Here is a 60,948-nt window from a genome sequence, read left to right on the forward strand (position 1 = left end):
AAGACTTAGTGAATGGGGGGATTCTACTTTTTTATTTAACCAGGCAAGTCAGTTGTGAACAAATTCTTATTTACAATGACGGCCTACCCCGGCCAAACCCTTATGATGCTGGGCCAATTGTGCACCGCCCTATGGGACTCCCAATCACATCCGGTTGTGATACAGCCTGGAATTGAACCATAATCAAAAATGTGTTAAACAAATCAAAATATATTTTATATTTTGAGATTCTTCAAATAGCCACCCTTGCCATAATATGGGCATTGTCTTTTACCAAATAGGGCCATCTTCTGTCTCCCCGTTCTTAACTGGGCACACAAGGGCCTTTGATTTCTTGTTTGATAATAGGTGACGTAAAGTTCTGGAACATAGTTGTTTTTGATCTGGTTATAAGTTTTGGTTTTTAGCCATATACTGTATCTGTCAACAATTTTTCTTTGTAGCTAAGGGTTAACTTTGGTTTGCTTATTTTGACATTGCATCCATTTTATTTCTAAATATGTGTTGTAGATCAGCTTCATTAATATGGCATCCAAGGGAGTTATGTGTTTTATCCCAGTTGAAAACCTTTTGAGTTATTCTGTCCTCGTGGATATTGATAAGGCTGTTCCATAACCTAATCATGTCCATTCTCTGTCTTATTTCACAGAGCTCCCAACCCTCCTTGAATAGCAAGGCTTGGAGCAAACTTTTGCACTCCAAAGAAACATGGCATTTTGAATAGATGGATTCTTTAAAACCCCCAGATTCCAGCAGTAGAGTTTAGCAGTACAATCATTATAGAGGTGTAAATATCTACAATAGTCAAGTTCTTCACAGATTTTAATTGTACTTACAACAGACCCCAATGCAATATAATTACGATGATACAGTCTGTTTTCTTGTCATGCTTCCCATTTCCAATGAGTACTCGGTGTGTGTTTCACCGCTTTAGCAGCAGATAGCAGCAAAGTCTCACCTTTTAAGGAATATAAATTAGTCTACGCAGGTTGTTAAAAGCAGGAGTTATCCAATAGAGTTCATATTCAATCGAATTTATTGGGTAACAGACATTTACAACAAAGTGTACAACGTGGACACAGAGGACAGCACTTAAACGTGTTAATTAAAACTATTGTTTCCAAAGTGTTCCTCGATGGTAAAAACACAGAAAACAATTAAAAGACAAAATTACAAATTAACCATAAATACATTCCTTTATATTGAAAGCCTATAAAGTGGCACTATTCATTGCACTTTTCCATAACCTTAGAAATCAACCACATTCATTGCACATCATACCTAACATTCAAGTAAATACACCCTGCCAGCAGTAGAGGGCACAAGGGGGCAGCGGCGTGCTTCTATTTCTGCATTGCTTGCTGTTTGGGGTTTTTAGACTGGGCTTTATAAATACGTACATTTCACAGATTGTTTGATTTATGGTTTCTCTTAGTTAGACAACCTTGTCCAAACGAAAACCTTTGCCTGCTTTTTAAAGCTATTTAAAAAAAAAAAAAAAAGATACACTACCGTCCAATAAAAATGAAAGATTAAGAGGCAAGAGAACACAGACACTGGACAGAGGAACTCTGCCTAGAAGGCCAGCATCCCAGAGTCGTCTCTTCACTGTTGACGTTGAGACTAGTGTTTTGTCGGTACTGTTTAATGAAGCTGCCAGTGACCCCCAACTTTTGAACGGTAGTATATATACTTACTTTTTTTTATTTTTTTTTAATGATCAGGGGTAGAGCTTTACAGTTTTTTTGCGAATTCTTGCACACTTGTTGCGGAATTTGTCTCATTGTGTCAAGTCTACACACAAGCCAAATAAGACACAACCCTTGGAGATAAATATCTCACTTCTGTGTCAAAATGGAACTCTGCAATCAAAACCTAACAGTCCTTTTTGAAAATGCAACAAAATGATACACACATGCACCATTTGAATGACTCTTTCAAAGCAGCAACACACTGATGTACTTCATACAAAACACTGTCTTTAGTACTTTGTATACCTTTTGAATGTTCTCATACGGGCTTCTGTGAAAGACAGTACATCTACTCACATTTCTATGAACCCAAAAATAGAAAGGCGTCAGAAAAATATATATACAGTTGATTCTTTCTGTCATTGCAGGTTTTTACAACAACAAAAAACACAAAGAAAAGTAGAATTACAGTACAATAATCAATACAATAAGTTATTGTAAACTCACGGAAACAAAAATAATTACAGTAAAATTACAATCTCAACAAAAAATAGTATTGTAAGGGATTGTAAGAGATGGAGTGGATGGTTTATGGATCCTGCCTTCTGTTAGGGTCGGGCACATCACCTCATCCACATCACAAGCAATGTCATCCCTGGCTAGGCAACGGGGAAAATATTCACCTTGCGTGCTGTATCAAACCCTGGACTGACCAAAACCTCAACGTCTCCGCATGACTCTTCCATTGCTTGCAAAAGAGGCAGGCAGGCATGTAGTTGGCGGTCACACACTTTCCAACGCCAAATGGGGAGTAAGGGGGCACGTATACAACTGTGAAGTTATTGTGGTTGGTGAACCAGTCCCTGACCAGAGCAGCCCGGTGGAAACTAACATTATCCCAGATGACAACAAACCTGGGCTGCTCTGGTCCGTCCTGTACAACTGCATTATGTAGAGCATCCAGCAATATGATTATGTGTGTAGTATTGTAGGGACCGAGGTTGGCATGGTGATGCATCCAGAAATATGATTATGTGTTGCAGTATTGTAGGGACCGAGGTTGGCATGGTGATGCATCCAGAAATATGATTATGTGTGTAGTATTGTAGGGACCGAGGTTGGCATGGTGATGCATCCAGAAATATGATTATGTGTGTAGTATTGTAGGGACCGAGGTTGGCATGGTGATGCATCCAGAAATATGATTATGTGTGTAGTATTGTAGGGACCGAGGGTGGCATGGTGATGCATCCAGAAATATGATTATGTGTTGCAGTATTGTAGGGACCGAGGTTGGCATGGTGATGCATCCAGAAATATGATTATGTGTTGCAGTATTGTAGGGACCGAGGTTGGCATGGTGATGCATCCAGAAATATGATTATGTGTTGCAGTATTGTAGGGACCGAGGTTGGCATGGTGATGCATCCAGCAATATGATTATGTGTTGCAGTATTGTAGGGACCGAGGTTGGCATGGTGATGCATCCAGAAATATGATTATGTGTTGCAGTATTGTAGGGACCAAGGGTGGCATGGTGATGGACAACTCCTTGCAGACGAATGGCGGCACACAAGGTGATATTTCCCCCACGCTGCCCAGGGACATTCACAACGGCTCTTTGTCCTATAACATTCCCCCTCGCTGCCCAGGGACATTCACAGCAGTTCTTTGTCCTATAACATTCCCCCTCGCTGCCCAGGGACATTCACAACGGCTCTTTGTCCTATAACATTCCCCCTCGCTGCCCAGGGACATGCATAACATTCCCCTCGCTGCCAGGGACATTCACATATAACATTCCCCCACGCTGCCCAGGGATTATAACATTCCCCCTCGCTGCCCAGGGACATTCACAACGTCTTTGTCCTATAACATTCCCCCTCGTATTTTGTCCTATAACATTCCCCCTCGCTGGGGACATTCACAACGGCTCTTTGTCCTATAACATTCCCCCACGCTGCCCAGGGACATTCACAACGGCTCTTTGTCCTATAACATTCCCCCTCGCTGCCCAGGGACATTCACAACGGCTCTTTGTCCTATAACATTCCCCCTTGCCAGGGACATTCACAACGGCTCTTTGTCCTATAACATTCCCCCACGCTGCCCAGGGACATTCATCTTTGTCCTATAACATTCCCCCTCGCTGCCCAGGGACATTCACAGGCTCTTTGTCCTATAACATTCCCCCTCGCTGCCCAGGGACATTCACAACGGTCTTTGTCCTATAACATTCCCTCACGCTGCCCAGGGACATTCACAACGGCTCTTTGTCCTATAACATTCCCCCTCGCTGCCAGGGACATTCACAACGGCTCTTTGTCCTATAACATTCCCCCACGCTGCCCAGGGACATTCACAACGGCTCTTTGTCCTATAACATTCCCCTCGCTGCCCAGGGACATTCACAACGGCTCTTTGTCCTATAACATTCCCCCTCGCTGCCCAGGGACATTCACAACGGCTCTTTGTCCTATAACATTCCCCCTCGCTGCCAGGGACATTCACAACGGCTCTTTGTCCTATAACATTCCCCCACGCTGCCCAGGGACATTCACCTTTGTCCTATAACATTCCCCCTCGCTGCAAGGGACATTCACAACGGCTCTTTGTCCTATAACATCCCCCCTCGCTGCCAGGGACATTCACAACGGCTCTTTGTCCTATAACATTCCCCCACGCTGCCCAGGGACATTCACAACGGCTCTTTGTCCTATAACATTCCCCCTCGCTGCCCAGGGACATTCACAACGGCTCTTTGTCCTATAACATTCCCCCTCGCTGCCCAGGGACATTCACAACGGCTCTTTGTCCTATAACATTCCCTCACGCTGCCCAGGGACATTCACAACGGCTCTTTGTCCTATAACATTCCCCCTCGCTGCCAGGGACATTCACAACGGCTCTTTGTCCAATAACATTCCCCCACGCTGCCCAGGGACATTCACAACGGATCTTTGTCCTATAACATTCCCTCTCGCTGCCCAGGGACATTCACAACGGCTCTTTGTCCTATAACATTCCCCCTCGCTGCCCAGGGACATTCACAACGGCTCTTTGTCCTATAACATTCCCCCTCGCTGCCCAGGGACATTCACAACGGCTCTTTGTCCTATAACATTCCCCCTCGCTGCCCAGGGACATTCACAACGGCTCTTTGTCCTATAACATTCCCCCTCGCTGCCCAGGGACATTCACAACGGCTCTTTGTCCTATAACATTCCCCCACGCTGCCCAGGGACATTCACAACGGCTCTTTGTCCTATAACATTCCCCCTCGCTGCCCAGGGACATTCACAACGGCTCTTTGTCCTATAACATTCCCCCTCGCTGCCCAGGGACATTCACAACAGCTCTTTGTCCTATAACATTCCCCCTCGCTGCCCAGGGACATTCACAACAGCTCTTTGTCCTATAACATTCCCCCTCGCTGCCCAGGGACATTCACAACGGCTCTTTGTCCTATAACATTCCCCCTCGCTGCCCAGGGACATTCACAACGGCTCTTTGTCCTACAACATTCCCCCTCGCTGCCCAGGGACATTCACAATGGCTCTTTGTCCTATAACATTCCCCCTCGCTGCCCAGGGACATTCACAACGGCTCTTTGTCCTATAACATTCCCCCTCGCTGCCCAGGGACATTCACAACGGCTCTTTGTCCTATAACATTCCCCCTCGCTGCCCAGGGACATTCACAACGGCTCTTTGTCCTATAACATTCCCCCTCGCTGCCCAGGGACATTCACAATGGCTCTTTGTCCTACAACATTCCCCCTCGCTGCCCAGGGACATTCACAACGGCTCTTTGTCCTATAACATTCCCCCTCGCTGCCCAGGGACATTCACAACGGCTCTTTGTCCTATAACATTCCCCCACGCTGCCCAGGGACATTCACAACGGCTCTTTGTCCTATAACATTCCCCCTCGCTGCCAGGGACATTCACAACGGCTCTTTGTCCAATAACATTCCCCCACGCTGCCCAGGGACATTCACAACGGATCTTTGTCCTATAACATTCCCTCTCGCTGCCCAGGGACATTCACAACGGCTCTTTGTCCTATAACATTCCCCCTCGCTGCCAGGGACATTCACAACGGCTCTTTGTCCTATAACATTCCCCCTCGCTGCCAGGGACATTCACAACGGCTCTTTGTCCAATAACATTCCCCCACGCTGCCCAGGGACATTCACAACGGCTCTTTGTCCTATAACATTCCCCCTCGCTGTCCAGGGACATTCACAACGGCTCTTTGTCCTATAACATTCCCCCTCGCTGCCCAGGGACATTCACAATGGCTCTTTGTCCTATAACATTCCCCCACGCTGCCCAGGGACATTCACAACGGCTCTTTGTCCTATAACATTCCCCCACGCTGCCCAGGGACATTCACAACGGCTCTTTGTCCTATAACATTCCCCCACGCTGCCCAGGGACATTCACAACGGCTCTTTGTCCTATAACATGTCGGCCTCGACGCCTGGTTTTAGCTAGATTGAATCCAGCTTCAATGAAAATGAAGTCATGAGACTGTGCAGCTGCATCAAAGTCCAGGATTCTCTGTAACAGAAAATGCATATACACTTTAAACACACTGCACCGTGAATATGGTGTAACTCAAAACACAGGACGACAATGTTTGCATTTTTATACAAGAATGGGGAGGGGGTGGGGGGTGAGTTGGGTCAGACACATTCAGTCAAAACTACAAGCTACAACCCCCCTCACATTACACCTGCTTTGTCTGAATGTATCTATGCAGTAACAAAAGGATTGACTGCCAGCACTGTATTACAGTATAGTACAATGACAATTACTTGCACATGGTATTAGCGAATGTCTTTGACTCTAACTCTGTACAGCTGCTTCATCGTAAGTTGGTGTTGACTCAAGATGTGGCAGAGTGTCGACATACTGACACGGTTGATACTATTGAATGTTGTGTGATCTGCGGTGATTTGCTCTCGTAGTTGATGTAGCCGGATGGTGGTGTTGGCCAACACTAGATTGACAACGGCCAGTTCCTGCACATGGTGAACAGACGTTGCCGTCCACCCACAGGAGGTCGTCTGGCAGTTCTGTAGAAAATACAGAATATGATGTCATTGGTTAGGTTCTTTTTTACATACTGTACTGTCATACTGAACACAGTAACATCACAACTGTATTACATGTACTTCACAGTACTGTACCTATTTGTTTTGTTCACTGAGGAGCGTAGACCTAATATTGTAAGACTACATTGTATTGTACTTTGATGCAGAATGATGTGCAACAATGACATAGGTACAGTCTAGTGTAGAACGTTGAAGACATACCTGTTCTCCAGTCTAAATGTCCGTATTATGGATGCTACTGTGTAGCGACTCATGTTGGGCTGGACTTTCTGCCTCCCTCATCGTCAGGCCATGACTTGTGACATGGTCCACCAAAGTGGCACTAATGTCGTCGGAAATATGTCTCCGTCTATTGCCTGGTCCCCTTGTCCTCGTCCTTGTCCTCCTCCTCCTCCTCCTCTCTCTCTCTCTCTTCCTCTTCCTCTTCCTCTTCCTCTCACTCACACTGCCTCCATGTTTGTATAGTTCTCACAAAAGAGGTGATCTAACCTGAGGTCTATTTGTAGTGGTAAGGCTCAGACTAATTGATCTTCAGTTACTGTAGAAGTGTTTGTGTGTGTGTGTGTGTGTGTGTGTGTGTGTGTGTGTGTGTGTGTGTGTGTGTGTGTGTGTGTGTGTGTGTGTGTGTGTGTGTGTGTGTGTGTGTGTGTGTGTGTGTGTGTGTGTGTGTGTGTGTGTGTGTGTGTGTGTGTGTGTTGCCAATTTCAGGTATGTTTTGCATTTTGAATAGAAGTGTTTTCCCAATGATTGCAAGAGATGACATTCTTGAACGAAGTGTCTAATGTAAGAAACAGTGTGTAATGTTTTGCAAGGTGTGTTGCAGAATTGCAAACAAAGTGTAAATCAGAAAATGTGTTTGTACTTTTGGTGCCTTTGTTAAAGGCCCGGTTACAAAAGTTAAGGTTATGATGCTTTTGTCTAAGCATTCACTTTCCGTGTGTAAACAATCAGCAAAAACTGTAATATTGCATATATATTATAGCTTACATCAATGTAATTGTCTGCATCATGTCCAACCCCCCATATATTTGGGGGAGATTTACAGTATCAGTCAAAAGTTTGGACACACCTACTCATTCCAGGGTTTTTCTTTATTTTTTACTATTTTCTACATTGTAGAATAATAGTCAAGACATCAGAACTATGAAATAACACATATGGAATCATAAAGTAAGCAAAAAAGTGTTAAACAAATCCAAATATACTGTGTAGAGTGTAGAGTGTAGAGTGTAGAGTGTAGAGTGTAGAGTGCAATGTGTAATGTGTAATGTGTAGAGTGTAGAGTGTAGAGTGTAGAGTGTAGAGTGTAGAGTGTAGAGTGTAGAGTGTAATGTGTAGAGTGTAGAGTGTAGAGTGTAGAGTGTAGAGTGTAGAGTGTAGAGTGTAGAGTGTAGAGTGTAGAGTGTAGAGTGTAGAGTGTAGAGTGTAGAGTGTAGAGTGTAGAGTGTAGAGTGTAGAGTGTAGAGTGTAGAGTGTAGAGTGTAGAGTGTAGAGTGTAGAGTGTAAAGTGTAAAGTGTAGAGTGTAGAGTGTAGAGTGTAGAGTGTAGAGTGTAGAGTGTAGAGTGTAGAGTGTAGAGTGCAATGTGTAATGTGTAATGTGTAGAGTGTAGAGTGTAGAGTGTAGAGTGTAGAGTGTAGAGTGTAATGTGCTCCTCACAGTATTGTTTACTCTTAGGATTTTACAAGACATAAGACTAGCTCTGGTTTTGCAAATGTGCTGGTTATAAACCATAACAATGTGATTTAACTGTGCTGTTTATTAACCATAACAATGTGGTGTAACTATGCTGTTTATTAACCATAACAATGTGGTTTAACTGTGCTGGTTATAGACCATATAACCTGGGGCACGATCATTTAAGATGTCAAGCTTATGATTGAGTTTAAGTTGGTCCACTCTGGTCTCCAAAGACAAGCCCACCTCCCGGAACTCCTGTACCCCTATGTGGCTCCTAGGGGGGCATTAAGCTTATACCTGATAACATTATTTTGCATGACCTGCATTCTCTTTTTCAGCTTTTTTGATAACACACTATACCAGGCAGAGCAGGCATAATCAAAATGACACTGAATCAAGGTTGGGACAAGAAGTCTCTGAACTTTGATGTTAAAAAATCTAGTGTTACAATATAGAAATGTCAGTTTGTTTACCATTTTAAAAAGGATTTAAGCAGCAATCAGGTCTCCAGAAAGAGATTGGTCTAGGGACACACCAAGATAAATTACACTTCTCTTAGATTCACTCCTTGTCAGCCTTAAGCAATCTACATTTTCAAAACAAAATCAATTCAGTTTTTCTCAAATGTAGTGACAATTTTTGTCAGTCAACCAATCTCTAACAGAATGCAATTCCTTACTCAGAGTCTCCTTTATGTAAGCTGTATCCTTCCCTGATAACAGCATGGCTGAATCATCAGCATAAAGCAGGAGTTTGCACTTTACTGTATCTGGCATATCATTAACATATATAACAAATAAGAGTGGTCCTAAAGTTAATCCCTGTGGTACTCCACGGGATATTTTTTTGGCCTCTAATAGAATATCACCAACATGACATACTTGTGTTCTGTTAGTCAGGTAAGACCTAAACCAATTCACTGCTACGTCATTTAGACCAATGCATTGCAGTTTCATGAGGAGAATATCATGGTCCACAGTGTCATAAGCTTTCTGCAAGTCTAACATGACCATACCTGTATAGTTCTCCTTCTCACTTTCCTGCTTGATGTGGTCAAAAAGGTGCATAAGAATGCTATCGGTGGGAGGGACTGTTCTAAAGCCAGATTGGAGTTAATAAAGACGTTTGTGGTCGAGAAGGTATCCCTCAAGTTGATTAAAAATTAATCTCTCATCAACTTTGGATGAGGTGCTGAGGATCGACACGGGCCTGTAGTTTCCTACATCTGTTTTACTGCTCTTCTTGTGGAGCGGAACCACCTGGGCTGTTTTGAGCTCGTTGGGGAATTGACCACTGCTAATTGAAAGGTTTCCAATATGCTTTATCATAGAGACACAGACCCAATCCTTTATGATATCTCGCAGGACCGTTGTCCGACCCAGTTGTTTGTGCTCATTAAACATAGTAGATTGTTAACTTTGTCCTCTGTTACCATGCATAGCTCAAACAGTTTATGAGGCTGATGTAAGTTGTCTTTAACAGTGTCTTTTGTAATGTTCGGATTTGTCCTTATCCATTTTGTATCTTGCTTGTTTCTACATTTAATATAACAATCATAATCTTGGTGTAGATTTGTCTTTTTGAATTTGGCCAGGTAGCAATCCCTTTTCCTTATGAGGTCTAAGATGTCGGAAATTATCCTGAACGTAATTTGTTTAGGATTTGCTTCATCGGAGCCAGAGAGTCAAGTCTTTAATCATCCTTTTTGGGATAGGTGGCAGCATTTTCACTTTTTGATGAATAGCGTGCCCAGAGTGAACTGCCTCCTACTCTGTCCCAGATGTTAATATATGCATATTATTATTAATATTGGACCGAAAACACTCTGAAGTTTCTGAAACTGTTTGAATGATGTCTGTGAGTATAACAGAACTCATATGGCAGGCAAAAACCTGGCAAAAATCCAAAAAGGAAGTGGGAAATCTGAGGTTTGTAGTTTTTCAAAGCTTGGCCTACCGAATACACAGTGTCTATGGAGTCAAGTTGCACTTCCTACGGCTTCCAATAGATGTCAACCATCTTTAGAAACTTGTTTGAGGATTCTACTATAAAGGAGGGGCTCATGAGACCTGTTTGAGTCAGTGGTCTGCCTTGGTCTCATGACATGCGCTCCCGACAGAGTTACCTCTATTTCCAGTGCTTTTCTTCAGACATAGGAATTATCCGGTTGGAACCTTATTGATGATGTATGTTAAAAACATCCTAAAGATTGATTCCATACATCGTTTGACTTGTTTCTACGACCTGCAACGGAACTTTTCGAGTTTTTGTCTGGACGAAGTGCTCACGCCTCATGAAGTTGGATTACTGGACTGAACACGCTATATAAGTGGCTATTTACTCCCACGTGGAGTTCCAGGTCTCCGGTAGCCTCTGGAACTGCCGATCTGCGGCCAACAAGGCAGAGTTCATCTCAGCCTATGCCTCCCTCCAGTCCCTTGACTTCTTGGCACTGACGGAAACATGGATCACCACAGATAACACTGCTACTCCTACTGCTCTCTCCTCGTCCGCCCACGTGTTCTCGCACACCCCGAGCTTCTGGTCAGCGGGGTGGTGGCACCGGATCCTCATCTCTCCCAAGTGGTCTTTCTCTCTTTCTCCCCTTACCCATCTGTCTATCGCCTCCTTTGAATTCCATGCTGTCACAGTTACCAGCCCTTTCAAGCTTAACATCCTTATCATTTATCGCCCTCCAGGTTCCCTCTGAGAGTTCATCAATGAGCTTGATGCCTTGATAAGCTCCTTTCCTGAGGACGGCTCACCTCTCACAGTTCTGGGCGACTTTAACCTCCCCACGTCTACCTTTGACTCATTCCTCTCTGCCTCCTTCTTTCCACTCCTCTCCTCTTTTGACCTCACCCTCTCACCTTCCCCCCCTACTCACAAGGCAGGCAATACGCTTGACCTCATCTTTACTAGATGCTGTTCTTCCACTAACCTCATTGCAACTCCCCTCCAAGTCTCCGACCACTACCTTGTATCCTTTTCCCTCTCGCTCTCATCCAACACTTCCCACACTGCCCCTACTCGGATGGTATCGCGCCGTCCCAACCTTCGCTCTCTCTCCCCCGCTACTCTCTCCTCTTCCATCCTATCATCTCTTCCCTCTGCTCAAACTTTCTCCAATCTATCTCCTGATTCTGCCTCCTCAACCCTCCTCTCCTCCCTTACTGCATCCTTTGACTCTCTATGTCCCCTATCCTCCAGGCCGGCTCGGTCCTCCCCTCCCGCTCCGTGGCTCGACGACTCATTGCGAGCTCACAGAACAGGGCTCCGGGCAGCCGAGCGGAAATGGAGGAAAACTCGCCTCCCTGCGGACCTGGCATCCTTTCACTCCCTCCTCTCTACATTTTCCTCCTCTGTCTCTGCTGCTAAAGCCACTTTCTACCATTCTAAATTCCAAGCATCTGCCTCTAACCCTAGGAAGCTCTTTGCCACCTTCTCCTCCCTCCCGAATCCCCCCCCCCCCCTCCTCCCTCTCTGCAGATGACTTCGTCAACCATTTTGAAAAGAAGGTCGACGACATCCGATCCTCGTTTGCTAAGTCAAACGACACCGCTGTTTCTGCTCACACTGCCCTACCCTATGCTCTGACCTCTTTCTCCCCTCTCTCTCCAGATGAAATCTCGCGTCTTGTGACGGCCGCCCGCCCAACAACCTGCCCGCTTGACCCTATCCCCTCCTCTCTTCTCCAGACCATTTCCGGAGACCTTCTCCCTTACCTCACCTCGCTCATCAACTCATCCCTGACCACTGGCTACGTCCCTCCCGTCTTCAAGAGAGCGAGAGTTGCACCCCTTCTGAAAAAACCTACACTCGATCCCTCCGATGTCAACAACTACAGACCAGTATCCCTTCTCTCTTTTCTCTCAAACTCTTGAGCGTGCCGTCCTTGGCCAGCTCTACCGCTATCTCTCTCAGAATGACCTTCTTGATCCAAATCAGTCAGGTTTCAAGACTAGTCATTCAACTGAGACTGCTCTTCTCTGTATCACGGAGGCGCTCCGCACTGCTAAAGCTAACTCTCTCTCCTCTGCTCTCATCCTTCTAGACCTATCGGCTGCCTTCGATACTGTGAACCATCAGATCCTCCTCTCCACCCTCTCCGAGTTGGGCATCTCCGGCGCGGCCCACGCTTGGATTGCGTCCTACCTGACAGGTCGCTCCTACCAGGTGGCGTGGCGAGAATCTGTCTCCTCACCACGCGCTCTCACCACTGGTGTCCCCAGGGCTCTGTTCTAGGCCCTCTCTTATTCTCGCTATACACCAAGTCACTTGGCTCTGTCATAACCTCACATGGTCTCTCCTATCATTGCTATGCAGACGACACACAATTAATCTTCTCCTTTCCCCTTCTGATGACCAGGTGGCGAAACGCATCTCTGCATGTCTGGCAGACATATCAGTGTGGATGACGGATCACCACCTCAAGCTGAACCTCAGCAAGACGGAGCTCCTCTTCCTCCCGGGGAAGGACTGCCCGTTCCATGATCTCGCCATCACGGTTGACAACTCCATTGTGTCCTCCTCCCAGAGCGCTAAGAACCTTGGCGTGATCCTGGACAACACCCTGACGTTCTCAACTAACATCAAGGCGGTGTCCCGTTCCTGTAGGTTCATGCTCTACAACATCCGCAGAGTACGACCCTGCCTCACACAGGAAGCGGCGCAGGTCCTAATCCAGGCACTTGTCATCTCCCGTCTTGATTACTGCAACTCGCTGTTGGCTGGGCTCCCTGCCTGTGCCATTAAACCCCTACAACTCATCCAGAACGCCGCAGCCCGTCTGGTGTTCAACCTTCCCAAGTTCTCTCACGTCACCCCGCTCCTCCGCTCTCTCCACTGGCTTCCAGTTGAAGCTCGCATCCGCTACAAGACCATGGTGCTTGCCTACGGAGCTGTGAGGGGAACGGCACCTCAGTACCTCCAGGCTCTGATCAGGCCCTACACCCAAACAAGGGCACTGCGTTCATCCACCTCTGGCCTGCTCGCCTCCCTACCACTGAGGAAGTACAGTTCCCGCTCAGCCCAGTCAAAACTGTTCGCTGCTCTGGCCCCCAATGGTGGAACAAACCCCTCACGACGCCAGGACAGCGGAGTCAATCACCACCTTCCGGAGACACCTGAAACCCCACCTCTTCAAGGAATACCTAGGATAGGGTAAGTAAGGGTAAGTAATCCTTCTCACCCCCCTTCTCCCCCAAAAAAGATTTAGATGCAAGTGGCTGTTCCACTGGATGTCATAAGGTGTATGCACCAATTTGTAAGTCGCTCTGGATAAGAGCGTCTGCTAAATGACTTAAATGTAAATGTAAATGTAAATGTATTTGGACAGAAATGATGGACTTTATAGAACTTTATGGAACAAATCAGTAATTTATTTGTCGAACTGGGATTCCTGGGAGTGCCTTCTGATGAAGATCATCATAGGTAAGTAAATATTTAGCGTGTTATTTCTAACTTCTGTTGACTCCAATATGGAGGATATGTTATGTGGATTGGGCTCTGAGCGCCGTTTGCTATTTCCGTAAAGTAAAAAAAAAAAATCTGACACAACGGTTGCATTAAAGGAGAAGTCTATCTTTAATTCTGTGAATAACACTTGTATCTTTTATCAATGTTTATTATGAGTATTTCTGCACCGGATGTTTTGGAATCACAACATTACTGCACGTAATGCACCAATGTAAACTGAGATTTTTGGATATAAATATGCACATTATCGAACAAAACATACATGTATTGTGTAACATGATGTCCTATGAGTGTCATCTGATGAAGATCATCAAAGGTTAGTGATTAATTTGATCTATATTTCAGCTTTTTGTGACTCCTATCTTTGGCTGGAAAAATGTCTGTGTGTTTTTTTGACTTGGCTATGACCTAACATAATCATATGTTGTGCTTTCGCTGTAAAGCATTTTTTAAATCGGACACGATGGGTAGATTAACAAGATGTTTATCTTTCATTTGTTGTATTGGACCTGTTAATGTGTGAAAGTTACATATTTCAAAAAATATATTTTTTTATTTTGCGCGCTGCCTTTTCAGCGGAATGTTGTCGAGGGGTTCGCCTGCCCTAGAAAGGTTTTAAAAAGATACAAAGCTTGGGGCGGCAGGGTAGCCTAGTGGTTAGAGCGTTGGACTAATAACCGAAAGGTTGCAAGTTCGAATCCCCGAGCTGACAAGGTACAAATCTGTCGTTCTGCCCCTGAATAGGTAGTTAACCTAGTGTTCCTAGGCCGTCATTGAAAATAAGAATTTGTTCTTTAACTGCCTAGTAATAAAAAAAAAGAAGCTTGATCAACATCATCATAAGACCAAGACCATTTCCAAGTACTTTCCAAGGACTATGTACTGAATCACCACTGGCATATAAATCCTATTACATGCTGATCTCATTCAATGCTTACCTGCTCCCTGAGAGAGACGCAATCACTTGGCTCAGTGTTTTTCAACATCCAGCTATGAATGCCAGTGGAATCCTTTGTACATTGGGTAACAGATGCATGAATACATTATGCCTGGGGGAAGAAATAACGTAGAGTTCAAAAGGCTATCAGAGGAAAAAATGTTTTGTCATGCGGTCCTAACTGTTTGTATTGAGTAAGAAATCATATACGGTATGCGGACACGTTGGCCCAAGGCTTAAAGCAACATACTTTATTTGCACTGTACCATGCAAGGATAATATAATATTGTGTTCCTATACAGTTCATACAGAGCTACCTTTATCAATGTTACTGAAAGACTCACACTACACACTACACATTATACACTACACATTACACACTACACACTACACATTACACACTACACATTACACACTACACTTTACACATTATACACTACACATTACACACTACACACTACACACTACACACTACACATTACACAATACAAGTACACACTACACACACACTACAAATTACACACTACACACTACACATTACACAATACAAGTACACACTACAAATTACACTTACACACTACAAACACATTACACACTACACACTACACATTACACCCGACACATTACACACTACACACACTACACACTACACATTACACTACACACTACACACACTACACATTACACTACACACTACACACATTACACACTGAACACTACACGCTACACTTTACACACTACACACTAGACACTACACTCTGCACACTACACATTACACACTACAGACTACACACTAGACATTAAATTCTATCCAGTTCTGTTTCTCATTATCTTATGAAGACAGTGAGGGAATGTGCAGATGTACTGAAGTAATTCTGGAGTAACGCTGAAGTAATGTTGGAGTAATGTTGGTGGAATGTTGGAGTAATTCTGGAATAGTTCTAGAGTAATGTTGGAGTAATGTTGGAGTAATTCTGGAATAGTTCTAGAGTAATGTTGGCGTTATGTTGGAGTAATGTTGGAGTAATATTGGTGTTATGCTAGAGTTAAGTTTGGAGTGATGTTGGAGTAAAGTTGAAGTATTGTTGGTGTTTAGTTGGAGTAATGTTGGAGCTATGTTGGAGTAGTATCGGGGTATGTTGGAGTAATGTTGGAGTAATATTGGCGGTATGTTGGAGTAGTGTTGGAGTAATATTGCCGTTATGTTGGAGTAATATTTTGGTCATGCTTTCCAGCTCTATCAAATCTCCCATAGCAGCAATTAAGCACCTGCATGTTGATAAGCACACGTCTTGCATGAAACACTAATGACAATGAAATGAACTGAAATATTCCCTGTTCACTCTTGTTTTCATTCTCAAAAGGTAACTCAATCACATTGAGGATGGAAATCTCCCGAAACCATAATGTCATTTTGACACTAAATAAATAAAGTGGCCCTCAATCTCCACAGCTATTTTCTCCAATGGGACGATGTGAGGCTGTGGTTGAAGCATAATGGGGATAGATGAGAGCGATGAGTGGACCTGTCTTAACATGATGGCTTAAAAGTATTCTCTTCTGAAATGAGAGGTGGAAATCAGGGTCGCAGTGGAAAGGAGAGTCAATGTCTCTCCCTCCCCAGTCTCTGAATGACTCAATGACTCAATCTCAGCACCGGCCTTTTGTTTGATTGTCATACATCTTCCTCTATAACATTATCTTGGCAGATCCATTATCGATAATTGCGATATTGATGTGCATTGAGAAATGGAAAGCAGAGCACAGCTGGGAAAGTTATCTCAAGTTCACCTGTAATGATCCACAACAGGACCCGGGGTTTTGGTCGTCACTATTTGGCACAGCCACAAAGTCATAAACCTGCCTATATTTTGTTTTCTCGTAATATATATATATATGTATATTACACACAAAACATACACATACAAATTACAACATATAGACGCAGATAAACCCCGTCTATTTCTATAATTCATCTTCCTAATATCTAACCCTAACCTTAAATGAATTACCAAAAGGCTCATGTTTTGTTTTCATAAATTTTTATAATATAGATCATTTTTACTTTGTGGCTGTGCCAGCTAGTGTAAACCCAGTGTTTATTTTTAGACAATGGAGATGTAAAGGATTTGTAGTGTAAACCCAGTGTTTATTTTTAGACAATGGAGATGTAAAGGATTTGTAGTGTAAACCCAGTGTTTATTTTTAGACAATGGAGATGTAATGGATTTATTTGTTTATTTTTAGACAATGGAGATGTAAAGGATTTGTAGTGTAAACCCAGTGTTTATTTTTAGACAATGGAGATGTTTTGTTGTGTAAACCCAGTGTTTATTTTTAGACAATGGAGATGTAAAGGATTTGTAGTGTAAACCCAGTGTTTATTTTTAGACAATGGAGATGTAAAGGATTTGTAGTGTAAACCCAGTGTTTATTTTTAGACAATGGAGATGTAATGGATTTGTAGTGTAAACCCAGTGTTTATTTTTAGACAATGGAGATGTAAAGGATTTGTTGTGTAAACCCAGTGTTTATTTTTAGACAATGGAGATGTAAAGGATTTGTAGTGTAAACCCAGTGTTTATTTTTAGACAATGGAGATGTAAACCCAGGATTTGTAGTGTAAACCCAGTGTTTATTTTTAGACAATGGAGATGTAAAGGATTTGTAGTGTAAACCCAGTGTTTATTTTTAGACAATGGAGATGTAAAGGATTTGTAGTGTAAACCCAGTGTTTATTTTTAGACAATGGAGATGTAAAGGATTTGTAGTGTAAACCCAGTGTTTATTTTTAGACAATGGAGATGTAAAGGATTTGTAGTGTAAACCCAGTGTTTAAACAATGTGTTTATTTTTTATTTTTAGACAATGGAGATGTAAAGGATTTGTAGTGTAAACCCAGTGTTTATTTTTAGACAATGGAGATGTAAAGGATTTGTAGTGTAAACCCAGTGTTTATTTTTAGACAATGGAGATGTAAAGGATTTGTAGTGTAAACCCAGTGTTTATTTTTAGACAATGGAGATGTAAAGGATTTGTAGTGTAAACCCAGTGTTTAGTTTTAGACAATGGAGATGTAAAGGATTTGTAGTGTAAACCCAGTGTTTATTTTTAGACAATGGAGATGTAAAGGATTTGTAGTGTAAACAAATACATTGCATTTCATTGGACCTTCATATTTCATAGTAATGCAGACACATATATGAGACCATAAAGATTGTGAAGGACAGTTTCATTTTCAACAAAGGATTAATCAGATGACCTCAACAAGCCACCTGACCACCTCCAAACACAAGTCTATGGTAATAAAGTAGACATTCCACTAGCATGGAGAAAACAGGAATAAAATAACACATGTTGGTTGATTTTAAAGGGATATTTCATCCACATTACAAACATATTAATGTTAATGATACTGTTAGCGGTTGGTGGCAACGGCTAGTTGAACAAAACTTTTTACAAGGAAAGAAAACAGGTATATTTGAACTATCCCTTTAAATTACTGCGAAACAACACATTCAAATTATTTAATAACTCAGCGGCCAGCATTTTCCACAGATTGGCATATTTGTGTTAGCTAATTTAAGGATTAGTACTACTAGTCTTGTTATACGCTGATTGTTAATGCTGAGAGTTGAGTTATTTGCTGAGAGCTGAGTAATTAAAACATTTGAATGTTATAGTCAGAAAATGAAGTTGCTAATTTAGGGATTGGTTGTAATTTGGGGATATACAGTAATGTGATCTGTAGTTTGGAACAGCTTTAATAAAGACAAGTGACAATACCACTGTAAGGTTCCGCTTTTCTTTTCTTAGTCAACCTTGAGTTCTTTTTCTTTGTGTTCTGGAACGTAGCCCTGTTTCTTTGGGTTCTGAAATGTAGTCCTGTTTCTTTGTGTTCTGGAACGAAGCCCTGTTTCTTTGTGTTCTGGAACATAGCCCTGTTTCTTTGTGTTCTGGAACGTAGCCCTGTTTCTTTGGGTTCTGAAATGTAGTCCTGTTTCTTTGTGTTCTGGAACGTAGCCCTGTTTCTTTGGGTTCTGAAATGTAGTCCTGTTTCTTTGTGTTCTGGAACGAAGCCCTGTTTCTTTGTGTTCTGGAACATAGCCCTGTTTCTTTGTGTTCTGGAACGTAGCCCTGTTTCTTTGGGTTCTGAAATGTAGTCCTGTTTCTTTGTGTTCTGGAACGAAGCCCTGTTTCTTTGTGTTCTGGAACGTAGCCCTGTTTCTTTGTGTTCTGGAACATAGCCCTGTTTCTTTGTGTTCTGGAACATAGTCCTGTTTCTTTGTGTTCTGGAACATAGCCCTGTTTCTTTGTGTTCTGGAACATAGTCCTGTTTCTTTGTGTTCTGGAACATAGTCCTGTTTCTTTGTGTTCTGGAACATAGCCCTGTTTCTTTGTGTTCTGGAACGAAGCCCTGTTTCTTTGTGTTCTGGAACATAGCCCTGTTTCTTTGTGTTCCGGAACATAGCCCTGTTTCTTTGTGTTCTGGAACATAGCCCTGTTTCTTTGTGTTCTGGAACATAGTCCTGTTTCTTTGTGTTCTGGAACATAGCCCTGTTTCTTTGTGTTCTGGAACATAGCCCTGTTTCTTTGTGTTCTGGAACATAGCCCTGTTTCTTTGTGTTCTGGAACATAGCCCTGTTTCTTTGGGTTCTGGAACATAACCCTGTTTCTTTGTGTTCTGGAACATAGCCCTGTTTCTTTGTGTTCTGGAACATAGTCCTGTTTCTTTGTGTTCTGGAACATAGCCCTGTTTCTTTGTGTTCTGGAACATAGCCCTGTTTCTTTGTGTTCTGGAACATAGCCCTGTTTCTTTGTGTTCTGGAACATAGCCCTGTTTCTTTGGGTTCTGGAACATAACCCTGTTTCTTTGTGTTCTGGAACATAGCCCTGTTTCTTTGTGTTCTGGAACATAGCCCTGTTTCTTTGGGTTCTGGAACATAACCCTGTTTCTTTGTGTTCTGGAACCTAGTCCTGTTTCTTTGTGTTCTGGAACATAGTCCTGTTTCTTTGGGTTCTGGAACATAGTCCTGTTTCTTTGTGTTCTGGAACATAGCCCTGTTTCTTTGGGTTCTGGAACATAACCCTGTTTCTTTGTGTTCTGGAACATAGTCCTGTTTCTTTGGGTTCTGGAACATAGCCCTGTTTCTTTGGGTTCTGGAACATAACCCTGTTTCTTTGTGTTCTGGAACATAGCCCTGTTTCTTTGTGTTCTGGAACATAGCCCTGTTTCTTTGTGTTCTGGAACATAGCCCTGTTTCTTTGTGTTCTGGAACATAGCCCTGTTTCTTTGTGTTCTGGAACATAACCCTGTTTCTTTGTGTTCTGGAACATAGCCCTGTTTCTTTGTGTTCTGGAACGTAGCCCTGTTTCTTTGGGTTCTGGAACATAACCTTGTTTCTTTGTGTTCTGGAACATAGCCCTGTTTCTTTGTGTTCTGGAACATAACCCTGTTTCTTTGTGTTCTGGAACATAGCCCTGTTTCTTTGTGTTCTGGAACGTAGCCCTGTTTCTTTGGGTTCTGGAACATAACCTTGTTTCTTTGTGTTCTGGAACATAGTCCTGTTTCTTTGTGTTCTGGAACATAACCCTGTCTTTCATTTTTGTTCATTGATTTCAATCTGTGTTCATTTCTCATCTGGCCTCATCAGCTCCCTATTTAGTTCAGTTCTATTGTTTGTTTTTGACTACCTATCTGTGTTTGACCTTTGTCTGCTGGTGACCACGATTCCTGCCTTCTGAGAAGGATTAAACATCTGCCTTGCTCTGCGTGTGAATCTACACCTTTTCTCCCTGAGTAGTAAATCTACACCTTTTTCTCCCTGAGTGTACATCCCACACTGTCAGAAAAACCACACACCTCATTTTTTAATCACCTTTCTGCTGAATTGAGCAGACAAGACTGGTGTCAAGACCACATCCTGATGACTGTTTTGATTCCAGTTTTGATAAGACAGTAATTGCAAACATATGCTAATGTCTTTAGCGACAGCATCAAACAAAAAGTGCCTCTGCGTTTTAGGCTTTTATACTGAATATTAGGTAGGGCTTTAGTAGTAATGGGCAATTTTGGCAATTTTTCTAGAAATTGCAATGATTGCATTTGACTAATGCAAAATGTGAAGTCCAAAAAACTGAATTTGATTATGTTTAAATTAATTGGTTGAAAGGGACACGTAACTTAGGGAATGGTGAAATTACATTGCGTATCTTCTCACATTCACCAAGGACAAATATTAGCAGCCTATTTTGGAATCTGTGACGTAACAAACGCAAAGCCTCTCAAGTGTCTCGAACTACAGTGTGTATGTAGTGGTGGTTCTCAGGGGTAAGAGTTGGGACGTTATTCAAATATTTTATCATTGTCTAGGGTCATTACCCATCTGCCTTAGCGCTAATAAAAGTACTATATAGTTAAGCTTGCCTGGTGTATTTAACTTGCTTTTGGTTGCGGAATTAGCATACGGTTACAGACCTCTTGGACGACCGGCCCAAATGGGAGCCAATTAATCGAAGCCCAGCTTAAAATGTCAGTCATGAAATGTGTCTCGAAGGTGATAACGCTTGAGAGGTTTATGACCGTGCTGAAATCATTTATGTAAATGAATGTTCCTGTTAGTGGCTGGGCATCGCTGTGTGACGAGGACAGGCATGTTCCTGTTAGTGGCTGGGGCATCGCTGTGTGATGAGGACAGGAATGTTCCTGTTAGTGGTTGGGGCATCGCTGTGTGACGAGGACAGGAATGTTCCTGTTAGTGGCTGGGCATCGCTGTGTGATGAGGACAGGAATGTTCCTGTTAGTGGCTGGGGCATCGCTGTGTGATGAGGACAGGAATGTTCCTGTTAGTGGCTGGGGCATCGCTGTGTGACGAGGACAGGAATGTTCCTGTTAGTGGCTGGGCATCGCTGTGTGATGAGGACAGGCATGTTCCTGTTAGTGGCTGGGCATCGCTGTGTGATGAGGACAGGCATGTTCCTGTTAGTGGCTGGGGCATCGCTGTGTGATGAGGACAGGCATGTTCCTGTTAGTGGCTGGGGCATCGCTGTGTGATGAGGACAGGCATGTTCCTGTTAGTGGCTGGGGCATCGCTGTGTGATGAGGACAGGAATGTTCCTGTTAGTGGCTGGGCATCGCTGTGTGATGAGGACAGGAATGTTCCTGTTAGTGGCTGGGCATCGCTGTGTGATGAGGACAGGAATGTTCCTGTTAGTGGCTGGGCATCGCTGTGTGATGAGGACAGGAATGTTCCTGTTAGTGGCTGGGGCATCGCTGTGTGACGAGGACAGGAATGTTCCTGTTAGTGGCTGGGGCATCGCTGTGTGATGAGGACAGGAATGTTCCTGTTAGTGGCTGGGCATCGCTGTGTGATGAGGACAGGAATGTTCCTGTTAGTGGCTGGGCATCGCTGTGTGATGAGGACAGGCATGTTCCTGTTAGTGGCTGGGGCATCGCTGTGTGATGAGGACAGGAATGTTCCTGTTAGTGGCTGGGCATCGCTGTGTGATGAGGACAGGCATGTTCCTGTTAGTGGCTGGGGCATCGCTGTGTGACGAGGACAGGAATGTTCCTGTTAGTGGCTGGGCATCGTGTCTGTTGAGTGGCTGTTAGGCTGGGCATCGCTGTGTGACGAGGGTTCAGGAATGTTCCTGTTAGTGGCTGGGCATCGCTGTGTGATGAGGACAGGCATGTTCCTGTTAGTGGCTGGGGCATCGCTGTGTGAGGACAGGAATGTTCCTGTTAGGACAGGAATGTTCCTGTTAGTGGCTGGGCATCGCTGTGTGATGAGGACAGGCATGTTCCTGTTAGTGGCTGGGGCATCGCTGTGTGACGAGGACAGGAATGTTCCTGTTAGTGGCTGGGCATCGCTGTGTGAGGAATGTTCGAGGACAGGCATGTTCCTGTTAGTGGCTGGGGCATCGCTGTGTGATGAGGACAGGCATGTTCCTGTTAGTGGCTGGGGATTTGCTGTGTGATGAGGACAGGCATGTTCCTGTTAGTGGCTGGGGCATCGCTGTGTGATGAGGACAGGAATGTTCCTGTTAGTGGCTGGGGATTTGCTGTGTGATGAGGACAGGCATGTTCCTGTTAGTGGCTGGGGCATCGCTGTGTGATGAGGACAGGAATGTTCCTGTTAGTGGCTGGGGCATTTGCTGTGTGATGAGGACAGGCATGTTCCTGTTAGTGGCTGGGGCATCGCTGTGTGATGAGGACAGGAATGTTCCTGTTAGTGGCTGGGGATTTGCTGTGTGATGAGGACAGGCATGTTCCTGTTAGTGGCTGGGGCATCGCTGTGTGATGAGGACAGGCATGTTCCTGTTAGTGGCTGGGCATGAGGACAGGCATGTTCCTGTTAGTGGCTGGGCATCGCTGTGTGACGAGGACAGGAATGTTCCTGTTAGTGGCTGGGGATTTGCTGTGTGATGAGGACAGGCATGTTCCTGTTAGTGGCTGGGGCATCGCTGTGTGATGAGGACAGGAATGTTCCTGTTAGTGGCTGGGGCATCGCTGTGTGATGAGGACAGGCATGTTCCTGTTAGTGGCTGGGGCATCGCTGTGTGACGAGGACAGGCATGTTCCTGTTAGTGGCTGGGGCATGAGGACAGGAATGTTCCTGTTAGTGGCTGGGGCATCGCTGTGATGAGGACAGGAATGTTCCTGTTAGTGGCTGGGCATCGCTGTGTGATGAGGACAGGAATGTTCCTGTTAGTGGCTGGGCATCGCTGTGTGATGAGGACAGGAATGTTCCTGTTAGTGGCTGGGCATCGCTGTGTGATGAGGACAGGAATGTTCCTGTTAGTGGCTGGGGCATCGCTGTGTGATGAGGACAGGAATGTTCCTGTTAGTGGCTGGGGCATCGCTGTGTGATGAGGACAGGAATGTTCCTGTTAGTGGCTGGGCATCGCTGTGTGATGAGGACAGGAATGTTCCTGTTAGTGGCTGGGCATCGCTGTGTGATGAGGACAGGCATGTTCCTGTTAGTGGCTGGGGCATCGCTGTGTGACGAGGGCAGGAATGTTCCTGTTAGTGGCTGGGCATCGCTGTGTGATGAGGACAGGCATGTTCCTGTTAGTGGCTGGGGCATCGCTGTGTGACGAGGACAGGAATGTTCCTGTTAGTGGCTGGGGCATGCTGTGGACGAGGGCAGGAATCCTGTTGTGTGATCGCTGTGGATGAGGACAGGAATGTTCCTGTTAGTGGCTGGGCATCGCTGTGTGATGAGGACAGGAATGTTCCTGTTAGTGGCTGGGGCATCGCTGTGTGATGAGGACAGGAATGTTCCTGTTAGTGGCTGGGGCATCGCTGTGTGATGAGGACAGGCATGTTCCTGTTAGTGGCTGGGGCATCGCTGTGTGATGAGGACAGGAATGTTCCTGTTAGTGGCTGGGCATCGCTGTGTGATGAGGACAGGCATGTTCCTGTTAGTGGCTGGGGCATCGCTGTGTGATGAGGACAGGCATGTTCCTGTTAGTGGCTGGGGCATCGCTGTGTGATGAGGACAGGAATGTTCCTGTTAGTGGCTGGGCATCGCTGTGTGATGAGGACAGGAATGTTCTGTTAGTGGCTGGGCATCGCTGTGTGACGAGGACAGGCATGTTCCTGTTAGTGGCTGGGGCATCGCTGTGTGACGAGGACAGGCATGTTCCTGTTAGTGGCTGGGGCATCGCTGTGTGATGAGGACAGGAATGTTCCTGTTAGTGGCTGGGCATCGCTGTGTGACGAGGACAGGCATGTTCCTGTTAGTGGCTGGGGCATCGCTGTGTGAGGACAGGCATGTTCCTGAACAGGCATGTTCCTGTTAGTGGCTGGGGCATCGCTGTGTGACGAGGACAGGAATGTTCCTGTTAGTGGCTGGGGCATCGCTGTGTGATGAGGACAGGAATGTTCCTGTTAGTGGCTGGGGCATCGCTGTGTGATGAGGACAGGCATGTTCCTGTTAGTGGCTGGGGCATCGCTGTGTGATGAGGACAGGCATGTTCCTGTTAGTGGCTGGGGCATCGCTGTGTGATGAGGACAGGAATGTTCCTGTTAGTGGCTGGGGCATCGCTGTGTGACGAGGACAGGCATGTTCCTGTTAGTGGCTGGGCATCGCTGTGTGATGAGGACAGGAATGTTCCTGTTAGTGGCTGGGGCATCGCTGTGTGACGAGGACAGGCATGTTCCTGTTAGTGGCTGGGCATCGCTGTGTGATGAGGACAGGCATGTTCCTGTTAGTGGCTGGGGCATCGCTGTGTGATGAGGACAGGAATGTTCCTGTTAGTGGCTGGGGCATCGCTGTGTGATGAGGACAGGAATGTTCCTGTTAGTGGCTGGGCATCGCTGTGTGATGAGGACAGGCATGTTCCTGTTAGTGGCTGGGGCATCGCTGTGTGATGAGGACAGGCATGTTCCTGTTAGTGGCTGGGGATTTGCTGTGTGATGAGGACAGGCATGTTCCTGTTAGTGGCTGGGGCATCGCTGTGTGATGAGGACAGGAATGTTCCTGTTAGTGGCTGGGGATTTGCTGTGTGATGAGGACAGGCATGTTCCTGTTAGTGGCTGGGGCATCGCTGTGTGATGAGGACAGGAATGTTCCTGTTAGTGGCTGGGGATTTGCTGTGTGATGAGGACAGGCATGTTCCTGTTAGTGGCTGGGGCATCGCTGTGTGATGAGGACAGGAATGTTCCTGTTAGTGGCTGGGGATTTGCTGTGTGATGAGGACAGGCATGTTCCTGTTAGTGGCTGGGGCATCGCTGTGTGATGAGGACAGGAATGTTCCTGTTAGTGGCTGGGGCATCGCTGTGTGATCGAGGACAGGCATGTTCCTGTTAGGCATGTGGCTGGGGCATCGCTGTGTGATGAGGACAGGCATGTTCCTGTTAGTGGCTGGGGCTTCGCTGTGTGATGAGGACAGGAATGTTCCTGTTAGTGGCTGGGGCATCGCTGTGTGATGAGGACAGGAATGTTCCTGTTAGTGGCTGGGGCATCGCTGTGTGATGAGGACAGGAATGTTCCTGTTAGTGGCTGGGGCATCGCTGTGTGATGAGGACAGGAATGTTCCTGTTAGTGGCTGGGCATCGCTGGGGGACATCGTTCTGTTAGTGGCTGATCGCTGTGTGATGAGGACAGGAATGTTCCTGTTAGTGGGACAGGCATGTTCCTGGCATCGCTGTGGCTGGGCATCGCTGATGAGGACAGGCATGTTCCTGTTAGGACAGGAATGTTCCTGTTAGTGGCTGGGGCATCGCTGTGTGACGAGGACAGGCATGTTCCTGTTAGTGGCTGGGGCATCGCTGTTCCTGTGACGAGGGCAGGAATGTTCCTGTTAGTGGCTGGGCATCGCTGTGTGACGAGGGACAGGCATGTTCCTGTTAGTGGCTGGGGCATCGCTGTGTGATGAGGACAGGAATGTTCCTGTTAGTGGCTGGGGCATCGCTGTGTGATGAGGACAGGAATGTTCCTGTTAGTGGCTGGGCATCGCTGTGTGATGAGGACAGGAATGTTCCTGTTAGTGGCTGGGCATCGCTGTGTGATGAGGACAGGAATGTTCCTGTTAGTGGCTGGGGCATCGCTGTGTGATGAGGGACAGGAATGTTCCTGTTAGTGGCTGGGCATCGCTGTGTGATGAGGACAGGAATGTTCCTGTTAGTGGCTGGGGCATCGCTGTGTGACGAGGACAGGCATGTTCCTGTTAGTGGCTGGGGCATCGCTGTGTGACGAGGGCAGGAATGTTCCTGTTAGTGGCTGGGCATCGCTGTGTGACGAGGACAGGCATGTTCCTGTTAGTGGCTGGGGCATCGCTGTGTGATGAGGACAGGAATGTTCCTGTTAGTGGCTGGGCATCGCTGTGTGATGAGGACAGGCATGTTCCTGTTAGTGGCTGGGGCATCGCTGTGTGACGAGGACAGGAATGTTCCTGTTAGTGGCTGGGCATCGCTGTGTGACGAGGACAGGCATGTTCCTGTTAGTGGCTGGGGCATCGCTGTGTGATGAGGACAGGCATGTTCCTGTTAGTGGCTGGGGCATCGCTGTGTGATGAGGACAGGAATGTTCCTGTTAGTGGCTGGGGCATCGCTGTGTGATGAGGACAGGAATGTTCTTGTTAGTGGCTGGGCATCGCTGTGTGACGAGGACAGGCATGTTCTTGTTAGTGGCTGGGGCATCACTGTGTGACGAGGACAGGCATGTTCCTGTTAGTGGCTGGGGCATCGCTGTGTGATGAGGACAGGAATGTTCTTGTTAGTGGCTGGGCATCGCTGTGTGACGAGGACAGGCATGTTCTTGTTAGTGGCTGGGGCATCGCTGTGTGACGAGAACAGGCATGTTCCTGTTAGTGGCTGGGGCATCGCTGTGTGATGAGGACAGGAATGTTCCTGTTAGTGGCTGGGGCATCGCTGTGTGACGAGGGCAGGAATGTTCCTGTTAGTGGGGCATCGCTGTGTGACGAGGACAGGCATGTTCCTGTTAGTGGCTGGGGCATCGCTGTGTGACGAGGACAGGCATGTTCCTGTTAGTGGCTGGGGCATCGCTGTGTGATGAGGACAGGAATGTTCCTGTTAGTGGCTGGGGCATCGCTGTGTGACGAGGACAGGCATGTTCCTGTTAGTGGCTGGGCATCGCTGTGTGATGAGGACAGGAATGTTCCTGTTAGTGGCTGGGGCATCGCTGTGTGACGAGAACAGGCATGTTCCTGTTAGTGGCTGGGCATCGCTGTGTGATGAGGACAGGCATGTTCCTGTTAGTGGCTGGGGCATCGCTGTGTGATGAGGACAGGAATGTTCCTGTTAGTGGCTGGGGCATCGCTGTGTGACGAGGGCAGGAATGTTCCTGTTAGTGGCTGGGCATCGCTGTGTGACGAGGACAGGCATGTTCCTGTTAGTGGCTGGGGCATCGCTGTGTGATGAGGACAGGCATGTTCCTGTTAGTGGCTGGGGATTTGCTGTGTGATGAGGACAGGCATGTTCCTGTTAGTGGCTGGGGCATCGCTGTGTGACGAGGACAGGAATGTTCCTGTTAGTGGCTGGGGATTTGCTGTGTGATGAGGACAGGCATGTTCCTGTTAGTGGCTGGGGCATCGCTGTGTGATGAGGACAGGAATGTTCCTGTTAGTGGCTGGGGATTTGCTGTGTGATGAGGACAGGCATGTTCCTGTTAGTGGCTGGGGCATCGCTGTGTGATGAGGACAGGAATGTTCCTGTTAGTGGCTGGGGATTTGCTGTGTGATGAGGACAGGCATGTTCCTGTTAGTGGCTGGGGCATCGCTGTGTGATGAGGACAGGAATGTTCCTGTTAGTGGCTGGGGCATCGCTGTGTGACGAGGACAGGCATGTTCCTGTTAGTGGCTGGGGCATCGCTGTGTGATGAGGACAGGCATGTTCCTGTTAGTGGCTGGGGCATCGCTGTGTGATGAGGACAGGAATGTTCCTGTTAGTGGCTGGGGCATCGCTGTGTGATGAGGACAGGAATGTTCCTGTTAGTGGCTGGGGCATCGCTGTGTGATGAGGACAGGAATGTTCCTGTTAGTGGCTGGGCATCGCTGTGTGATGAGGACAGGAATGTTCCTGTTAGTGGCTGGGGCATCGCTGTGTGACGAGGGCAGGAATGTTCCTGTTAGTGGCTGGGCATCGCTGTGTGATGAGGACAGGAATGTTCCTGTTAGTGGCTGGGGCATCGCTGTGTGACGAGGACAGGCATGTTCCTGTTAGTGGCTGGGGCATCGCTGTGTGACGAGGGCAGGAATGTTCCTGTTAGTGGCTGGGCATCGCTGTGTGACGAGGACAGGCATGTTCCTGTTAGTGGCTGGGGCATCGCTGTGTGATGAGGACAGGAATGTTCCTGTTAGTGGCTGGGGCATCGCTGTGTGATGAGGACAGGAATGTTCCTGTTAGTGGCTGGGCATGATGAGGACAGGAATGTTCCTGTTAGTGGCTGGGCATCGCTGTGTGATGAGGACAGGAATGTTCCTGTTAGTGGCTGGGGCATCGCTGTGTGATGAGGACAGGAATGTTCCTGTTAGTGGCTGGGCATCGCTGTGTGATGAGGACAGGAATGTTCCTGTTAGTGGCTGGGGCATCGCTGTGTTCCTGAGTGGCTGAGGACAGGCATGTTCCTGTTAGTGGCTGGGGCATCGCTGTGTGACGAGGGCAGGAATGTTCCTGTTAGTGGCTGGGCATCGCTGTGTGACGAGGACAGGCATGTTCCTGTTAGTGGCTGGGGCATCGCTGTGTGATGAGGACAGGAATGTTCCTGTTAGTGGCTGGGGCATCGCTGTGTGATGAGGACAGGAATGTTCCTGTTAGTGGCTGGGCATCGCTGTGTGATGAGGACAGGAATGTTCCTGTTAGTGGCTGGGCATCGCTGTGTGATGAGGACAGGAATGTTCCTGTTAGTGGCTGGGCATCGCTGTGTGATGAGGACAGGCATGTTCCTGTTAGTGGCTGGGGCATCGCTGTGTGACGAGGGCAGGAATGTTCCTGTTAGTGGCTGGGCATCGCTGTGTGATGAGGACAGGAATGTTCCTGTTAGTGTCTGGGGCATCAGCTGTGTGATCGAGGGGCAGGAATGTTCCTGTTAGTGGCTGGGCATCGCTGTGTGATGAGGACAGGAATGTTCCTGTTAGTGGCTGGGGCATCGCTGTGTGACGAGGGCAGGAATGTTCCTGTTAGTGGCTGGGCATCGCTGTGTGACGAGGACAGGCATGTTCCTGTTAGTGGCTGGGGCATCGCTGTGTGATGAGGACAGGAATGTTCCTGTTAGTGGCTGGGGCATCGCTGTGTGATGAGGACAGGAATGTTCCTGTTAGTGGCTGGGCATCGCTGTGTGATGAGGACAGGAATGTTCCTGTTAGTGGCTGGGCATCGCTGTGTGATGAGGACAGGAATGTTCCTGTTAGTGGCTGGGCATCGCTGTGTGATGAGGACAGGCATGTTCCTGTTAGTGGCTGGGGCATCGCTGTGTGACGAGGGCAGGAATGTTCCTGTTAGTGGCTGGGCATCGCTGTGTGATGAGGACAGGAATGTTCCTGTTAGTGGCTGGGGCATCGCTGTGTGACGAGGACAGGCATGTTCCTGTTAGTGGCTGGGGCATCGCTGTGTGACGAGGGCAGGAATGTTCCTGTTAGTGGCTGGGCATCGCTGTGTGACGAGGACAGGCATGTTCCTGTTAGTGGCTGGGGCATCGCTGTGTGATGAGGACAGGAATGTTCCTGTTAGTGGCTGGGGCATCGCTGTGTGACGAGGACAGGCATGTTCCTGTTAGTGGCTGGGGCATCGCTGTGTGATGAGGACAGGAATGTTCCTGTTAGTGGCTGGGGCATCGCTGTGTGACGAGGACAGGAATGTTCCTGTTAGTGGCTGGGGCATCGCTGTGTGACGAGGACAGGAATGTTCCTGTTAGTGGCTGGGCATCGCTGTGTGATGAGGACAGGAATGTTCCTGTTAGTGGCTGGGCATCGCTGTGTGATGAGGACAGGAATGTTCCTGTTAGTGGCTGGGCATCGCTGTGTGATGAGGACAGGCATGTTCCTGTTAGTGGCTGGGGATTGCTGTGTGATGAGGACAGGAATGTTCCTGTTAGTGGCTGGGCATCGCTGTGTGATGAGGACAGGCATGTTCCTGTTAGTGGCTGGGCATCGCTGTGTGATGAGGACAGGAATGTTCCTGTTAGTGGCTGGGCATCGCTGTGTGATGAGGACAGGCATGTTCCTGTTAGTGGCTGGGGATTTGCTGTGTGATGAGGACAGGAATGTTCCTGTTAGTGGCTGGGCATCGCTGTGTGATGAGGACAGGCATGTTCCTGTTAGTGGCTGGGGATTTGCTGTGTGATGAGGACAGGCATGTTCCCGTTAGTGGCTGGGGCATCGCTGTGTGACGAGGACAGGAATGTTGCTGTTAGTGGCTGGGCATCGCTGTGTGATGAGGACAGGAATGTTCCTGTTAGTGGCTGGGCATCGCTGTGTGATGAGGACAGGCATGTTCCCGTTAGTGGCTGGGGCATCGCTGTGTGACGAGGACAGGAATGTTGCTGTTAGTGGCTGGGCATCGCTGTGTGATGAGGACAGGCATGTTCCTGTTAGTGGCTGGGCATCGCTGTGTGACAAGGACAGGAATGTTCCTGTTAGTGGCTGGGGCACATGGTTGTGATGCTTTATGACTCTTGAAATAGAGACTGCAGATGTTTTTTTTATGCCTGCACCTTTACCCTACCCACCTGTCCCTTCCCCTACTGTTACACAGGAGGCCATTTTGAGTCAGGAGCTGCCAGATGCAACATGTGACAGGGTTTATGAGGGGGATAGCAGAGAAGATGAGGCGAAGCGAGAGGGTTTTACTCCGCCTAAAATCTGTCCACAAAAATAAGACCAGGAAGTGAAAAATGAGGTCAATGAGGATGTCGAATTTGGTCAACAAAAAATGAAATTGCTATTTTGCTACATGAGGCTAATTTTAATCAAATAGCAGTTTCATAACGGTTAGGTTGTTATGAATGCACTGATATAAGTGGACGCACGTGGCATTTCGGACACTTTTAAAAAATGTTGTGCCTGTTATTCACCCTCATATCTGCCCTCTCATTAGCTAGAAAGATCCCACCTGATCTCGCCTCCTCCCTCCTGCCTTCCATCTTTGAGGACATGTATTTCCATTGTTAGAGTGGTCACTCAACTATCTTGTCAATATAATAGATAATATATAATAATAATATATGCCATTTAGCAGACGCTTTTATCCAAAGCGACTTACAGTCATGTGTGCATACATTCTACGTATGGGTGGTCCCGGGAATCGAACCCACTACCCTGGCGTTACAAGCGCCATGCTCTACCAACTGAGCTACAGAAGGACCAAGATCATCTTTGGGGACAGCCAGCACTAATAGATGAGAGCTGCGGTTATCAACCCTTTTAGACCATCTGGATGCCTATCGATGCAACCCAGCTAGGTTGATAATTATGCAGCTGGATATCTCTAATGTCTTATTTTCGTGTTGTCATATGTCACATAGGGTGTACAGATGTTTTGTTTTCACCCCATCTTGTCGGAATTATGTTCTCCATCTAAAAACGTCTTCAATTTGTAATACAACAAACTATCTTAGCCATTCACATCTGTGAGCAGCTAATCTCGGGAAGATCCATATCTCGTGTGAATGGCCTCCGACCAGCTCCCAGTGAGCAGCTATCCATGCAGACAGCTGGTTCTAACATCTGGGTGAGAAATAGATGAATAAACATCTAAAACCATGTTTTGGTGAAAGTAAATTACAAACAGTTGTGAGCAGGTGGAGCTCTGTTTCAGGCTAGTGCTTAATTACAGTGAGAATACATTTTGCAGCTTTTAATTCATTCCAGCCTCTCTTGCTGATGAGAATTATTCCAAGGTAATCAAGGAGCCGTGGATAACACCAACAACCTTCTATGCATTCATAATGTACGTTTTGTTTTCTCCAAAATATAATTCTGTACCTGTACCTGCCATCCCAATAACTTTTATTATGCGTGCTTTTGAATTAAATGTCTGTACATTTGTCTCAATTTTTCTATCAAAGTCATTTGGCCATCACTCTTATCCTATTAGCAGACCCTTCAAGTGGAGACTTCATTCATTCAACCGGAGCGAGGGATCTGACAGTTAAAAAGGGAGGAAAGAGGGCAGAGAAGGGGAGAACTCTGCGGAAAGACACCTGAATTGAGAATAATGAGCCTGGAGAGAAGCAAATACATCTCTTTAATCTTCAGCTAGATTTGAAACCCTCTTTCATCATCATCTGCACACTGGGCATGTTCAGAGCACTGCAGACACATCAAAACCTCAAAGGAATAAAGAGACGTTCCGCTCTCAAAGGATGCGCCTCAATTTCCACCTTTTTGTCAAGTCCTATAGTGGCGCAATTGAGTTAGGGATGCGTTGAGGAAAGGCACAGCGCACCGGCAGGGACGGAATTCAAATGGGATGGGGGTCGGGGGGCTGGTGATAATTTAGGGAGAAACTTGGCGTCGTTATCAAGGCCCATGAAGTTGTGTACGGATGAAGAGTAAAAGCGTGGTACAGTTGATTCACAATGTCATTAGGCTGAGCAAGGGCATCTGGGTTGTGTTTGGGGGACAAAACTGGCTCACAATCGGAGTCCAAATTGAATGAGAAACCCTTTAAAACGTCTAACGTTTACAGGTATCTGAGGCATATTGAACAATTTCACCAGAAATCGTCCCAAATTTTGATGTCTATTGTGGCAAGTTTGTGATAATGATAATAATGCAATGAGATGGTTTGGTGAACCACTGTTCTTAGATGACTAACCTTGCCTGAGACCTGAAAACTTGTGTTTGCTTCCCCAGCTAAAGCCTTACGCTCAGAGGGATATGGTTTGAAGAAAGGTCGGTCATGATGAAATTCCCTCGTCCCCTCTTTGCCATTCATATGAATTGGACTTCAGGTTTGAATGGAATCAGGTCAGGTAACATGTTGGAGTCGCGAGTTGGGCCACAATATGCTAAAAGCACGAGAAGTACAGTTTCCGGATCGCTGCTTTATTCATTAACCCTGGTGATGTCACCTGGTGATGACACCACACTGTGCTGTGTGTGCTGTGGTAGGCCTCCTTTGCATAGCGGGGGTTGATTTAAAGGTCAGTGGCCTCGTGGTCCAGAAAACACATCATCTCTCTAGACACCTGTTTGGGATTGAGCCTTTGCCCACTTCCAAAGTAGCTCTACATGGTATTTCTATAGATGACACACTGCTTCAGTGAATTACAGCTTAATGGAAGAGACAGTTTACCGAGAGAAAACAACTCACAGAGGGTGTTTGGGTTGTTTAGTTCAAACCCAGGTAAAGTTAGTCATCAGTAGTATGACTCCTTCCCATCCACGGTAGTTCTACAATCTTTACACTAAACACAGCAACTGCAAAAGCAAGTATCACCACTCAAATAGGCTACCAATATAATCAATGTACTTGCAAATTGTACGGTGTAGTAAATAACATTCCCAAATAGATTAATGACCTATGATTTTGAGACATAATTACTATACCCACTCCACTCTGCATCTCAAGTGCCCTGGGTCGTCCTGGGATGTGCCTGTATCCACACAATAATTGGCTGCAGTATTTATGGGGCTGTGAGATTACAAGTCCTCCAGCTATGGCAAATCCTCTCTCCGAAGACCCGATACCACTGATCCCAACAGCTTTTCACAACAATTTGTGTGCTCTTAATCGCCAAAAGGTCTCTGGACGTCAGTGGCTGATTTATGTGAAGGGGAAACGTTGCAACATGTTGTGAAAAGGTTCCCAGAGGCAACTGCCTCCCCTGAAGCATCACTGGACACAGCTGAGTAAATTAGGATAAATAGTTGTTTGTTTAGTATGTGAAATATTAATAAAACACAAAAATCTATGACGTTATCGGTTCAACTCACAAAGGGGGGATGGTTACTTACTGTAGACGCTGTACCTTGACTGTAATAATAACTGTAAACTGATCCCATAGCATCACAGGCCGATGACTTTAAAGGGATGTTGTGTTGCGATGCGCAGTTTTTTGTTTTTCAAATACCTTGATCGAGAATGTGACACACTTACTAACAGGTAGTATTTTGAGGTGATGTTTTGGTACATAACACAATACAGGGATGACATTCTGTTATCTGGGTGAGAGGTGTAAGGTTAGGGCAACCTAAACAATTGCCTGATCTATACCGCATTGTGTACTTTACTGTAAGACTACTGTATCCCGTGAGCAAAATCCATTATTATAGACATTTGGAACGCCTCTGGCTTTAAATGCCAGTCTACCACTGATGTTTATCAGTAGCATGGCTCATCATAGAACGAGTACTCTTAAAGGACTCTCAGGTTTCCCTCAAGTCCACACCCTGGTTTGGCTGAATACTCCCCGGCACCTGATTAGCTTAGCATTCTAATACCATATTATGCTAATAATCGGAACTGCTTAGAGGAAGGAGAAAAAGCAGCAGAGGTTCCACAGGCACAGGGAAGGCTCCCTGGTGTCTGCCTATGGGTTTACGCCTCCAACATGCTTTGTACTACACTATGTAGGATGCTAGAGACTCATTATTATTCACACGCTCAGCCGTTTGTTGATACTAGCTGTTTAATGACGGCAGAACAACAGAGGAGAAACCCAACCGGAGGGTGTTTTCTGTTTGTGCTGTGCATTATCAGTGATCTGTGGATCTTTAAATCCTCGGCATCTCTGTCTTTCATCTCAGATGCCATATCTCCATCCGCCGTAAATCATTAGCTCGGTAGCTAACAGTGAGAGACGGAGATAAATAGCTGAACTGGCCTTTGTCAGTGTTCCTGGCGTAACGTGGGGCATCAAAGCCACCCGCGATAGGAAACCTTTATTACATCCATTGTTAAGCTTTGTGAGAAAGTATAGATGGTGAAAATATCATAGTACAGGAAAATATTTCAAAGCCAATGAGGGGATCCAGTCGATGAGCGCTCCTCTGATCTTATTGATCTAAGTTTTTCTATCAGCTGCCGAGCTGGTTTCTTTGGGAGGAAAGATGAGAGGCTTCATCATGTCAGTACAGAGTAATTCATCAGACGAACACCAGCCATGTTGCTAGTGGTTTGAGCCTGTTTCAAGGCAAGTTTTTAATCTTCTGCAACCAGACCTGGGTTCAAATAGTATAGTTTTTCTTACCAACGCTTTTGTTGTACTTAATTCAGCTTGCCTGGTTCTACGGAACCTGGTTCTATGGAACCTGGTGCTACAGACCATGGTGATATGGACCCCGGTGCTACGGAACCTGGTGCTACGGAACCTGGTGCTACGGAACCTGGTGACCATGGTGATATGGACCCTGGAACCTGGTGCTACGGAACCTGGTGCTACGGAACCTGACCATGGTGATATGGACCTGGTGCTACAGAACCTGGTGCTACGGAACCTGGTGCTACGGACCTGGTGCTACAGAACCTGGTGCTACAGACCATGGTGATATGGACCATGGTGATATGGACCCTGGTGCTACGGAACCTGGTGCTACGGACCTGGTGCTACAGAACCTGGTGCTACGGAACCTGGTGCTACGGAACCTGGTGCTACGGACCTGGTGCTACAGAACCTGGTGCTACGGAACCTGGTGCTACAGAACCTGGTGCTACGAAGCTTGGTGCTACAGAACCTGGTGCTACGGAACCTGGTGCTACGGTACCTGGTGCTACGGAACCTGGTGCTACGGAACCTGGTGCTACGGTATCTGGTGCTACGGAACCAGGTTCTTCTCCCACTTTAGTCTTCTTTTGTTGCATTGATTTGCTAAATTAACATATTTTATGCATACTGAACAAAATATAAACGCAACTTGTAAAGTGTTGATCCCATGTGTCATGAGCTGAAATAAAAGATCCCAGAAAGTTTCCATACACACCCCCAAAATATTTTGTCTCTCATTTTTGTGCACAAATTTGTTTGCAACCTTGTTAGTGCGCTTTTCTTGTTCAGCAAGATAATCCATCCACCTGATAAGTGTGACATATCATGAAGCTGATTAAACAGCATGATCATTACACAGGTGCCCCTTGTGCTGGGGACAATACAATTCCAATCTAAAATGTGCAGTTTGTCACACAACACAATACCACAGATGTCTGAAGTTTTGAGGGAGTGTGCAATAAGCATGCTGACTGAGCATGCAGGAATGTCCAGCAGCTCTTACCTGATAATGTAATGTTTATTTGTCTTCAATATTCCGCCTCCATCATCGTTTTAGATCATTTGGCATCCAATCGCAGACCACGTGTAACCATGCCAGCCCAGGACCTCCACATCTGCCTTCTTCACCTGCGGGATCGTCTGAGACCAGCCACCCAGACAGCTGATGAAACTGATAAGTATTTCTGTCTGTAATACAGCTCTTTTGTGGGAAAAAAACTCATTCTGATTGGCTGGGCCTGACTGCCAAGTTGGTGGGCCTATGTCCTCCAAGGCCCACCCATGGCTGCACCCCTGCCAAGTCATGTGAAATCCATAGATTAGGGCCTAATGAATTTATTTCCTTATATGAACTGTAACTCAGTAAAATCATTGAAATTGTTGCATGTTGCATTTTATTGAGTATAATTGTAATAGCTCTCATTAGACTTCACACAGCTTTTAGCCGAGGATGGGGCTACACAGAAAACAGCTTGCTGCTTTTGTAGATCTCAAGAATAGCTTTAGAATTCTGAAAAATAGTTTTAAAGAGTGCTCTAAAATTATTGCGAGAAAGTAGAAGGAATCTATTGACAAACTTAATATAATAGATTATGACTTGTAATCATTTCGTTTGTGCATGATGAGGTATATAGTATAGTATATTTCCTTAACAAATGCAGTTATCAATCACTCTAGGTTTAGTATTTCATATTTATTAGGATCCCCATTAGCACTGGTGTGTAATCATGGATATTTGACCACTACCGTTTCTTTTAATGATAAAATAATGTCTCTCGTCTCTCTGTGTTTTCATAATTTTCCGTCTTCTCGCAAGTGGCTGAATCTCACTGGAGAAATCATCCGAGTGAGGGAAACAGCGCCCCTCTGTCTCTGTATGTGTAGCCCATGTATCTGATGCTGTCTGGAACAAAAGAGTATGACATGTTACCACCGTAGCATTTGATTGATTGATGCCAGCAAGTATTTACTTCCCTTGATAAAAAAATATAAAATAATTTGCAATTCATCGTTGCACTGAGCTCAACTGTGGGTTGTCCGGGCACAGCAAAATGCCCCCCCACCCCATTTTGGATTTCTCTTCACACAAATCAAATCACATCCTAAGAAAAACGTCATAATTGTCAGAGAAATGTGTCAGTTTATGGTCGGTCTGCTTGTGTTGATGTGCTGCAGTAGCTAGCTTGCTAAATCGGCCCTTTTCCTAATCCATGGACGATGATGGGGATTTGGACATGTGGTTTTGACTTCATTCTCAAATCAAATCAAATAATTCTCTGTACAGGCCAATGATTATGACAGAGATTCGGATCTAACCATAAATTAATATGTTGTGCCACTGGCCTGAGACGATTGAAGTTCCATATGTAGCCTAGATGTAGCCTGGTAGGCTCATGTTAACTAGCTATCTAATTTAGCTGGTTCACTGTTGCCCATGCGACGAAGTCAGGCTAGTAAGCATTTTAGCTAAGTAGCCTATGACAATAAAAACTAAAAGTGTACTGTATGACAGAGCCATAGACCGTTTTGTCAACAGGATGGCATTGGCCTTCAACTAGTCTACAAGTAGGGTGAGTATATATATATTTTTACTTGCACACGCACACACACACACACACACACACACACACACACACACACACACACACACACACACACACACACACACACACACACACACACACACACACACACACACACACACACACACACACACACACACACACACACACACACACACACACACACACACACACACACACACACACACACACACACACACACACACAGAAATCAGTCCCATGGCCAGCCAGATTATATTTAGGAACATTGATTGGACTAAATTGTTTTTGGTATCTTTACATTTCTTTTCACTGTTTTAAAATAAGCAAATATAGCCTTGCTGATTTGATGATGTTTAAGTTGAACTGGTGCTGGAATAGTGGAGGCAGTGCTCCTGTTGTCTTTGTGCTGACTTGCGGTAACTCTGGTTCTAAATCAGTAGTTGTGTAGTAAACTGTCGAAAACATTAACTTGCTTGACCATGCTGCAGGTCGTGTAACTGTTTTTGTTAATGCTTCACTGGACAGATGTTGCTCTCTGGTTTTGTGATGAAACAAATGTAGTTGAATTTATTCTGCCACTACGTGACTGCTGTCTTTTTGTTGTCAGGACGTTATTGTATATCACGGTGGCGTATGAACAAATGGGTTATAGAGCAAACAACGCAATTATTACAACAGGCTGTAATATGGCTTTTTAACTGGCTTGGCTTCCTCAGTGATATTACCCACGCACTGCTACTGCCCATCAGCTGTTGCCAAGGCAGCAGCTTCTCTTGCTGGGGGCAAAACAGGTTGTTACTGCTCTATTCCTGTAAGTGGATCCATTTTGCTCACATTTCCTATTTTCACACTATTGTGAAACATATCCTACTGGCTCTGATCATTTATTTTTACTCTGTCACTTCTTTCCAGAAACGTTCCAGTGGTGGATGCCTAACTAGGCCAGCACAGTAGAGCTTGTATCGGCTTCCACAGCAGTAGAACTTGGCTCGGCTTCCACAGCAGTAGAACTTGGCTCGGCTTCCACAGCAGTAGAACTTGGCTCGGCTTCCACAGCAGTAGAGCTTGGCTCGGCTTCAACAGCAGTAGAGCTTGGCTCGGCTTCAACAGCAGTAGAGCTTGGCTCGGCTTCAACAGCAGTAGAGCTTGGCTCGGCTTCAACAGCAGTAGAGCTTGGCTCGGCTTCAACAGCAGTAGAGCTTGGCTCGGCTTCAACAGCAGTAGAGCTTGGCTCGGCTTCAACAGCAGTAGAGCTTGGCTCGGCTTCCACAGCAGTAGAGCTTGGCTCGGCTTCAACAGCAGTAGAGCTTGGCTCGGCTTCAACAGCAGTAGAGCTTGGCTCGGCTTCAACAGCAGTAGAGCTTGTATCGGCTTCAACAGCAGTAGAACTTGGCTCGGCTTCAACAGCAGTAGAACTTGGCTCGGCTTCAACAGCAGTAGAACTTGGCTCGGCTTCAACAGCAGTAGAGCTTGGCTCGGCTTCAACAGCAGTAGAGCTTGTATCGGCTTCAACAGCAGTAGAACTTGGCTCGGCTTCAACAGCAGTAGAACTTGGCTCGGCTTCAACAGCAGTAGAGCTTGGCTCGGCTTCAACAGCAGTAGAGCTTGGCTCGGCTTCAACAGCAGTAGAACTTGGCTCGGCTTCAACAGCAGTAGAGCTTGGCTCGGCTTCAACAGCAGTAGAGCTTGGCTCGGCTTCAACAGCAGTAGAGCTTGGCTCGGCTTCAACAGCAGTAGAGCTTGGCTCGGCTTCAACAGCAGTAGAGCTTGGCTCGGCTTCAACAGCAGTAGAGCTCGGCTCGGCTTCAACAGTAGTAGAGCTTGGCTCGGCTTCAACAGCAGTAGAGCTTGGCTCGGCTTAACCAACAGGGCTGTTTCATAAAGAGGAACGGCTGCTGTATGATGAATACCAAACAGTCACAGATTTCCCTTTAGACTGTCTTGATGGACTGCCAGCTCATTGTGTTCTTCCTGTGGATTGTCAGCCATTATTTTAAATGCCTCTCCTGAGAGACTCGTCTCCATAAACTCTTGTCCTTCACCGCAGCCCGCCCTCCCCTCGCCAGTCCACTTGTAAAACAGACACATTATATTATTAGTCTTACTCATGTTTCCTCCGAGGCCCACTGCCCTGCCCAAAGCCTCAGCTAATCGCTCAGTGTGTGTGTTTGATTGTGTGTGTGTGTGTTTAAAACCTATACATTAGCAGATATAGGCCTACATGTTGTGCAATCACACAATAAAGACCACGATTACAAAAAAATCTCAGTGGTCAACAATCCTTGGTAAGTAACGTATTGAAACACAAAACAGTGTAAAGATTAGTAATCAGGAACTTTTGCAACAACCACAATCAAGGACATTTTAAAGGGTTTGTTTGAGCACACTTGGGCCTTGTCACACTGAGGAGTTTACTTCAGATGTTGATGTATGCCGCACATGCGTGACATATCGCTGTTTGTTTACTCAGCCATGATTTTAATTACTTTACATTCCATTTAGATACAGTGCCTTGCGAAAGTATTCGGCCCCCCACTTTTGCCACATTTCAGGCTTCAAACATAAAGATATAAAACTGTATTTTTTTGTGAAGAATCAACAACAAGTGGTACACAATCATGAAGTGGAACGACATTTATTGGATATTTCAAACTTTTGTAACAAATCAAAAACTGAAAAATTGGGCGTGCAAAATGATTCAGCCCCTTTACTTTCAGTGCAGCAAACTCTCTCCAGAAGTTCAGTGAGGATCTCTGAATGATCCAATGTTGACCTAAATGACTAATGATGATAAATACAATCCACCTGTGTGTAATCAAGTCTCCGTATAAATGCAACTGCACTGTGATAGTCTCAGAGGTCCGTTAAAAGCGCAGAGAGCATCATGAAGAACAAGGAACACACCAGGCAGGTCCGAGATACTGTTGTGAAGAAGTTTAAAGCCGGATTTGGATACAAAAAGATTTCCCAAGCTTTAAACATCCCAAGGAGCACTGTGCAAGCGATAATATTGAAATGGAAGGAGTATCAGACCACTGCAAATCTACCAAGACCTGGCCATCCCTCTAAACATTCAGCTCATACAAGGAGAAGACTGATCAGAGATGCAGCCAAGAGGCCCATGATCACTCTGGATGAACTGCAGAGATCTACAGCTGAGGTGGGAGACTCTGTCCATAGGACAACAATCAGTCGTATATTGCACAAATCTGGCCTTTATAGAAGAGTGGCAAGAAGAAAGCCATTTCTTAAAGATATCCATAAAAAGTGTTGTTTAAAGTTTGCCACAAGCCACCTGGGAGACACACCAAACATGTGGAAGAAGGTGCTCTGGTCAGATGAAACCAAAATTGAACTTTTTGGCAACAATGCAAAACGTTATGTTTGGCGTAAAAGCAACACAGCTCATCACCCTGAACACACCATCCCCACTGTCAAACATGGTGGTGGCAGCATCATGGTTTGGGCCTGCTTTTCTTCAGCAGGGACAGGGAAGATGGTTAAAATTGATGGGAAGATGGATGGAGCCAAATACAGGACCATTCTGGAAGAAAACCTGATGGAGTCTGCAAAAGACCTGAGACTGGGACGGAGATTTGTCTTCCAACAAGACAATGATCCAAAACATAAAGCTAAATCTACAATGGAATCTTTCAAAAAGAAACATATTCAGGTGTTAGAATGGCCAAGTCAAAGTCCAGACCTGAATCCAATCGAGAATCTGTGGAAAGAACTGAAAACTGCTGTTCACAAAAGTTTTGCAAGGAGGAATGGGAAAAATGTCAGTCTCTCGATGTGCAAAACTGATAGAGACATACCCCAAGCGACTTACAGCTGTAATCGCAGCAAAAGGTGGCGCTACAAAGTATTAACTTAAGGGGGCTGAATAATTTTGCACGCCCAATTTTTCAGTTTTTGATTTGTTAAAAAAGTTTGAAATATCCAATAAATGTCGTTCCACTTCATGATTGTGTCCCACTTGTTGTTGATTCTTCACAAAAAAATACAGTTATATCTTTATGTTTGAAGCCTGAAATGTGGCAAAAGGTCGCAAAGTTCAAGGGGGCCGAATACTTTCGCAAGGTACTGTATGCAAATGCTTCTAGGACCTTTAAAAATATATATATTTGAAATCTAAACCTTACCTCACTGAAAAGGATTCAGTCTATCAAATTTGGAAATCCAATTTACTTACAAACTAAATGACTGCATTTAATAAATAAAAGGAAAATAATTTAGCCCATAACCGAATTTGAGAACAACGAGTGCGTCATTTGGTAGTGTTTTCAAGTTAATTGCTTATGTTTCTACCCACTTTCTCTTTCCCTTAAAGTTAGCGTTACAACAGAGGGAAGAGACAGGATGGATAACCACCCATCACTCCTTAACCCCAGGGGGGAACGTCTTACGAATCGAGATTAAGCGACGACAAGCCACTTCTGCAAGTGCTATCTAAGATGCAAGTCATACTCAAACAGCTGACACTGTAGTCTAGAAACAACAGTTCTTTTGGGAGTTCGGGTCTAATTTCACCCTTGGTCATTGAGCCTTCAATCAACTCCCTATTTGCTCTGTGAGCTAATTATCTCTGATAAAGGCCATTGATACCTAGCCTGTGTTTGATGCTGTGCATGTCTCTCTACCTCCCTCTCTCATCCATCACAGTGAGTGTGAATGGCAGCCAGAGACAGGGGGCGGAGGCTACTGTCCTCACTATACCCTTGGTAATATGTGCCAAGGCTGTTACAGAACGGAGACATTATGAGACACTGTGTTCTGCAGCTCCAGATGGGCAGTACTAACACAGCACATTTGCAGCACCTCGTTCTCCTTCCATTAGCAAATGACTTACATAGATTTTCAGTAGGTGTGTGTTAGTATCAATCCAATAATCCACTGTAATAACACACTGGTCATATACATTTGGAATAGATGCTGATTTGATACCTGTATAAAGCAGATCAAATCCTCTCTATCCAATAATAAATTGCAGCATTTTCTGTAAAAAGGGAAAAAGTGATACATTTTTCCAAATCTTTCCAATGTACACTACCGGTCAAACGTTTTAGAACACCTACTCATTCAAGGGTTTCCCTTTATTTTACATAATAGTGAATAATAGTGAAGACAACAACACTAAGAAAAAATGCATATGGAATGTAGTATCATGTAGTAACCAAAAAAGTGTTAAACAAATCCAAATAACATCAACTGTTCAGAGCAGGCTGTGTGAATCAGGCCTTCATGGTCACATTGCTGCAAAGAAACCACTACTAAAGGACACCAGTAAGAAGAAGAGACATACTTGGGTCAAGACACACGATGGACATTAGACCGGTGGAAATTTGCCCTTTTTTCTGCAGTCCAAATTGGAGATTTTTGGTTCCAACCGCCGTGTCTTTATGCAGCAATACACCATCCCATCTGGTTTGACTTAGTGGGACTATTATTTGTTTTTCAACAGGACAATGACCCAAAACACACCTCCAGGCTGTGTAAGGGATTTTTTACCAAGAAGGAGAGTGATGGAGTGCTGCATCAGATGACCTGGCCTCCACAATCCCCCGACCTCAACCAAATTGAGATAGTTTGGGATGAGTTGGTCCGCAGAGTGAAGGAAAAGCTGCCAACAAGTGCTCAGTATATGTGGGAACTCCTTCAAGACTGTTGGAAAAGCATTCCAGGTGAAGCTGGTTGAGAGAATGCCAAGAGTGTGCAAAGCTGTCATCAAGGCAAATACTTTTTTGTTTACTACATGATTCCATATGTGTTATTTCAAAGTTTTGGTGTTTTCACTATTATTCTACAGTGTATAAAATAGTAAAAAATAAAGAAAAACTCTTGAATGAGTAGGTGTGTTCAAACTTTTGACAGGTATTGATAAAAACATCAAATTTAATGACACTTATATACAATTAACACCATGAACAGCAAACACCAACACAAACAGATATAGGCTATGGGGCTGACATTGTATCTGATTGGGTTAATACAAAAAACATCACATTGGCCCCGCCCACCTGCCCATTATTAACTACATAGCTTGGGTGCCTCGTACTCCACAAAGTTTGGTTGTCTGGCACTGAAAGCCTGTAGAGAAGCCAGTATTCTGGTCACTTCTGAACTGGACAGTTTCAGTCTTTGACGGAGCAGACACGAGAACAGGTCCATAGGCTGAGCCCCTGGAGGGGAGAGGCGGTTGACCCTGTAGCGGACCTCTACCAGCTGCAGCAGGGCTGAGTCCTGGGATCCCTGTGTATACGGGTAGTCCAACTGCAGGATTAGGTCCTGGATTGCATCTGGGTCAAAGTGCATGCTGTATCCAAACAGCTGCATGCTGTTGATCTTCATGTAGCCCATGTTCTGGGATGAATACGCCTCCACAGGTTCCACGGCGCCCTCTAGTGGTTCAAAGTACGCTCTACTAGCGTTTCTGTGTCCCCCAACCCCCGAGCCTGGCCCCGAATCCCTAATGCGGCTCCTCAGGTAGAAATGGACGGTCTCGAAAAAGCTCTTCCACCGGTTGCCCAGTGTCAAGGTCCAGTTGTAGCAGTCCAGAGGGATATCCAGCTTGGTCCTGTTCCAGTCGGGGTAGCCGTGCTGGCCGATCGGCATGGTCCAGCTCTCCGAGTGGCTGCCCCCGAATGGGTTGACGAACACGGACAGCGCAGGCTCCAGCGTGCTGTTCTTGGTCAGGCACACCTGGAGCGACACCCCCAGGAGCATGTGCACGCGGTTGGACTTGTAGCGGTTGCTCTTTAGCGTCAGCAGCATCCTCTTCCGCCACGACGGGTCGAACCAGGCATTGAGGCGCACATCGCTGCTGACGAAGATGGCGTGCAGGGCAATGCGCGAGTCGCGGCGCTGGAGTAGGTAGCGCAGCTCCAAGTCCTGAAGGTCGCGGTCGCTCTCCAAACCCAGGTAAGGATCCGTGGGGTCAGGTACGGCGGGTCGGCAGAGCCCCTGGCCTAGAAAGAAGCCCGGGTTGCAGCTGGAGCAGCGGGTGCGGTTCTCGGGGGAACAAGACGCACAGCGGGGGCCTTCTCCCACAGAGCAGGGGACGGGGCCCTGGCAGGAAGAGTGGTGGTAGGGGCAGGAACAGCTCCTGGTCTGCTCAGAGTACACGCCGATGTGGTTGTTCTCACTGCAGTACAGGAGGGACAGGATGTAGCTCAGCCAGTAGTGGAGGGGTCTGAGGACGGAGGACAGAACATACCGTAGGTGAACGTACCTTTGTTTGTCAATTAACGTTTTATTTTTGTTTTCTGTCCTTGAAATATGTTAAAAACATCTCATCAGACACAATAAGATTCATACTGCACATTCACAGCAACACTATCTGTCAATTAAGCAGGACAGGCAGAGCAGAAGCACCATCTCTGCACTTGGAGGCTCAGCTGCTGGAATGCAAGCTAAATCAGACCAAAATGAAAATATTCCTCTGGAGTAGGCAGGTGGGTGCTGACTGAGAGAGCCAACCACACACACACACACACACACACACACACTTTTTTTTGTTCAATGTATGAATATTGAATACTCACCACCCAGTACAATTACAGAGCAAATAAACTATGCATAAAACATTTCATAGGATCACATGCGGGAAAAATGGACCAGTTAAATAATTGTGAGCCTCCATCAAATCCCCCTTTATGACCAGAGGGGTGTGATAAAGCAGTGTAATTGGATTGAGGATTGTGGAAGCAGAGTGTTTGGCAGTAGTACTGAAGAATTTTGTAATGTAGTTAATTTTTTTCTCCAAAGAATGGCCATCAAAACAGAGAGGTCAGGAGAGAAGAGTCCAGCACCGGAAGTTATGCTCAAAGGAAAGGCTCTCGGGAAGACTGGAGTAACTAATACAAGCTACACCAGGTTGCATTACATAGGGCTGAACCGGGAGCTAGAGGACTACTCGTGTCAGGACTCAGGGGTTCTGTTGGACCCGTTAAGAACTCCGCCAAGCGCCACAGTAGTCACAGTGCGCTTGGCAGCACTGTATTTGTATAGATACAGATATATAGCATTTGTACAGATACAGTACAAGAGATAGAACAAACATGATCTGGGACCGGGCTATCTTGCCAGCCTTGTAAGACAGCACAAACGAACCTGGGACCAGGCTAACCAACTTATAATTGGAATGTTGTTCAGACTGTAGTTTGAACTGTTCATGAAAACACTTCAGCAGAGGCATAAGATAAAGAGGACCTAACCGTTTGAATGCCAAAAGGTTTGTTATTGATACTCTTTTCTGAGTGTGGATGTGTGACACAATCTGAAGACTTATTGTGGCCTAGTGAGTAGGTACTTCATCTTTTATTGAGCCCAGTGGTCTTAGATACACTTTGGATAACAAAAGTTAAAACAGTACTAATTGCATTGCAATTAGCAACTGCCAGTTGTCCAGCTATCCTCAACTCTGGTTTTCCGAGGTGAGACTCCATTTCGTCTGTCAGCCCTTCTTGTCTCCTAAAAAACTACTCCTTTTTTGTGTGTCTTTCTTTCTAGCACAGTGCTTAAATCATTTGCATAATTCCAAGACAAAGGAAGTTTGGGGGAAACCTTGGGTTAATGAAACAATAGTCTATACCTCTCCCTGTGCAGCACAATTCTGGGTTGATGACGGCATCTCTTAATGAGACTGAAGAGCTTGTTAGCGGTGTGGCTCGCTTTGTCGAGAAGCAGGCCTCTCATGGTCTCCAGCTGCCTGTAGCGCTGGAGCAGACCCCCATCCGTCCTCCAAAAGTGTTCCACGACAGATTTGTTCACCGCGTACTGGGTTGGCAGCCTTCCGACGAAGCTTTGGAACTCCTCTAAAATAGTAAATCAAGAGTAAAATAAATAAAATAAACATGAATAAGTCAAGTTTGGTTCTGGCGGGGAGCCACGTGAGCCACATTGGGGAATAATTACAACGTGTGACAGTGTGTCTGTTCTCATTGTTTTTGTCTGTCCCAGAAATGTAAACAAACCCAAATATAAATAAACAACGTGTTCAGAGATACTGGTTCAGATTGTTTCTTCTCAGTTTACTAGAGTGCAGAACTGTTATTTCAAGAGGCATCATATTTTATTAACAACCTGTCTGTAGTGTGCACCATTGAATGGTTTAGTCACTAATTGGTCATTTATCAGATGGTATGAGCTGGTGGTTGAAGTGGGTGCAAATATACACTTCCAGCTTTCGAAGCAAGGCCATGTATATTGCCATGGTAACCTATTACATCAAGAGTGTTGGGCCAGTAACTGAAAGGTTACTGGTTTAAATCCCCAAGTGGATAAATCCTGCCCTTGAGCACGGAAGTTAAACCCGGGTGCTGATTAAGGCAGCCCCTTGCATATCTCTGATTCAGAGTTTATTTTTATTTTATTTAACTAGGCAAGTCAGTTAAGAACAAATTCTTACTTACAATGATGGCCTACCCTGGCCAAACCCACCCCTAACCCGGAGGACACTGGGCCAATTGTGCACCGCACTATAGGACTCCTGATCACAGCCGGTTGTGATACAGCCCAGGATCAAACCAGGGTCTGTAGTGATGCCTCTAGAACTGAGATGCAGTGCCTTAGACCCCTGCCCCACTCGGTTGAATGGGTTCCATTCTGCAACTCACTATGTTTCCCCTATTTCTAAAGTGTTTTCAAGAAGTGAGAAATCCCACGAGACACTTTTATTATGTGACTTCAGTAAGGTTTTTAATCTAGTATACTCCCTTCTGTCATGAAGTTGGCCTGGGGGTAGGTTTATGACAGTCATAAATACCTCTCCCCCCTTTTTCCTCTCTCTACCCTACTGATGTGACATTTGAAAATCCTTTGGTTAACATAGAGATTCTGGGAACATCAGAAGGTGGGGGGAAATGAACTATATTCTGGTAATTGAACCAATTGAACATATGAACATATGCGGTGGTACTTGATGAATATGAGACATTCTCATCAATGATAGGATGACATAAACTCTACAGTGGAAAGTCTGCACGTTGTAGTTATCGGATTCACATGGAATTGTTGTTCAATTTAAATGTTTGAATATAAAATTATTGGTGAAAACATTAAATGTAATTTTAGCTTCCAAATGAGAGATTTGGGTTTTCATAAGTTTAGGGCTCTGCTCAATCAGTGGGCCTCCCCTGTGAAGAGACATGGGTTATAAAACTTTTCAAACACACCCTTCTCGCTCCACTATATAAAGCCTTGACGAAAATGTAACCTCCTATTCCGAGGATGTGAGGACGACAGTCCATACGTTAAAAGGACTAACATGTTATCTGTTCCGAGGATGTGAGGACGACGGTCCGATGTCAGAATGGTTCAGATAACTACAGAACGAAGCCAACCTCAGCATGAGCTTTGGTTGCGAATGGTATGAACATTGAACTCTTATTCACTACAGAGGTGATACCTCCTAGCCATTGAGTTAGCAACAGCAGCTGCAAACGTGGGCTAGAAAAGAACAGACAGAGTATCCCTTCTACCACACAACGACGTTACTACAACGTGTCCAATTTACCACCAGAGACATTCTTCAAAGGACTCGGTTGGGCAACACGGCCTTCCATCTACCACCAACCTACCGAAGCGTAGCTCAGAATAAATATTTATTGCATTTTTCCTTTTCCAAATGGGCGGTAATTTAGAATGCATAAGATACTGTATTTACGATAGAGACATCGCTTCTCCCTTTGTTCCTCAGTTTTCCCGCTCTTTCACTCAAACCCAGCCCCTTTTCTTTGTGTAACCAGCTGTCATATCTGTTCCCTTCGCTAGGGACGTTTTCCTTCATGATATAATTTGTAATCAAGGTATGATTCATTCTGTGTATATGTAATTCTGTGTGATTAGTTAGGTATTTAGTAAATAAATACTTAAACCCAATTTTGTATTGCTGATTCAACTTGTTAGTCAGGGTTCGTGAAGAATTTATAACTTTCAAATGAGACTGAAATAAGGTGATGATTAATATTGACTGCTATTGATGTAAAATATTACTAGGTCTTTAAGAGTTTATTGGGAAGATAACAGCTCTATAAATATTATTTTTTGGTGCCCCAACTTTCTAGGTAATTTAATTTACATGATTAGCAATCAACAATCAGGTAATATTAATTACAGAGAAAGGATTTTATAGAATAGCATGTCATATCACTTAATCCGGCATAGCCGAAGACACCGTATCTCTCCACCGTATCTCTGAACAATGCGTTTTATCATTCTCACATACGGAAGCTTATTGAATGCCTGAATATCTTACTCTCTAAATTCTACACTAAATGATTGCAAGTTAAAAAACAAGCTGGCTAAAGCAGAAATATCCTGCCACCGAGGCTGCTCAATTGTTGCTCATCACTTAGCTTCATTGAACTGTTGCATGTTCAACTATCTCCAGTAAACACCTGATTCCTCAAACTCCTCGTTGGCCAGTGTCCAGGCCTCTCTGAGGCGGAGCAGGTTGTTCTCCAGGGCCTGGAGGTCCGTCTGTGGACAGTTGCACTGTGGGAAGTCCGGGCTACACTGGCACCAGCAGTCACTGGCCCTGCACACAAACTGTCCCTCCGAGTTGCAGCCGATGTAGCTGAGGGCTGCCTGGACGAAGCGGCTCCGCAGGTACGCTGGCAGAATGACCTGGAGTCCTGGGGAGGCCAGAGAGGCGTGGGTGAGTATTTTGGGGTGTATAAGAAGGCAAAACAAACAGACACTGCCGCTAAATTGCTTTTGAAGATCCTACTTCAGAAACCAAATACAACTAAGGCATCCATGGGTTTGATAAAGATCCTCGCAGGTTAGCCTGGAGAACCAATTAGATTCCAGATAGGAACTATTGTGTCTTTGCTGCGTTGAACCTCCTGAAGAACGCATTCCATGTTGAGCTGCAGTGAGTTACTGTAAACTATTCCCTCTACACTGCTGGGAATACATATATTAATGTTAACCATGAAAGGCCTGGCTCTTTGATTTTCATTCAGAGTGATACACCTGTTGAAGTTTTGTCTTCAGTTCTAGTTTCAGGCATACCTTGTAATTGGATCTTGTTTTCTGGACTGTGGACCAGTACTGAGCTGACAGAGTCAAGGTTATCATAGTTACTGCATCCAAGGGGGCCTGTCCTGGTTTCAGTCACCTGGGGAGGTAAGGAAATGTATGTTGAAAATTCATTTTCTGATGTTTTGTTTCATGCCTCAATAATCAGAGAATGAACTCAGAAAATATTCTGTGGAAATTAATGACTAGTATGTGTGTTCTGGTAGGCTGTCATAAAGGAAGGACATCAATCTTTCATAAGAGTGAAAAAGATAATCATCTCCAATGTTAAATCATATCGACTCCATTAATCTTATTCGGGGTATTGAATAATTGAAACCACAATGAAAATTGGCCCAGCGTCATCCGGGTTATGCCGGCATTGTAAATAACAATTTACTCTTAATTGACTTGCCTAGTTAAATAAAATAAAGCATATTTTGAAATAGCATACATTTAGTTGGCGAGTTATTGTACAATGGTGGTGGAGAATTCATAATGAATTACCTTTCATTCCTGCCCAATCACCAATATTTCAGGGTGATTATGCGAATCAGTGTTCCTCAATGCGGGTCACTCACAACTGATTACAGTTTCTTTTTTGAAATTTTATATATATATATATATTTTTTTTAGGGAGTAGATCTGCTTAATACTACAGATAGATTGTAGCTTCCCATCAATGTAATTGTCTGCATAATTTCCAATCCCCCATATACTGATTACAGTGTCTTACGTCAACCATTCTGTAGCGTGATAAACCATGATGTAGAGCAGGCCTGGGCAACTTCAGTCCTCGGGGGCCTGATTGGTGTCACACTTTGGCCCCCAGCCCCAACTAACACCTCTGACTCCAATAATCAACTAATCATGATCTTCAGTTTAGAATGTAATTCGTTTAATCAGCCATGTTTGTCATTAAAATGAAAATCAATTTATAAAGTTTTTGACATGCGTTTTTCTGGATTGTTTTGTTGTTATTCTGTCTCTCACCGTTCAAATAAACCTACCATTAAAATTATAGACTGATCATTTCTTTGTCAGTGGGCAAACGTACAAAATCACCAGGGGATCAAATACTTTTCCCCCTCACTGTAGCTGCAAAGGGCATCAGTGTCTTAACAGTGCGATTTGCCAAGGCAGGATACTCTGAGCGCAGCCCTATCCAGAAATCTGTCAGTGGCTTCTGAATAAATGACATTTTCACAGAACCGCTTGCTGCAATTTTGATGAGGCACTCTTGTAACTGGAGGCAGAGCATGAAAGGGATAACAAATTCAGTTGTTTGTGTCGTCCGTTTTGGGAAAGTACCTGCGTAATTGCACACCCAGCTCACTCAGGTGCTTCGCAATATCATATTTGGCATTGTCCGTAAGCTTGAGTTCATTTGCACACACAAAAAATTATGCATTGATGGAAAGACCTGTGGGTTGTCCTTGTTAATGCAGACAGAGAAGAGCTCCAACTTCTTAATCATACCCTCAATTTTGTCTCGCACATTGAATATAGTTGCAAAGAGTCCCTGTAATCCTGGATTCAGATAATTCAGGCTAAAAAAACATCACCCAGATAGGCCAGTCGTGTGAGAAACTCGTCATCATGCAAGCAGTCAGACAAGTGAAATTATGGTCAGTAAAGAAAACTTTAAGCTAATTTCTCAATTCAGAAAAATGTGTCAATACTTTGCCCCTTGATAACCAGCGCACTTCTGTATGTTGTAAAAGCGTTACATGGTCGCTGCCCATATGATTGCATATTGCGGAAAATACAGGAGAGTTCAGGGGCTTTGCTTTAACTAAGTTTACCATTTTCACTGTAGTGTCCAAAACTTCAGGCATTCCCTTGGCAACAAGAGCCTCTTGGTGGATGCTGCAGTGTACCCAAGTGGTGTCGGGAGCAACTGCTTGCACCCGCATTACCAAATGTATAGCCCCGTTGGAAAATCTAAATGTACTGTTTGAAAATGTGATTCACATTTTCAAACGGTACATTTAGATTTTCCAACGGGACTACATGTTAATTCTCAGCAGATTTTCATTTTGAGATAAAACAGACTCATATCTGATACGCTATGCAACAACACTTACTTAATCAGCACAGCGAGAGTCTGACAATTTGGTTTTTTACCTTTATTTTACTAGGCAAGTCAGTTAAGAACAAATTCTTATTTTCAATGACGGCCTAGGAACAGTAGGTTAACTGCCGTCATTGGTTAACTGTAGTAGGTTAACTGCCGCCCCCGTAAGCTTGAGTTCATTTGCACACACAATAAGGAAAAATCTCAAATCAAAACAACACATCAACATGCTACACTGTGAATATTTGACATTTTTAAAATGGCAACATTAAATGCAACAGTAACCTATCCACTTGCCTCCCCCACAGAAAAAAAAATCTAAAGAAAACATAGCAAAGTCCTTGCAGCAGCTGCATTGGTTTAACAGAGTTTGACCTCCTATAGTAACCTATATTGGCATCTAACTTCCCCTCTGTATGCCCAGAGGCAGAGGGCAGTCAGGGGTCTCTTACCCTGATGGCGGTAGAGGCGATCTGGAGGTGGTGGAGACGGCGCAGGGTGTTCTCCCTGTCTGTGAAGTAGGAGGCAGCCAGCTGGTGAAGGGCCTCCAGGGTCACCACCCCAGCCCCCGTATTATTGTGGCTGCTGCCCTCAGCTCCAGCCCCTGGTTCTGGGCCTCGGCTCAGCTTCCGCTTATCCACAAATATCGTCAAGGACTCCTCCCCTGATTACAGGAAATTAGGAAAGGGAAAGGGGAGACCATTAACTGAGCCAGAGAGGCTCAGTGATCTCATGATCAATGGTGATCATCTCCCGTCTCTTCTTTAGAGAGGTTCAAATGATTCATTGACTGTGATGAAGAAAGATAATGAGCAGAACATGTGATGTATGTTTAATCTCACCCCAATCCAGCAACCATACTGAACTGAGTTCCCTGTTTTAATACAGTTGAAGTCGGAAGTTTACATACACTTAGGTTGGAGTCATTAAAACTCGTTTTTCAACCACTCCACACATTTCTTGGTAACAAATTATAGTCTTGGCAAGTCGGTTAGGACTGCTTCTTTGTGCATGACACAAGTAATTTTCCCAACAATTCTTTACAGACAGATTATTTCACTTATAATTCACTGTATGACAATTCCTGTGGGTCAGAAGTTTACATACACAAAGTTGACTGTGCCTTTAAACAGCTTGGAAAATTCCAGAAAATTATATCATGGCTTTAGAAGCTTCTGATAGGCTAATTGACATAATTTGAGTCAATTGGAGGTGTACCTGTGGATGTATTTCAAGGCCTACCTTCAAACTCAGTGCCTCTTTGCTTGACATCATGGGAAAATCAAAAGAAATCAGCCAAGACCTTGTAGACCTCCCCAAGTCTGTTTCATCCTTGTGAGCAATTTCCAAATGCCTGAAAGTACCACATTCATCTGTACAAAGAATTGTACACAAGTATAAACACCATGGGACCACGCAGCCGTCGTACCACTCAGGAAAGAGAAGCGTTCTGTCTCCTAGAGATGAACGTACTTTGGTGCGAAAAGTGCAAATCAATTCCAGAACAACAGCAAAAGACCTTGTGAAGATGCTGGAGGAAACGGGTACAAAAGTATCTATACCCACAGTAAAAACGAGTCCTATATCGACATAAGCTGAAAGGCCGCTCAGCAAGGAAGAAGCCACTGCTGCAAAATCGCCATAAAAAAGCCAGACTACAGATTGCAACTGCACATGGGGACAAAGATTGTAATTTTTGGAGAAATGTCCTCCGGTCTGATGAAGCTAAAAATAGAACTGTTTGGCCATAATGACCATTGTTATGCTTGGAGGGAAAAGGGGGAGGCTTGCACGCCAAAGAACACCATCCCAAACGTGAAGCACGGGGGTGGCAGCATCATGTTGTGGGGGTCCTTTGCTGCAGGATGGACTGGTGCACTTCACAAAATAGATGGCTTCATGAGAGAAGAAAATTATGTGGATATATTGAAGCAACATCTCAAGACATCAACCAGGAAGTTAAAGCTTGGTCACAAATGAATCTTCCAAATGGACAATGACCCCAAGCATACTTCCAAAGTTGTGGCAAAAGGGCTTAAGGACAACGAAGTCAAGGTATTGGAGTTGCCTTAACAAAGCCCTGACCTCAAAAAAGTGTGTGCAAGCAAGAAGGCCTACAAACCTGACTCAGTTACACCAGCTCTGTCAGGAGGAATGGGCCAAAATTCACCCAACTTATTATGGGAAGCTTGTGGAAGGCTACCCAAAACATTTGACCCAAGTTAAGCAATTTAATGGCAATGCTACCAACTACTAATTGAGTGTATGTAAACTTCTTACCCACTGGGAATGTGATGTAAGAAATAAAAGCTGAAATAAATCATTATCTCTACTATTATTCTGACATTTTACATTCTTAAAATAAAGTGGTGATCCCAACTGACCTAAGATAGGGATTTTTTACTCTGATTAAATGTCAGGAATTGTGAAAAACTGAGTTTAAATGTATTTGGCTAAGGTGTATGTAAACTTCCGACTTTAACTGTATATATATATATATATATACAGTATCTTTTTAAGCACTTAAGATACAGTATAATACATCAATTCCAACCTGTATAATTACCACATTATGTTACTAAAAATATACCCCTTATGCAGAAGTATCTGCTGTAGCGAAGTAAGAAGTTATTGAATGTAAAGTATTGTTAGGAATGTTTTCCCATTGACTGAGTCATACATTACATTCAGTAACAGATTGTTCAGACACTAGGAATGTTTTCCCATTGTCTGAGTCATACATTACATTCAGTAACAGATTGTTCAGACACTAGGAATGTTTTCCCATTGTCTGAGTCATACATTACATTCAGTAACAGATTGTTCAGACACTAGGAATGTTTTCCCATTGTCTGAGTCATACATTACATTCAGTAACAGATTGTTCAGACACTAGGAATGTTTTCCCATTGTCTGAGTCATACATTACATTCAGTAACAGATTGTTCAGACACTAGGAATGTTTTCCCATTGTCATCATCAGTAACAGATTGTTCAGACACTAGGAATGTTTTCCCATTGTCTGAGTCATACATTACATTCAGTAACAGATTGTTCAGACACGAGGAATGTTTTCCCATTGTCTGAGTCATACATTACATTCAGTAACAGATTGTTCAGACACTAGGAATGTTTTCCCATTGTCTGAGTCATACATTACATTCAGTAACAGATTGTTCAGACACTAGGAATGTTTTCCCATTGTCTGAGTCATACATTACATTCAGTAACAGATTTTACATTTTAAAAGTTATATGAAATTCCCTCTTGAAAAACGCACTTCTAAGGAGTCTAAGGAGTCCTGCTGTGATGCGGGTAAAGTAGGAACCAACGCCTGGCGCCTCTGTTTACTGTACCTCCAAGAGTGGCGGACAGCAGGAGGTGAGTCCCGTACTTCTTGATAATGGTCTCAGTGATCCTGCGGAGGGTGGGCCGCCGCCCCAACTGCCTGACTGTGCGCATGAAGTCAGGGTCAAGGGGCGGAACCAGGCCGCTGCCGCCCCGCCTCTCCACCGCCAGGCTGTTGACTTTCCATCGGCCGAACTCCCTGAAAACACACTTCATTAATTACTTGATTGAGTTCTTGGTTCGTGGAGAGAGTTTTCAGTTTGTGAAATTGTCACAAACTTAACAGGCTGTTGAGAACATTTATTTGAATGTAATTGTAGAATGTGAAAACCTACATTTAACACAAACAAACCCCAATGCAGACAGACACAACATTTACAGACAGACACAGGCAGAATCTCTAACATACAGCTAATACATCCAGACGGTACAGAATTTTCCCTGGAGGAGCTGTGAGCATACTGCAGATATTTTCTCCTAAAGCCTTCTTATGTTGGCACGCAACTTGAGGGAGGGCAAAGGAAAGTGTCAAATTACTTCAGATTGGCTGGAATTTGCTCTGACAGACATTGCCACTGGCTAATAAACCGTGGGTCACTCTGCCAACACATATGTTCACAGGTCTGTGAGACTGTATGACCTTGTCTTACAATTGTCTTTGTTGGTGCTCTTTTGCCTTGTTTCATTGTAGCTTCGATCTTGCTGAAGAAAGGAAACGTTAGTTTCACAATGCCTTTGTTAAGTGACCACAGTACAATAGTGCTACTGTAGCATGATAGTCTTTATGAGAGGGTCCAATGCAGCACTAGGCATAATACGTATTATAAATTATCAATGTGACCATGAAACCACTGACCCTCTATGCCAGATCACCCATTAACCAGTGTAATGTCCCTATAAGTAGAAAAAAAAGTGAAATCTAGAACCTAAAATTATTGTTTTGGTTCCAGGTAAGAACCCTTTTGAGTACCATGTTCTACCTCTAACCAAAAAGGATTCTATTTGGACCCAAAAATGGTTCTGATATGGGGACAGCCGAATAACCCTTCTGGAACCATTTTTTCTAAGAGTGTATGGGTAACCATGAATCACAGCTAATCCTGAACCATATGTGAATGACCATGAATCACAGCTAATCCTGAACCATATGTGAATGACCATGAATCATTCTATGACTGTGAGCCATTTAGAGCAAAATGAGAACTTCTGCTTTGGAGCCTTTCAGGAAATTAGAACCTCTGCCTTGGAGCCTTTCAGGAAATTAGAACCTCTGCCTTGGAGCCTTTCAGGAAACCATAGAAATGCTTTAACTATAAGCACTTGAGGTGTCCATAGCTAACAAAATATATTAATAATGTGATCTCACAAAGCCCTTGTGATTCACCATTAGCCTACTGTTTGTGGTGACCATTAGCCGCTTCGTACACAGTGCACTGACATGTGTCACATCGAGCTCAAGTGTTGCATACACAATCACGTCCCATTTGGGGACCTGCAAGCGAAAGCATTCTAATACGCTAGTCTCTCTCCAGTCTCTACAGTCAAGAGTCCTACTGTCCCAATATTTCAGACACTGCCTTCTTGTCTCTTCTCGTGGGAGGCAATCAAATCACTGCCACGAGAAACGATCGGCAGAGAAATAATTGAGGAATCAGGCCAGTGTAGAGGGTGTAATTACAGCCAATCATCCTAAAGAGAGACAGACTGCAGTGCCTCTCCGGGTGTCACTTGATGGCCTCTATAGATCACACCCTGGCGTTTGCCTGCAGGCTTATTCACCAGTGAACACTTATGGATGGGAAGCAGGCATGCTACGCTAACGCTACACTGGTGGATAATAGTCTGACAGCGTCCTGTTCAAGACCCGGGGCTCATGTGCAATCAAACACGGAGAAACGGGAAGGTCCTCCGGGGACCATGGAGAACGGGTCGAGAGGAAAGACGGACACCAGTGGTTTGTCAGTCTAATCATTTGTAACTGTAGGGGATCCAATGTTAATCCACATCGTTACGTTGCTAGGACCCATATTCCAATCCAAACAGAGGACGTTTCAAAGTGGGGGCATCATATCAGTTGAAAAGATTCCCCATGTTGCTTTTGCTCCCTCCTAGAGAGAGAATTCAAATCAGTAGAGGCTGTTCAGAGAGACATATTTTTGTGAAGACTTCAGCGTTCTCAAAGCCAGTAGAAATCCTCCTTTATCTGGCTTACCACAAGGGGGAGAACAAGTATTGAGTCATAGCGGAACAGCAGGACCATATTTAGGAATGTCATTATATTGTGGCACAAGGCCAGCATCATCCTATACTTTCAACGGCTCATTGGAAGTTTGAGTTTGACTTTCAAAATAACTCCCACCTTCCATTTATTCTAAACCATTTAGCAATGTTTCAGGCAATACTCTGCCATTTTCTAAAGCAGTCTGTCTATATCCTCTCTGGTACAGGGCATTAACCAGGGTGCGTGTGTTCCACCAATGTCACAAGCAAAGTGTAACACATTCCATTCACACTAGTTCTGAAAACAACATACCCATCAATGTGAATTGTGGTGGACATCCAGTCTATGTTTACTTACAACGTATGTGTTGACGCCACAAGCTTTCATGGATTTGCATGTATGCTATTTAGACACCGTGCCTACATCAGTCAGTGAACGCAATATCAGGACTGAACTGAATTATAACATATATAAGAGTGTCCTTTAAAAAACAATCACAACGACAGTGTTGTATGTAAAAACACTGCTACAAAAGAATAATATGCCGAGAGTTAATAACGACACGCTGTAGGAGGGAAGTGTTGTTCGGAGAGGGGAATGTGCCACAGAATAGTCTCACATGCTTGCGAGTAGGGTTGCAAAAGGAGGGTATACTACTGGAATTTACCAGTAAACTGCCAGACTTTTGTTAGCTTTTAAGGTTTTGGGGAATTTTGTAAGATCTAGTAACCTTTTATGGGCACTTCAGATTATCACAGGTGTCTGTAATTATCTCTGGCCCTGTAAAATATATACAAAAAGTAAAATAACATTATTTGACAATGTAATATATTCATAACAAAACTGTAAAACATTATGCTAAATATGAACCATCAATGTAGTGATACCCATTGGTGGTTTATTATGAGGGTTTCAGCATGAAATAGCCTTTATATATTTTGGGGGGAAATGTTTTTTAATATGTCAACATGTCTTTGTTGTAAATATTTCCAAACTGGTGTCAATTGTTGGAAGAGTTGCAGAGTTAATTGAAAAAAAAATCCATAAGTTGATTAGATGCTTTTTACATTAATTAGGCTATTTTCTTTTGAACCATATGGTCTAAACCACTAGAAAATAATGGACAATATGTACGTACACCTATATAACAAAGTAATACCATAGGAATAATCTCTTTAAAGTTATTCTAGTATGAATTACCATAGATGACCTGTTAATTAAAACATTTACAGAAGACTCTGGTAAATTTGATGAAATTACCGGAGCTTTGCAACCCTAGTCGTGAGGCTGTCTCTCTCTCCCTATATTTGTGTGTGTGTGAGAGAGAGAGAGAGAGAGAGAGAGAGAGAGAGAGAGAGAGAGAGAGAGAGAGAGAGAGAGAGAGAGAGAGAGAGAGAGAGAGAGAGAGAGAGAGAGAGAGAGAGAGAGAGATGTGACACGCCGCCACAAGAAAAGGGCAACTAGTGAAGAACAAATGCCATTGTAAATACAACCTGTATTTATGTTTATTTATTTGATTATTTCACTTTTGTTCATTATCTATTGCACTTGCTTTGGCAATCTAAACATATGTTTCCCATGACAATAAAGCCCCTTAAATTGAAATTGTATTGAGGTTGTTAGGGGGGGGCTACTTAAGAGAGAAAAAGGTCACCTGAACATCTTGTATCTGGTAGTGTAGCCCTGTTGGTGTCTCTCCACCGACTCAGTGAAATCCAAAGAGTGGTGGAAGGGCCCTTTGTCTGATAGCAACCAGCCCATGGGCCCAGCGGTACCACCATCATCACTGGGTCCGGCTGCAGCAGCAACAACCCACGTCCCGGTCCAGCAGCAGCACAGGCTCAGAGCGAGCCCCTCCCATAGGAGCAGCACAGACAGTCGTCTAAGACCGATACCCTGGCAGCTCATGCTTCACCCAACGACTCCTCATCCTCTCCAAACGTTGCCTGTGTCCAGGGGTAACAAACCATATGGGGGAATTTGCGAATCATGGAATGTTGATGTTATTGCAAAATATGACAAGCTTACCTTACCCATGAGCAAAATACGTTGAAAATACGTATTTCTTTGGTTGAAAAGACGTAAATAATATGTATTGTTAACCAACTTCGCTCATTGGGTAAGTACTATACTCTATGTAATAATACTACACTGAGATGTTTTAAATATTAAAATACAACATAGAAATGGATATCTGTAATAAAAGTCAATAACAGATTGTAATAAATAAGTAGGCTACATAAATAAACATTATAATTCCTACGCAATTTGTTGTGCATGTTCACGTCATATTAACAGGCGCATGCAACATTTGAATAGTCAAACATTCTGCCTGCATCCTTACCTGATTTTTAAAAATAGTATAAAGACCAATTATGTCTGATGAGTCAGTGAGATCCCGCGGTTGCACGAGCCCTAATAAAAAATATGTATTTTCATGCTCTTTGGTCATAATATGAAATGAATTCATAAAGTGTCCGTGTAAGAAGTGGCGCAAGGCTTAGATATATATGTAAAAAAATATATAACGTTTATTTTCCTCACAAAACTTCTTGTTCATAGGAAAGGACACCACTGTACATTCTGGAGCATAGAAATCCAAACATTATTTGGAAAACTCCTCTGTAGATTGCAGGTGGATCTTACATTTACCCCGCGCAACAACTTCAGCTCCAAAACAGACGGGAAGAACTCTGGGCGTAAAAATAACGGTCAATAATTCCCAAGTTGAACACGCGTTTATTCAACTTCCTTATTTTAGTTGAACATTTGCTGACTTAATTTGCAACCACTTCAATTACTGCATCTGGTGTACAAGTAGCCTAATAGTTCGTTATCGGAGTTCATTTTCCTCAGCTCAGGCAGTTGCAGCCTCCCGGTTCCAGCATTAGTTGTGCGTTTGAATGAGAGAAGGGCTGGCACGGAATGGAGGGGGGGAGCAGATGTTTTTTATGCACACGTAAAGCTCCGTTTTTTGACAAATGAAACATTGTGTGCACAATGCACGTTGATGTATTTAATTTCGAGTTTGATGATTGTCAGCGCAACTGTTGGGTTGAAATCGGGCAGAAGGTATTCGAGTGGTTTAGAGCGTTGGGACTCTCACCGAAAGGTCCCTGGTTCAAATCCCCGAGC

The 60,948-nt window shown here is 44.7% G+C and overlaps 1 protein-coding gene across 1 annotated transcript; it reads right to left on the reverse strand.

Annotated features, from left to right (window-relative positions):
* Positions 1-44,172: 44,172 nt before the first annotated feature.
* Positions 44,173-60,693, reverse strand: LOC118372160 (BMP/retinoic acid-inducible neural-specific protein 3-like). The gene is made up of 8 exons (XM_035757950.2): positions 60,158-60,693; positions 59,468-59,759; positions 55,601-55,791; positions 52,697-52,908; positions 50,162-50,267; positions 49,543-49,779; positions 46,737-46,959; positions 44,173-45,335 (listed from the first exon to the last, which is right to left on the reverse strand). The coding sequence occupies exons 2-8, from the start codon at positions 59,719-59,721 to the stop codon at positions 44,174-44,176; spliced, it is 2,385 nt and encodes a 794-aa protein (XP_035613843.1). The 5' UTR covers positions 59,722-59,759; positions 60,158-60,693; the 3' UTR covers position 44,173.
* Between the last annotated feature and the right edge of the window lie 255 nt (positions 60,694-60,948).

Source organism: Oncorhynchus keta, chromosome 15 (genome assembly GCF_023373465.1).
Source record: "Oncorhynchus keta strain PuntledgeMale-10-30-2019 chromosome 15, Oket_V2, whole genome shotgun sequence".
Lineage (NCBI taxonomy): Eukaryota > Metazoa > Chordata > Actinopteri > Salmoniformes > Salmonidae > Oncorhynchus > Oncorhynchus keta.

Bases quoted from the DNA above. Each gene is read 5' to 3' on its own strand.
- LOC118372160 (XM_035757950.2), bottom strand. From the start codon at position 59,721: ATGAGCTGCCAGGGTATCGGTCTTAGACGACTGTCTGTGCTGCTCCTA. The intron at 55,792-59,467 runs GTGACCTTTTTC...GTGTGTTTTCAG, and splicing joins ACCAGATACAAGATGTTCAG to GGAGTTCGGCCGATGGAAAG. The intron at 45,336-46,736 runs GTATAGACTATT...CTCCGTCCTCAG, and splicing joins ATTGTGCTGCACAGGGAGAG to ACCCCTCCACTACTGGCTGA.